General features: G+C 53.9%; 1 protein-coding gene across 4 annotated transcripts; it reads left to right on the plus strand.

Annotated features, from left to right (window-relative positions):
• The first annotated feature begins 1,932 nt into the window (after positions 1 to 1,932).
• Positions 1,933 to 45,945, plus strand: TENT4A (terminal nucleotidyltransferase 4A). 4 transcript variants are annotated; one of them, XM_036846736.1, is made up of 13 exons: positions 1,933 to 2,708; positions 27,924 to 28,047; positions 28,859 to 28,905; positions 29,791 to 29,911; positions 32,123 to 32,230; positions 33,270 to 33,398; positions 35,783 to 35,996; positions 37,881 to 38,007; positions 38,673 to 38,773; positions 39,353 to 39,525; positions 39,946 to 40,104; positions 42,062 to 42,226; positions 43,697 to 45,945. In XM_036846736.1, exons 1-13 carry the CDS (start codon positions 1,996 to 1,998, stop codon positions 43,886 to 43,888), a joined length of 2,373 nt encoding a protein of 790 aa, XP_036702631.1. In that variant the 5' UTR covers positions 1,933 to 1,995; the 3' UTR covers positions 43,889 to 45,945. The 4 variants fall into 4 exon arrangements, with proteins under 4 accessions (XP_036702631.1, XP_036702627.1, XP_036702628.1 ...); XM_036846732.1 differs by having other exon boundaries at positions 39,353 to 39,573; positions 43,694 to 45,935; XM_036846733.1 differs by having other exon boundaries at positions 39,353 to 39,573; positions 43,697 to 45,935.
• The last annotated feature ends 23,604 nt before the right edge of the window (positions 45,946 to 69,549 follow it).

Raw genomic sequence — 69,549 nt, forward strand, 5'->3', positions numbered from 1 at the left:
AGTCTGAACCGAAATAGCCACTTTTATCAAGTAACATCATCTGGCAAAACACCTTAGTATGCAATACACGGACTTCTCATGTCGGTACAAGGTTTGAGGCGTCAAGCACTTAGTAACGTCTACTCATCTCTGACACAGACGAGGAACAGACCATTTGAAATACGCCTTGTTCCCACACATTTAACAGGAATGGCGCCCAGGCGCTGTGGGAGTGAGGCACACAGCCTCAAGGTCCTGGCTCGGTGCCGTGAAGTCGCCTGGCCCGGGAACGCATTCCCCGGACTCAGGCCAGGACGCGGGGAGCGGGGTGGGGGGTGGGGGGTGCCGCGGGGTCTGGCAGGCAGTCTGGGCTCCCATGGCACCGGCAGGCTTGCTTTGGATCTCACAGACTGCGTGGTTAGCTTTGCATTCCAAACAATACTATTGTCAGACCCGGCTCAGAGCATCCTCTGGACACGGGGAACTCAAAAGAGCAGACAGCTGGGCAGTTCTCCAATGCATCCTGCCAACCCTGTGCCGGCTCGAACAGCCAAGGCCACGCGCCCGACACCCACGTACACGGGCTGTTTCTCTGATGGGCAGCACTGCCAAGCTTGCCTCGGGAAATCGCTCCAGTGAGCTAAGCTGAACGTTTTAACACCCGTTTCTGCATAGAAAATCATTTTTAAAAGAAACTAAAATAGCCTGTGAGGAAACCGGCAGATTAGGGTTCTGCCAGGGCGCCCCTGGGCCCCGCTCCTGGCAGCCGCTCAGCGGCCGGTGCCGGCCGGGCCGCAGGGTGTGAGACCTGCTCCTCCGGGAGGACGCCCGGCGAGCACTTGTGAGGGCGCCGACACAGGGACCGCAGCGTGACCGGCGGCACGCAGGACCCTGATGGACGGGAGGGGGCTTGGGGCATCTTTGTGCTTTCCCTGGAGCAGCGACGGGACCGCAGTGGGACCTGTCAGTTCCCTACGCAGGTCTGGAGGGTCGGCCGGCTGAGGGCGAGGACCCCGCACGGGGTCGCGGAAACGTCCACCGGCAGCGCCGGTCTTGCGTCCCTGCGCACGCGCGGCGCGGCTAGGCGGCTGCCGGTACTCCCGGGCCAGCGCGCATGTCTCCACGCCTCAGCCTGCGCGCGACGGAGAGAGGTGGGGCTGTCGGCCGCGCCGAGGGCGGCGCGCCGCCTCGCGGCTTCTCCGTGCCCCACCGCAGCCCAGTTTGGTCTAGAAAGGCCCACGAAACCGCCGCCGTCGCCGCCCCGCTCCAGCCCCTCCCTGTCGTGTATCCTTCCGACGCGGTGCCCCCCCTGCCCCCTCAGGGCCTCGCCGAGGAGAACCCCAGTACGCAGGCGCGGTAACCAAGGCGGCGGTGTCTAGTGAGGATTTGAAATCGGCCGCGCGTGCGCACTGGCGTCCCGGCCCCGGCAAGGGAGGCCGCGCTTCCTTCCCACCACCCCCCGCCCGGCTCCCTCCCCGCCCCTCATTGGAGCGGAGGCGGTGGCGCCCCCTCCTTCCCCCGCGCCCTGTCGCCGCCGAGAGTGTCTTTTCGCCGCCGCCGCCGCCGCTGGAGGAGTGCGGAGCGAGCGGCGCGAGCGTGACCGAGGGCCCGGCGCACGGCGGCGGCCCTCCCGCGGGTCCCGGGCTGCGCGGCGCCTGGGCCCGCCCCCTCGGCCCTGCCTCCCGCCCCCTCCGATGGCCTCTCCCGCCGGCCCGAGTGGAACGCCGCCGCCGCCGCGGCCCCCGCGCCCGCCCCGCGCCGCGTGAAGGGAGCCCGACAGGCCTGAGCAGCCCGCCGCGGCTTGCCCGGGCCCCGCCAGGCGGCCGCGAGCCGGGACCCCGACGGGAGCCGCCGCCGCGAGCCGGCCTGAGCCGCGGCGCAGGCCCGCCCGCCCGTCCGTCCGCCCGGCCGCGCGCGGCCCGTCCGTCCGTCCGTGCGCGGCGCGGCCGGGGCTCGGGGCGCGGCGGGGGCGGGGCCGGGGCGGACGGGCGCGCGGGCCCGCGGGGCGGCGCGTGGATGGATCCGCGCGTGGCCTGGATCCAGCCCGAGCAGAAGGGGCCGGCCAATGCCCTGTGGATGCAGATCTGGGAGACCTCGCAGGGCGTGGGCCGCGGCGGCTCGGGCTTCGCGTCCTACTTCTGCCTCAACTCGCCCGCACTGGACACGGCAGCCGCGGCGGGGACGGCCGGGCTGGGTGGCGGCGGCCTGGCGGGGCCCGCGTTGCCCGCCGCGTCGCCCCCGCCGCCCGCGCCCGGCCCCGCCGCGCTGCCCCCCGCGCTGCTGACGGCGCTGGGACCCGCGGCTGAGGGCGCCCGGCGCCTGCACAAGTCGCCGTCTCTGTCGTCGTCGTCGTCGTCCTCGTCCAACGCCGAGTCGGGCACGGAGAGCCCCGGCTGCTCTTCGTCGTCCTCCAGCAGCGCCTCGCTCGGCCGGGCGGGAGGAGGCCGCGGCGGCGCCTTCTTCCACTTCGCCGACGGTCCTTCGAGCGGCCCCGGCGCGGCCAACGGGCACCCCGGGCCGCGCGGCCCCGCGCCCGCCGGCTCCCCGCTGCAGCACCAGTTCCACCCGGGCCGCCGGAAACGCGAGAACAAGGCCAGCACGTACGGCCTCAACTACCTGCTGTCCGGCAGCCGCGTGGCCGCGCTGAGCGGAGGGGGCGGCCCCGGGCCCCAGGCGCCGCGGCCCGGCACGCCGTGGAAGAGCCGCGCGTACAGCCCGGGTATCCAAGGGTGAGTGCGCATGGCGCGGCGCGGGGACCGGGGAGGGGGGCGGGGGTGTGGCGCCCTCCCGTGGGGATCCCGGCCCGGCCGGGCGCGCCACCCCGCCGCGGGGCTCCCCGGGCAGCGCCGCGGGAGCTCGGAGGTCCCCATCCAGGCTCCCGTCTTATTTGGAGGATGGATGTTGGAGGCCATCGTCCGACTCCCTGGGAGGTTGTTGTTATTTCCATTTTAAACTCCTCTTAACAAACGAGTGAAATGTCTGGATTCTTGCACTGTCAGTGCAGGAAAGGGACCGTTGAGACCGATTTGTGCGGATGTTTTCATTTTCTCCCTGGCGAAACTGGAAAGGAGGTCGCCTAACTTTCTCTCCATCTCCTCCCACCCCACCCCGACAGGTTAGGGACCTTTTGTCAAAGTCGGGTGCAAATAGGTGTGGAGTTTTATGTCACCTTGCAGAGGATTATAGTATTGCCAGGAATTTGAATTAAGTGGCAGGTAAATATTGGTTAAATGTAACTTTGTTTCTCAGCGAAAATACATTTGAAAGAGGATTAGATTTTTGGTAGCGATACAATTTAACCAACAGCGAATTTAGAAATGACATTTTCGGGAGGGGGTTTCAATGTTACGGTTTAATTTTGTGCCGAAAGTGACAAATAGCATTATCTGCAGTTTTTTTTTTTTTAAACAAGTTAGTTGCATTCAAAGAAAGTAAGGTTTGTAGCAAATACTTATTCTCTGGAAAGCGTCACCTCTGTTTTACGTATTTCCACATCAGCCTAAAGGGGATTAGAAGTTCCTTTTAGGGCTAGTGCAATTACAGACGCAAAGACTGGTAAAAAAGGTGGGTGTGTGTTGTGTTGGAGCAGTCCCAGGTGACGCTGCTCAGGTGTGAGCGCTACTTACCCAGCCCTCTTACCTTCCTGTGCTTTTCTGAGCACCTGGAAACAAGATATCTGTATGTAGGTTTTATGTTGGTATTTCAGGACTTAAATCATAAACTCTCCTTGTACGATCTCATGCTGACTTAAAGGGCACCTAATGATTTTCCTGGGTGTTAGGGTTGGAAAACATTAGAAGCGTAGAAATCCCTCAGTTGCTAGGTATTGAAATTATCTCTTCAAGTAACTTTTTCTTTTCATAGGTCTATTTATTCTGGTTTGAAGTGTGTTGTAAAACACTTAAGTTGATACTACTTTAGAGAGTGTATGATACCCAGTAACAGCTGCGTTCTGCAACTCGTCTCACCTGGTGTGGGTTGGAAGCATTACTTTCTTAAGTTCCTTGAAGCCTTGAGCATGCACTCAGCCCCAAGGAGGAGCCCAGACTCCTCTTCCGTCTCTTTCTCCAGTTCTTACTTGTAGAACTTTCTAAGAAGAGGTGGTGGGGACAGTTTCGTCCTTTCTTCCTTTCATTTATTTATTTTTTGGGCTGCGTTGGGTCTTCGTTGCTGCACACAGGCTTTCTCTAGTTGCGGCGAGTGGGGGCTACTCTTCATTGCGGTGCACGGGCTTCTCATTGCCGTGGCTTCTCTTGTTGCGGAGCATGGGCTCTAGACGCATGGGCTTCAGTAGTTGCAGCATGCGGGCGCGGTAGTTGTGACTCGCAGGCTCTAGAGCGCAGGCTCAGTAGTTGGTGGCGCACGGGCTTAGTTGCTCCGCGGCATGTGGGATCTTCCCCAACCAGGGCTCGAACCCATGTCCTCTGCATTGGCAGGCGGATTCTTAACCACTGCGCCACCAGGGAAGTCCCGGACACAGTTTCTTGATGTATGGCGTTAAACGTGAAAGTTCTTCGGGGGACCTGTAGGTTTCCAGCCTGTCTTGTAACTGGAATTGACTCTGTGTTTTAGCACTTGGAAAACAGAAGGCACGTGGTCTTTGCTTGTAGAGCATTTTTGGGCCCAGACTGTCTGGAGTCCCACTTCTTCCTCTCATGAGGTGGTAGCAGTGCCAGTGTGATGCCCTTGTTGAAACTGCTCAGGCTCTGGAAGCTGTTTCCTCATCCATAGTTTCTAGTAAGCCTCAGTACATAGGTTGCTATCGCTTTCCTTAATAACTGAGCCTACCACCTGCCAGGTGCTGCCCTGGGATCTGGGGGAGGGGTCGGCATGGGGGAGACAGCCTCAAGATCCTGACTTGGAAACCTGAGTCCGGGGTGCCCGCACCTAGGGCCCATGAGCCCTGCCTGTTCAGTCTCTCTCTGCCTGTCCTCCTCACCGTCACGTGGCCGGCTGTCGTCTCTAGTGAGGTTGCTCACGAACCCCGAGGTGGTCATCACGCGTTCTTGCCCCCCTTGGACTATTCCCGGCGTGGCCAGTGAGCTGCTCTCCTCTGGCAGCAGCTTGGGTCAGGTCCCACCCCTGGGCACCTCCCTCGCCCCCGTTAGGTTAGAGGCAAAGCCTGATACCCGGCCTGCTTCCCGGGTGCTGTCCCTCTGGGCCCTGCCTGGGGTCTCCACTCCCTCTCTGTCAGGGTCCCCCGCTTCCACCCCTACCAGCCTGTTAGAAGTCGGCTCCAAGTCGTGTAGGGCTGAAGAGTGGGCTCCGAAGTGGCCAGGAGTTCTGTGTTTCGGCCCACCTAAATAGGCGGGCTTTGTTGGCCGCCCTTCCTTGCCCGCCTCTGTGGGTGGCCCTGGGCCTGTCCACTCTCTGCCGTCCCTGCCTCGAGGAGCAGCCTGCTGGGACTGCCTGTCACGTGCCTGGAAGGGTGAGTACCCTGCGCTTGCTTCGCTGCTCTGAATCCTAGCGGACTGCCCACCTAGAAGGGCGGAGCGGAGGAAGAGTGCACCGGAGGGAGGCGTCCTTCGTGAGCAGACATTTCCACGGGGCCCGCCGGGCTTCTCCAACTAACTTTTTGGTATCGAGAAATAGCTGTGTCTGGAACTTGCTCCAGGCTACCAGCTTACCCAGAGTGATGAGGAAGGCCCCCAGAAGGTCTCTCACTTGTGGCTTAGAAAGGGAAAGAACTGAAATAAGAGATCCTAGGCCAGCCAGCAGAAAAGAAGCTTGTTGATGAGAAGTTGCTCAGCCCATCTAGTGTCAGGACAGCATTTCTGGAAAGACAGTGTCTGCAGTCCTCAAGAAAGGGTAAGCGGTTGCTGGTGGGTGGGAGTGTGAGTAGCGTCAACTGAGCCCCATTGGGCCTTTGCCTGGTGGCCCATGTGGCAGCTGGCACCATCCCTTCTTTCTTGGAGAGGTTTCTGCCCTTGGGAACTTTGCCTGGCGGCCACCTTGTAAGGTGGCCAGCCTGTTTTCATCCTTGAGTAAGACGAAGAGAAGGCAGGTGACAGTGGGCAGGAGTTAGTGCGAGAACCTTCGGAGCCGAGAAGGCCAGATTCTTGTCGTGGAGCTGCCGCTGGTTCTGGTTCTTAGTCTGTTTCCTTGGCTGAGCTCTCAGTCTCGAGGCTGACCCTGAGCATGTGTCCTGGCCTCTGGCTGCCACCACTTTCTCCGGCCCTTGTCTCCTGACCCAGCAGTACTTTGTGACTTTGCCTGGGTCAGTCTCAACAGCTTCAGAAACCTTCCCAGTTGAAAGGTAAAGAGAAGTCCTGCTAAGTGAGAGTGGGCGCGTGGACCTCAGATACTCTGCCACATCCTTCCTGGTGCCCTGTAGACCCCCAGGAGCGAGATCCTGGAATGGGAGAGGACCCCGCGCCCTGGCGGACGCCTGCAGTCCGGGCCCTGCCCTGGCTTGTGTTCAGCGTTTGTCCTCTCAGGCCTGCCCGCAGTGTGCAGGGTCACACGCAGCACCCTCCCTGCGGGTCCCTTGACAGTATTTCATTTTTTTTAACATCTTCTGTTCCCTCAAAGAAAATTCACTTAGCCTGAAGTTTGTGATAAGCCGACAGATGTCGTTTCAGAGGAGTGGCCAGCGTGCCCCGCCGAGCCCCGGCCTGGGTTCTTTCTGACTCCACGCATGTTCTCTTTTCTCCTCTCTCCCGAGTCAGTGCCTGGAGAAGATTCAGGATCCCTTCTCTCCCTCTGTGCCCCCAGCCTGACGTGGCACTACCTACAGTCCAACGAATGGCCTCCCACGGCTCGTCCTTAGGGGACCAGTGGGAGGGCACAGGTGAAGGTCCAGCAGGACCCGCCATGGACCATGGCTGTCACCACTCTTGTTGCCTTTGTCTCATTCTCATCTCTTCCTGTAAACATCCGGGGATGCACAGGAATGGTTATTGTGAGATGGTGGCACACGTGGGCCTTGTTTTCTGAGTGTTCATCCTTGGAGGCCCCGAGGGTGACGCGCTGGGCACGAGTTTGCTGCTGCACTGACCGTTCATGAAATTAGCTCCCACTCAGACACTCCTCCCTGCGTGAAAGTTGCGTCCTTGTCCCTGCCCCTCGCGCCACGGCCGGTCTCTCTGCAAAGTGAAATTGAAAATCCAGCACAAGATGCTGGCTGTGACAGTCGGGGAAAGTGATGCCTGGGTGCTGGTAAACGAGGACGGGCAAAGCTAGCACGGGGCTGCCGAGGAGGAGGAGGAGGAGGAGGAGGAGGAGGAGGAGGAGGGGCGGGACGGAGCTCTGGAAGTGGAGGGTCAGGATATTAGGAGTCCTCTGAAAAGTGGGCCCTCGAATGATCTTGTGGAAAATGGCCTCCTGACTGCTCCTGCTGTGGAGGTCAAGGTGGGATAGAGCGGACGTCCTGCTGCTGTGAGCTCTGGATGGAAAAGCAGTGCCAAGGCGATGCCATTGCTGCCGCTTAGACGTGACACGTGGTTGTGACTTAATTGCTCCTGAAAGTATTTTTAAGTGTTTTAAAGTAAACAGGATTTTCAGAATTTAAGATCTGTTTTTCAAAGTAAAGTCTCAGACCTTCTTTTGGTCTCTGTTTAATATGAAATTTTGGCCCCCATTTTAAATGGATTCGTGTAAATAGAAGGAGGGATAACAGTCATCCTTGGAAAATAAGGCTTTGTGTGCCGTGGTTAGGTCATTATGGCTTAAGATTTGGGTTTTTGGTTGTGAAGTAGAAGAGGGTTGTAGTCAACAAACAAACAAAAGCCTGTGATGTTCAGATTCAGATACTTGACTTTGATGGTACAGCCAGAAGGCAGGCTCACCGGGGAGGGGTGACTGAATCTCACTCACTGGAGTCACAGGAGGTTGTCATAAGCCGCAGCGTCACCTGGAAATTGCCACTGGCCAGCACAGCTGTGCAGAGGCCTGCCTAGAAGACTCTGGTCAGCTTGTCAGGGATTTCTTCTCTCAGAAGGCTGCTGAGTGGGTGTGGCGCCCGAGGAAGGGCAGGTGGGTGGTCTCGGTAATCGAGATAGGTGCCCCAGACATCTGCCCCCAGTACGAACGAGCCTCCCAGTGAGGCGCTCACAGGTGCCTCTCCCCGACGGCTTGGGATTTGCACTGAAAATGAAATGTCTTATGCTAGGATTTCCATGCTGCACTGGTTTGCTGCTGCTGTGTAACAAATGTCCACGGGCTCAGTGGCTTTACAACAGCACTCATTGATGTCTCACAGGTTCTGGGGGTCAGAGGTTGGCGCTGGGGGCTGGGTCCTCTGCGCAGGCACGCCGCTGGCTGAAGTCTCGGGGCTGCCCGCTGTGTTCTCTGCCGGGGCTCAGGGTCCTCCTGCGAGCTCACTCCTGTTGTTGGCATGATGCCATTCCTTGCAGTTACAGGACTGAGGTCCCTGACTTCTTGCTGGCTGCCCGCTGGGGCCTCTCTCAGCTCCTTTAAGCCACCTGCATCCTTTGGCTCTAGGCCCTTCCATCTTCAAACCCCACCACAGGGCTTTGAGTCTCCAGGTGGCTCTGCCAGCTGAAGGAAGCCTTCTGCGTTAAGGGCTCATGGAGTTGGGTCAGGTCCACCCACGTGACTGTCTGTGTTTAGGGCACGTAGTCATACAGCATAATCGCAGGAGCAGTGACAATTTCATCACGGCCGCAGGTGCCGGGGGTCAGGGTACGGAATCTTCTGGGGGCTGCCTGCTGCACGTGCAGGTGTTCTCTCGTACGTAGACTTCTGTGCTGTGGGAACACAGGTTGTGTTTTTCTTTTCCAACACTTCTCTCCTTTGACTGGACTCCAGCCCATCACGATGACTCTTGCAGATTGTCTGTCCTCTGGCTTGGTTGTCACCCCTGAACTCAGGGACAGCCAGAGTGATCATAGCTGTGAGTGCCTTTCTGTGTCTTTCTCACGTGGACTGTTCTTAAAATATGTCATCTGAGAAGAGGTTACGTGAAAGCCATGTGGATGAACATACGGAAGTTACAGTGATTGAAAAGTCCCGTTTGTGAGGTGTCCTGCACTGGTCAGCTTAGGAAACGTGCCGTTCCTGTGCTGGGGGAGGGAGGTCGGTGACTCACCCAAGTCGCCTCCAGAGTCTGAGTACAGTGGATCCCCGCAGTGCATCCTTGCTTTGCAGAAGACCCTGCACCGCTTGTCCTGCAGCGCAGGTTAATGGGAGTGGTGTCTTGCCCAGAAGCCCCGCCTCAGAGCTCTGTCTCTTCCTGTGGAGTCACTACTACGCTTTAAAAACTGACCCCTGCTCTCCTGGGTCTCTTCGGGGGAAGATGGGCTGCGTCCTAGCCTGCATTCCCAGTGCCAAGCATGCACCGAGCCGCTGCTGAGTAAGTGTCTGGTGAGTGAGTGAATGAAAGAAAGGAAGGAAGAGAGAAGGACTCGGGCAGCTTAGAGGAGCAAGTGAGGTGTGGCCAGTCTGCAGAGTTTAAATAAACCAAATGCTAAAAATAACTTTTGCTGTTTGTCTTAGAATTTCTGCAGACTTGATTGCCAACTCTGAAGTTATTTAAATGCAGAATGAAGTAAAATCTCTTGCAGTGTATCTGCCTGCCTTCCTGAAGAGAGTGGTTAAATCAGTTTTACGCCTTGTGACAGAATGTAAAAACAAAACGTTCAACAAAAATTCTATTCTCCGTTAGAAAGGCATCTCCATTTAGTTCCACCTGGTCTTTTTCTTGTTATAAAATTAATACCTGACATGAAAAGTTAGAAAACTTGGTACCTGGCGAGCGTCCTGTCACCTGTTCGCACGTGGCCTGGGCTTCGGAAGCCTGTGTTCCCTTTGCTGGTGGGAGGGGACGGAGGCTGGGCCCCGCCCTGGCCTGCGAGGCTCGGCGCAGAAGTTTGTCCTTCTCTGCGCTGACAGGGTGGACTTGACTGAGGGCTCTGAGGTTCCCCATGGTGGGGAGCGGCTTTGATTATCAGTACCATGCCTTTTTATTGTGGGCTTGTGCTCTTTTTTAATTCCCAAATCAGCTGCTCCGCACAATCATTTAAGCTCTCTGTGGTTTGAGATCAGAGTTAATTTCCTAAGTGATGACGTGTGGATGTAGGTAGTTTATATCTTTTCATGTTTCAAAGAGATTTCAGGTGATCTTAACGTTTCTGGAATCCTGGGAATCTGAAGGAATGGCTAGAATGCTAGTAGTTAAAGGGAAATGAAAAATCGAACTATTTGTGTGTTTTTCCTTCTTCCGTCCCGTTAGCATCGGGAAGCGTATGCGAGGCCTTGAGCTTGCTGGCTAGCCTGCAGCTCGGGTACCCTGGCTCCCGGGTCGGGGCGTGGCTGGCTCCGTCGAGGGTTCTGACTTCTGAGCCTCCGCGTCCCGCCCGCGGAGCAGGGCCTGCCCCGCTGCCCTCGCGGGGCCTGCCCCGCTGCCCTCGCGGGGCCTGCCCCGCTGCCCTCGCGGGGCCTGCCCCGCTGCCCTCGCGGGGCTTATTAGAGAAAGGGGACATGGGCTCGCTGTGTGCGTGGTCAGGTGGGGGAATTAGGAGGGCTGCTCCTTTCCTTTTCTCCTCTCTTCTCGAAAGAAATGGAAACCAAACTTCTTGTTGCCAGCCAGATACAGACAACTTTCCCTCTCAGGCCAAAACTTTTCTCTTGGAGAGACTGCTGAAGACTTGGAGTTGGTGTCTTCAGGGCAGGCAGCGGGCACAGCTGGAGACAGACCCACCTGATGCGTGGAAATGCTTTCTCCTTCTGAGCCAAGACAAACTTTTCTACTTTTAAAAATTTAAACAATGCCTGAGTCATGTGTCCTCTAGGTATTTAAGTAAGAATCTTGTCTTCCCAGAGCTTTCAGGTTTTTCCTGATGTATTTATCAGGCATGTGTGTGCTGCCCTGTGTAACTTGCTTAGAGTTGTTTGGGATTTTGGTCTTGTTCTGTGCAGAGTGGAAGGAGTGGATGTTATGCTATTTCTCTGAGCTCTTTGCAGCTTTTAGCACATGTTCTGTGTATAGTGCAGGAAGCAAAAGTGAGGGCCTGGGCAGGTCAGAACTAGAGCAGCACCATCTGTGGAACGTTCTGTGAGGATGGGGGGCTCTAGTTCCGTGCTGCCCAGTGTAGTAGTCACCGGCCACGTGTGGCCACTGAGCGCTTGACTGAGGGGATTGAGGAACTGGATTTTAAGTGTTTTTAATTTTAGTTGAAATTTAAATGGTCTTATGTTTGGACAGCACCGAACTGCAGTAACTTTACATTCCTTACTTGGAACACAGATTCCTTACTCGATTCGGTAACTGCTGCCTAAATAAATCCAAACTCAAACAGCAGCAAAAGCTGTGCTACTCAGCAAGTTGCCACTGGAAAGCTCCAGAAATTGTGTTTCTGCGTTTCTAGTATAAATCCTTTTCAGAGGGCTGCTGTTTCAGTAGCACATGAAGCATAAAATGGGTTCCCACGGCTCGGGGTGTCTGGTCCAGCAGGCAGGTGGTGGTTCTCTGCACCTCTGCACACGGGCTAATGACGTAATCCGGCCTCTTGCCGCCGGGCGGTGTCCTTGGGCAGCAGCAGCAGGGCGCAGGGACTCCAGCACGGGGTCGGCTGTCTGCACCAGGTTCCTCCCGGAGTCCTCAGAGCAGGCCCATGAAACGGGTGGCGTTTCTCTTGTCTTGGAGACAGGAAAGCAAAGCCTAGACAGGCTGATGTGATCTGGCCGAAGGTGCTGCATGTGGAAATGTCAGTCTAGCTCTGACATCGCGGAGCTGCAAACAGTTCTTAAACGAAGAACTTAAACGAAGTTCCTTAAACGAAGGAGCCGTCCCCAAGACGCGGGGCTGGAAACTAGCAGCTTGCTCTGCAGACCTGGCTTTCGTGTGTCTGCCGAGGGCCATTTGCTTTTCTGCCTTCCTAGAGAGAGCAGACTGGGGGAGGGGGCCCAGGTCCTCCCGTAAGGACTTTGCTGGTCAGATGACCAATGACAGAGATGCGGGAGGTGGGTGGGGGAGCCCTGGGGGAGGCCCTGGGGACCAGAAGCCCATCCTGCTGCTGTAGTACAAGGAGTTCCTGCTTCCCCCAGACGTCCGAAGCTGCTTGGGGGCAGTCGTGGTGGAGGCAGCAGGGCTCCTGCCGTCTGGGTTATTCTTAGAAGTTACACTTTATGAAAAACGAAGCATCTGATGAATCGTTGGCTTGTGTTTTTTCTGGAAGACAGTGGAAAGGCCAAGAAGCAGGACTGGCGAGCGTTTGCCGACTGCCTCCTTGGTGTCAGGCGCTGCCTTCGCTGCAGATCCTGCTTTCTCCCAATTCCCCCCGGACAGTAACTCGTTTTAAGTCTTGGTAGGTGAAGAAGCGTCTCGCCCAGGGTGCAACCAGAAGATAAAAGAACGGGCGCCTCAGCGCAGGCCTGCTTGACAGAAAAGCCCCTGTGTTCATTGCTGCCTCCCAGGAAGGGGTTGGTGCCCCCAGAGAAAGAGCCAGAAGCAGGAACTTGGTGAAATGGCGGGGGGGAGGGGGGCCTTAGTGCCACGCAGTAAGGAGGATTTTGGTTACTGGCGTCTTTTCTAAACGTAAGCAAACAGATCAAAAAATTGAAGTATAACTCTGAAATGACTGAAATAGAAAAGAGGGTACGTTGCATGGCTTGTGAAATGCAAAGAAATTCTGAAGTATTGTTACAAGTTATCTCCTGTAAAAACGTGAGCGAGGAGTCTGTCTAAAGAGTCGGTGTCTCTCGAAGACTGCCTCACAAGAGACAGACGAACTAAACCTAAGTACAAGATGATGGATAGAAATAAGAGTATAGAACTGAGACCAAATGCCAAAGAATGGGGACCTGTGAGAATAGTCACAGGCTAAGGCCTGGAATGAAAGGAAGCTTGCAAGATTGGTAAGAGTAAAAAGGGCCTCAGGATCAGAGTAAGCCCGTAGGAAGTAAGTCAGAAGCTGGGCTGGGAAGACGGCTCAGTGTTCCGGAGCCTTCCGTAGCAGCTGGGTGCTTCCGCTTTTCCTTTGCTCCCATCAGGCGAGTGGTCCTCAGTACTTGTCATGGTATTAATCGTCACTGGCCCTACAGAGCCCTCGCCCCTCCCAGGAGAGGGAGAGGGTCTTGCCTCCTTACTGTGTAGGAGAGGGTGGTATAGGAGAGGGCGTGAGGCTCACACTGCCCATAGGTGCAGAGCTGGCGTGGGAGCCCAGGCAGTCTGATGCCACAGCCCGTCTTCTTAACTGCTGGACCCTCGGAGCAAAGAGGGGATTGTCCAAAGAGGAATAACAATAGGAAGAAAACACTTGCTTACGTTGAGTTCCAGTCTCTAGATCAAGAGAAATGACTACTGGCTTCTCAGGAGGGGTAGCAGACGACATCATGAAGCTCCGCCCCATCCCTGTACATCTCTCGGGCACCCCGCAGATGGACCCAAGAGGAATCTGAGTAGCTTCCTGCAGAGCCAGCAGCAGGCCCTGGTCTGTCACCCTGCGGCTCTCCAGTGGCTCCTTTACGAACCGGTGACAGCACGGCTGTGCGTGACACCGTGCCTCTATGGTTCTGTTTGCTCGTTGCTTTAAAATGAGAGACTGATTTGGACTATGCTTTATGCTGATTTTTAAATAATGGTATTGTTTTTATAAAACAGATTTGTGTGTATTTTTTGGTAAAAAGCAGAAAGCTTTAAAAATCACTCAACCCCACCACCCAGAAATAACCACGGACCCATTAGGTGACTGCCATTGTAGACATCTCTCTAAGCCCCGTATGGACGGACACATGCATTGATCAACAGAAATACTTCTATTACAATTTATGTTCTCCTTAAATACAATTTGCTAAATTATTAATTTTGCTTGAAAGCGAAAGTAATGTTCAACTTAAAAAAGAAATAATAGTTTCTAAGAGATGTTGCTGAGACTAAGAATATAAAGAAGATTAAAAACCTTATGTGGCTAAGTGCAAAGAAAAGTTAAAGTTTTAATGAAATCACTTCAGTTTGTCTGCTGCCATGTAGGGTAGCGATGTTAGCCCTTGCTATGGACTGAGTTGTCTCCACTCAGATCATAGGTTGAAGCCGCAATGTGGTGGCATTAGGAGGTGCGGCCTTTGGGAGGTGATGGGTTTAGATGAGGTCATGGGTGGGGCCTCATCATGGGATTAGTGCCCTTATGAGAAAGATCAGAGAGTTCACTCGTTCTCTCTCCACCATGTGAGGGCACATTGAGAAGTTGGCAGTCTGCGAGCCAGGAAGAGGGCCCTCCCCATAACCCGGCCTTGCTGGTGCCTGGATCTTGAACTTCCAGCTTCCAGAACTGTGAGACATAAATGTCTGTTGTTTAAGGCGCCCAGTCTGTGGTATCCCTTTACAGCAGCCCAAGCAGACTAAGACAGCCCTTTATGTAGCCTCCCAGCTCCTGATTTGCATTATGTTGTTTGTCTGCCACCATGAGTTAGGCATTTGTATTTTGTTCTGCAATTATGATCACTACCATTTGTTGAGCTCTTACTGAGTGCTAGACCCCATTCTAAATACTTTGTCTGTATTCATTAATCCTCCTGACAATGCCACGTGAGGGGGCGCCATCAGCATCCTCATGTTTCACACGAGGAGACTGGAGCCCAGAGCAGCTGAGGGTCCCGCAGGGTTTTGTAGCGGATTCTGCCATCCTGCCTTGGCCCTGAACACCACAGTTTGCAGTCGATTAGTCTGGGCTCTCTCTCTGCATAGACTTCATGCTGTGCACCAGGCTCTCACCGGGACTCCGGCAGCTTTCCACGTTCTGATGGACATCTTCGGCAGGGCTCCGGGGGCCGTACTGCCCGGCCCCACTGTGGGGTGGGCTCTGTGCACGGCCCTTCACTCCACTCTGACCGGCCCGGCCTGGTAGCCCTCAGCGCGCTCCACGGGTCCACGCGGCCCTGCTGCATTCCATCTGTGCTGCGTGTGGAGAGTCGAGTGTGTACGGGAGAGCTCGTGGGCTCTGTGTTCCCCGAAGCCTGCCGGGTGCCTAGAGCACGGGGTCCCCGCTTCATGACCTTGGCGTGCTCCCCAACGTCTCTGGCTGCGAATGTTGTCAGAGATCTGGGGCAACACTGATCCCGCTTCAGGGAGGTGGTTTCTCCTGGATGCCCGCCTGGCCGCGCCTTCCTCTCGTCCTCACCTGGTCGTTTCTGCCGCGTTGGCCCTGCATCAGCCCTTCCTGGACCGCAGCTGCCCTTCCACCCGCAGGCCGGGCTCTGCCTTGCCTTTAGGGGCTGGTCCCCTGTCGGGCCTTCGGCGCGGCCCTGGTTTCATCTTCCACCTTTTCCACGTGGACGGCTTGACTCGCTTTCTTTTCCTCTCTGTCCCTCTTCCTTAAACGAGCCCTTCTCAGGTGTTGGCACAGTGGCTTCCCTGTCCTCTCCTGCAGCTCCTTGCCTTCTTTTCACCCTGTGTTTACGGCCACGTTCTCACCGAGGTTTTCTGTAGCACGAGGCGTGGGAGTGGGTTTTCCTGATCCCGGCTGGCCTCTCCTCCCACACTGGGGTCCTTGTCCTCATGATGTTCTGGGCCCCTTTCTCTTCCTCTTTGTTTGCTGTGCCACGTTCATGGGTTGCCATCTCTCCTGATGCGACCTGAGGGTATTCTGAGCCCTCCGACCTCCCCTAGAACTTTCCCTCTCAGGCCAGGCTGCAGGTTTGAGAGGCTGCTGTGTCTTTGGCCGACCCTCTGGGACCCGTCGGCCCCCAGGTGGAGAGTCGAGTCTTGGGGCGAGTCCGTGGGCCACCTTGTTGGGGGCCTGACGTCTGTTCCCTGAATTAGTTCGGCCTCTTAGGGCCCAGCTCATGGGGCCCAGTCCTTTCACGGCCTCGGGGTCCTCAGAAGCCTGGTGTCGTCTGCTCTGAAGTTAGCCCAGGGAACAGAAGACCCTCACTGCTGGTGTGTCAGACTCAGGCTCCCCCTGTCCTCTAGGCCCTGCCGACGTCCTCTCAGGGCCTCCAGGTGCGTCCCCCGATCTTCGCACATCTGTGCCGACGTCCTCTCAGGGCCTCCAGGTGCGTCCCCCGATCTTTGCACATCTGTGCCGACGTCCTCTCAGGGCCTCCAGGTGCGTCCCCCGATCTTTGCACATCTGTGCCGACGTCCTCTCAGGGCCTCCAGGTGCGTCCCCTGATCTTTGCACATCTGTGCCGACGTCCTCTCAGGGCCTCCAGGTGCGTCCCCGATCTTTGCACATCTGTGCCGACGTCCTCTCAGGGCCTCCAGGTGCGTCCCCTGATCTTTGCACATCTGTGCCGATGTCCTCTCAGGGCCTCCAGGTGCGTCCCCTGATCTTTGCACATCTGTGCCGACGTCCTCTCAGGGCCTCCAGGTGCGTCCCCTGATCTTTGCACATCTGTGCTGCTGCTTGCCCTTCTGTCTTGGCTCCAGTATCAGCTCTTTGGGAGGCCGTCCCTGACCACACGCTATAAAGCAGCCGTAAAGGCAGCCATGGCCGCCATGTGGAATCTCTGCAGTGTGTGCTTATACTTGGGGTTGATTTGGGTTACTTACTTTGCTCCCTTCTCCGTGCCCCTCACCCAACTCAGCGAGCATGAGGGACCTGCTGATTTTGTCGTGCTCTCTCTATAGCCTGTGTCAGAGCAGCACCTGCTCCATCGTGGGTTGGCAGTAAATAACTGTACGAGGATGACTTGCATCTGCTTTCTGTACTTCAGTATTGACCTAAACCTTTGGATCCGTTAAGTTCTGTGCTTTGCCCTCCCTTCCTCCCTGCCTTTCTATTTTTGCTAGTTTTCCAGCGCTGTTGTGTTGTCCTTTTTCTTAACATTTTTTTCTGGTCATCATGGTGGGGTCTTGGGAGGTTGATGTGTGCTCTTCCTGCCATCTTGAGCCAGAACCCTGGAGCCTGTCTCCTGAGACTTGAAGAGGTAGACATGCCTAGTTCATGCTGAGCAGAATTGGTACAAATGATTTACTTCCTCCTTTACACTGGATGGAGACATTCCTGCTGATTGAATGAAAAGTAAACATTTGATAATTAAAAGTTATGTTTTTATTTTTCTGATACTGTAAATCAAACTTTGATACATATGCAAATATTGGATACAGGGAAGTTAAGTAGCTTTAATTACAGCAGACGCTCAGATATGCTGACACTCGGGCGTGTGGGGAGACCTGGCTTTCGTGTGGCCATGCGCACTGGTGCCTGGCGGTGACGAGCGCCCACTCTGGTCACATCTGCAAGCCGCACGGAACTGGACACAGGCTTAACGAGTGCTTTGCCACTCTTGGTGACGTGGACGGTGATTGGCATGTCCTCCGTCAGGTGCGTTACACACATGGGCTCTCCTGCCCTGAGGGTCATTGGGATGGCTTGTCCCGCCAGGACAGTGTCTCGGGGAGAGGCTGCGCACGTCTCGCGTCCCCTGGCATCACCGCTGAGGGGTCAGGGCCAGGGAGGGTGCAGCCAGCGCCGGGGAAGTGGAGCTGAGGCCCCGGCCGGCTGCAGGAGGCAGATGGGAGGGGCGGTCGGTGGGGTGTGGAGGCTCCGGGGAGCGCTTGGAGCAGTGTGAGCAGAGACACACTGTAGAGCTCCGTGCCAGGGAGCTTCACGGCAGGCGTGAGGCCCAGGCTGCTTGTCCAGCCTCTGAGCATCTGTAAAACGGGAGGTGGTGGTGGTTCTCAGGATCGTGCTCGTGAAGTGTGTCCTACGCTGACTGGACAGAGCAGGCAGGTGGTGCGTGTCAGTTACTTATCATCATCATAAGAATACTGGGAGGATAGTATCACTAATGAATTTTAAGTTTCTAAGTCTGAATATAGCCTCAGAATCCTACTCAACACGGCTCTCTGACAGCAGTGCCGTCGATGGGCGCTGGGGCGGTGGGGAAGCCTGTTAGCTGCCCCTGGTGTGGTGTGGCCAGAGAGGGTTGGGGTACTTGAGAGAACACCCCCTTCCTCACAGGTCTCTGGGTTCAGTCATCTACATCTGCAGAGGTTTTTCTGGGGTTGTAGGGTAGCTTTTTCAGGAGCCCTGTCTTTTGGCGGGGGTGTATGCTAAACCAGTGACTTGGGGCGGCACTAGAACCAGAACTTTAGGGGTGAAGGGACCTTTAGCCTTGCTGGACCTTGGAGCTGAGCAGAGTCACACGAGTAGTTCCCTTGGCCCCCAGGATGCCGGGCATGGGCCGAGCCAGAAGGGAAAGCCCACGTGGGTTCGGCCTTAATGTAAAGGCCAAAGGCAGCCAGTCTCAAAGAAGACTTAAGCACAGCGATGTCTGCCCTTTGATCGTTGGAATAAAGTCAGTGTCAGTAAAGCTGACATGATGACACTTTTTCTTGGCTATGATTATAAAAGCAATAAAGTACTTACTGAAGAAACTTGGAAAATACAGAAAGGAAACTACCCATAATTTTCCTGTTGTTAACACTTTCCTGTTCTAAACAGAGCATATGTCTCTCTGTTATTTTTAATGTTACTTTAAATGTGTCACAAATGTGTCATTTTTGTAAGTTTGTTTAAATCTAACTCTAGATAAGTGATCCTTCCTGTCTTAAAAAGCTCTTTTAAACAATTTTTAAAGATGGAATTGATGTATATTATTTCCTAAATAACTGGGGAGAGATGTTTACAACTTTTCACTTTTTGTAAACAGCCCATAGTGCATATTTCTGCATGTTTCTGTATGTTCTGCATGTTCTGTATGTTTCTGAGTGTGGCTTCACAGCCGTGTGGCTTCACAGCCCTGTGGCTGAACGTCAAGATCGAGAGCTGCACAGCTCTGGGTTTGAGTCCTGGTCGTGGAATCTTGGGCCATTTACCATCTGTCTAATGAACAGTTTTCTTAAAATCTGTAAAATGGAGAAAATATTGACTAGTACTTGCCTCAGGGACTATTTGGGAGACTAATGAAAACGCTGGTAATGTGGGTGGTGTTGTGTAATATCTCAGGGCAGTCATCTTTTCAGGCTCTTACGCATACTGCTTCCCAGAAGGTTATCCAGCTCACCTTCACGAGGGTAAGCATCTCTGGAAACTACGACAGAGGATATAGCTGTTTTCATCTCAAAAATGATCCAGCTACTGGAGCTAGTGAGCAAGGCCGGGCCACCCTGCTTTCAGACTTGGCGGTTCCCTCCGAGCACCGTGGCCTGCAGGGGTCTGTGCTGTGGCTGCCCGGCGAGGCCGCGTGGCCGGTGGGCTGAAGCAGTGCACGGGGCCCAGCCAAGCGCCTTCTTGGCACCCCCCTGCCCCAGCGGCCCTCCCGGCTGTGAGCTCCTCCAGATTGGGGGTCCCGGAGTGCACTGTGGGTTCCGTAGGACACCAGTGTTGGGAGGCTGAGGCCCACTGGTCGTTCTTGCCCGTGATGGGTTGAGGACGTGCCACGTGAGTGGGCTGCTTCCCTCTAGGTTGCTCCGGCTGTCCTGGCTCTTGGTGGGTCTGAGCCCTGTCTCTCCTGGGCCGGCCGTGGCCTGGGCCCGGAGCAGCAGGGCTGGGGCCCCAGCCCCCCTCCTGCCTGTCGCTCAGCTCTCAGGCCCTTCCCTGTGCAGCAGCTTCCCTGAGGGCCTCCCTCTCCCGTTAACCTTTTAGAGGCTCTTCAGAGGCTCTCCCGCTAGAGACGGAGCTGTGCACAGGTGGGGGTGGGGCGCTGCGGGAGCGGGGAGGGGCTGAGGTGCAGGCCCCGCGGGCGGGCTGATGGGGGCGCTGGCTCAGCAACAGGAGGGAACGCTCTGGGAACACGCAGGCTTCCTGCTTTGCAGTTTCAGTCGGCTTCCTCACGCTTCTGAGCTTAGATTATAAACAACCTTTGAAGGGCTGATTCAAGACTTTCTAAATAGTGGTACAGACATTAATTGGCCTGTAGCAATTAAAGGTAAATAAAATGATTTATAATTAGCTCATTAACTGTGTCAGGAAATGGGAGTTTTAAAAAGGATCCGTCCATCCCCAAAATAGAAGTGATTCAGTCACTCGCTGCAGGTCTCACTGGTCGCTGCCCAGCAGCCCTTCTTTGCAGCGGGTGGAGAGGCAGCTGCTAACTCGGGACGTCTGGGCCGCCGGGGCGCTCGGACTCTACCGTCTTAGTGTAAATGCATCCACGCGGGCTTGAAAATCTACCGTAAAACTCCAGTAGTGAACTCCAAATACTTTCCCCAAGCCATTGTTTTTGGCAAAAATGCAGACAGTGAACATTGTGGAGCTGAGGGGAGGGAGCTCCAATTTCTGAGAAACCACTGGCTTTTTAAGGCTTTTGAGGGTTTTAAGAAGACTTGGAAGGAGTGGGAGAGGGAGAGAATAAATTAACAGTTGAAGTGAGTTTCTAGTGTTTTCTGTGGCATTTTACATTGTAATCAAAAAGCCTGGTTTTCCACAAGCACTTGGAGTTGAGCAGGTTCCTGGAGGGTGTGGAAGGGAGGAGTGACTCATGGTCAGCAGTAGGGCGGGGCCCTGGGGACAGTGGGCTGGGAAAGTTGGATGAGTTAATACTTGAGAGCACAGCTCTGACTGACAGGATTGGGTGCTGACAGGTCTCGCGACCACATTGGAGGAGGCTGCCTTCATTCATCTGGCTTTTCTGTTCCTTAAAGCAGTGAATGAAATCTGACCTCTGACCGTGGCTTTCCTTAGAAAAAGCTGCGGGGATTTCAGATCTAGGGGAACAGGCAACCCTCTGTGCTTCCCCCTTGCAGACCCGCATCAGTAACTGCTTGGCCTGTGAGCTTTGCCCCTTTTCTGTCCACGCTGTTTTATTTTAAATGTACTTCATCGTCCTCGCTTCTGGCCCCTTGTGTCATTGTGTCTCTCACCTGCTGTGGTGCGTCTGCCTGTCCTCCTTGTTTGCGTACAGAGATGTCACCGTGGAACAACTTGCAGGTTGCGCTGGGCTGGGAATGGGAGAAGGAGCAGCTTTGCGTGGGGCTGGGCACCGAGGCTCCCACGTGAGAAGGCAGGGAAAAACCGGGGGTGGGCGCCACTTCCCCGGGGCCCCCCCTTCAGAAGCAGCCAGCCTTCCCTGGCTTCGGTTCAGATTTAGACAGAGTCGGGAACCCTGCAACCCTGCCAGCCCAACTTCTAAAATCGAAAATCATCCTCCTGAACTGGGTCATCTCTTTTCATGAATAGCTTTGTTAGCTATGAAATTAGATAGTTTGGTTCTCTAACTTAATAATCCATCTTTTGCTCTTTAAAAAAGCTCATTGAGTTGGATTTCATAAATGTTTACAGCAACCAACCATATACCAGCTGCTGAGATAGATACGGAAACATTGCTGATCTTGATAATTTGGGACCAGAAGCAAAAATTAATTTGGGACATGTACTAAAAATTGAAAAGTCAGTCATTACCTTTTGAGTGGGTTTGGCCTCCTACAAGAGAGCAATTGTAAACGAGAAATGTCTTTTTTCATTTTTCAGTGAACTTTATTTTCTAATATCTAGATTAAAAGCATGCTTGTTAATAATGTTCAGAAGTTTGTTTTCCAATAGTTTCATGATGAAAACTAAAATGCACCGAAAACTCTGGTCTCACCATTTTCATCTTTCTTAAAATAGCCAGGAAGGGAATCAGTTCAGGGCTTGCTCCGCTGCGCCGTATCAATTTGAGATTCTTCCAGGTTGACTCTCGGAGTTGCGTGCGGTCTGTGTGGGCCAGTAGCCAAGGCTAGCGTGTCTCCGAATCCACTGCTCGGAGACAAGGCATCAGGCGTGCTGCGGTTTCCTGCCTCCGCTGCCGCAGGGTTCCTCTTGCACACAGACAGCAGACCTTTCCCACCGTGCCCCACCTGATGAGACCACTTAAGAGGCTCGAGCCGCCGCCACACAAAGCCGTCCAGAGCACCGCTCCTTGCGGGCCTTATCCCTTTAGGGCCCACGGTGGCGCGGGCACTCGGGTCCTCAGCTTAGGATGAGGGCTGCGTTGTGCGGAGGTTTCCAGCGTTCGTTCTCGGCCTCGTGGCTGCAAAGTGGGTCCTCTCTGTCGCTCTTGCTGTCCTCTCCCCACAAGACGCCTTGCGGTCAGCTTCTGACTCCCGTATTTCTTTGGATTTGAGGTGCTATTATTTGCAAAAACCCAACCCGTTCAAAGTTGTCTTTTTCTGCGGGGCAGAAATATTGGGTTGGCCAAAACGTTCGTTCGGTTTTAAGTAAAACTAAGAGACGCCTTTTTCATTTTCACCAAGAACTTTATTGAACAACATATTCATTAACTGAACGAACTTTTTGGCCAGCCCAATATAAACTTCATCTAGACAACTTCCTACAGATCAGCCAATCTAAAGAGATGCACCGTTATGGAATGTACCATGAAGAAAGAGAAACATTTAACTTTGCATTGATTTAATGCTCAGCCATTGATGGAGAGATGCATCCCAATCTTAGACATGTTGAAATGTTAAGGAAAAAAGAGTACATTTTCGTGATGATGAAAGAATCGTCTTGCTCAATTCCACAGTTACATCAGTTACTTTGGAAAATGCTCTAATCAGTCACCATTGTTACTAACATCTTGTCAGGCTCTTAAATCCTAGTTTCGTAAATGAAGCAGTGAGTATGTGTTTAAATTATATCAAGAACTCTAATGCTTAGTTTTGACAGACAAGGCTCTTATTTGTCCACATTTAGCCCTAAGATTCTAAAACGTTTACTTAGAGAACCTTTGAGAGCCCCCGGACCAGGGCGTGTTTTTATCCCTTGTCTCCCGTCGGAAGGCGCGTGGGCAGGGTGCACTCTCCCTGTGTCCCCTGGGGGAGCCGCCCCTCATTCCTGGACGGTGGCGTCTCGCGGGATGGAAGGAGTGAGGATCCCAGAGAGGGCATGTGGTCCTGGGCCCGCCTGCTCTGCCTGTGCTGAGCGTCGCGTCGCTCAGCCGTCGGGGTGGAGCCCAGGGAGCTGCAGCCTCCAGCCCCACGTGGCTCTTGGGACTGAATGAAGTAAAGCTACAACCTGAGGCCCTCAGTCGCAGCAGCCATGCCTCAGGTGCCCGGTAGCCACTTGCAGAACGGTGTGTGCTCACAGGAGTCCTGTCCGCAGCCTGTGCTGGGGGACGGCTGGGCCCCTCCCACCTTGCCCTCGGCGGGCAGCATCGCTAGCCTGTGCCACCCCACTCCGCATGGATTTTAGGGCCTGGCAGAGGTGCTGGCACCAGTAAACCGAGGGACTTGGAAACCTCGCTGCTGGTTAGGGGCGGGATGGGAAGAGTGGCGTCAGGGCTTAGACGCCTGACCGACTTGATGTTCTTTTTTCTTTAAATTAAGCGATCAACATTCCTAATTAAAATTAGGAAATGAATACAAGCAAAAAGAATAAAAAAATTACAAGTAATCTTGTCATCTAGAAGTACAGTTGACTTTTTTTGTGTTGTATTTAATGTTTTGTTGTTTCCAACTGTTAAGTATAATCAGTGGTGTAATGAGTATCCTCTCGGGCAGTTGTTTTCCCTCTAAAATGTATCATTTTTTTTCCTTTTCCCTTTTAAATTTATACATATGATGAGTACATTCTTGTAAAAACCCAAAATCCCAGCAGCGCCCGAGTGTAGAGTAGGAGGTGGCCGCTCTCTCACCAGCTCATCCGTCACCCGCCGCCCTGGCACACGGGCCTCTTAGACCTACTCCTGAGTTAGGTGCACGCGGGGCGTGTCTGTCACCTCTCTGTCACGGAGCCTCCCCTTGCTCTTCTCAGTGGGCGGACGGCGCCCCGTCCTGACCCACGGCCCTGCTGCGAGCGTGTATGTGTGGGTCTGGAGCCCAGGTGTCCAGGCGTGGGGTTCCGGGCTCAGCGAGGGATGCCTTTCTTTAGCCTTGAGGTGCGTCGTCAGCTGATCCCAGAGCGTGAGGTCCAGTCCGAGAGAGGCCTGGTCTTTCTGAACAAGTCCTTCCTGCTTCTGACATGTGCACTTGACATTTGCTTTCTAATTTGTTTACACTCTGCATGATTCTTGTTAGAATTTCTTGGTAATTATTTGACCCTCTCAGTCTTTGCGTTGTGATTGTCATTTTTGTGTTGGAGTCTGGAAAGGCCTCCTTCAAGTTCGAGATAGCTGATGGTTCCCCTTGCTTTTTTCCCCTGACTTCTTCTATTTGATGTTTTCATTTAGTAATTTAACTCTGCATCTGTGTTATGTTTTCAAATGTAGAACAAGGCAGGAATCTAACTTCATTGTTTTTCCGCTACTGTGTCAGGATTAGGTTTGGCTACAAAGAGCGAAAGTAACAGAGTGATGGTGGCCTGATCCCAGGGGACCAGCCCACCTTCTCCCTCTGCTGCCTTTCTCAGCCTTGCGGGGATCATGGAGGCCGGCTGCAGGCCAACTCGCTGGGACTAGGGAAGGGGAAGGGGAAGGGGAAAGGGCTGTGGGAGCTCTCCCCTTAGGAAACTCTCCGAGAAGGTCTCCCCAGGGCCTTCTGCTGGGGCCTGCGGTCACCTGCATCTGCAGGAGCAGATGGTCCCTGGCCTCTTAAGTGGCCTGGGCCCTCCAGGTGATCGTCGTTCCTGCTGGTTTTGAGATACCACCTCTCTGACCCATGATAGAGGAATTTTTCCGTGATGGTCACAGCATAGAAATTTCCTTGGAAGATTTGGAGACTGAAAGCTAGTGGGCTGACGTGAGTTCTAGGAGATGCGGTGACTAAATTGTGAGCCATGGAGGAGACTTGGGTGTGGTTTTATGTAGATGTCTTGTCAGCTGTGAGATTCCTGACGTTCTGATATGTGAGAAGAGTAACTGTCCTCGTTTTCAAGTAGAAAAGATCAAAACTTTTGTGACATAATTCAGCAAAGCACTTTGGAGAACCGAATGCGTGTGTATGTTCAGTGTCGGAAGCAGTGGCTGCACACGTGGTCGCTGGCACTTAGTGTGAAAGTGTGTTGTCCTGACCATCATAGGTCATTCCTTAAAGTGATGAAACTACTTGTAATGTGGTACTGAATAAATAATCCCAGCTCTTTTATTTAGCACTGTTTACATTTTTTTAAAAGGACAGTTGACCATTTAAGTCATTTCTGCTAACAAATCAAGTTATCCGGTACAGGGGTAAACTATTTCTTGGATGTTGATTTTTGATGACATTGTACAGGGAAGGTAGATCTTAAGTGACAAAGTCATAAGCAAAAAATGCATTTTATCAAAACTTGATTCATCCCTCACATATTGGTTGAATGCTCACCACGAGCGAGCGCTGTTGGGGCGCTGAGATCAGGCCTTTGCTCCCGGAGGTCACCTTCCCCAGACAGAGCCAGGCTGCGGGCGGTCACCAGCCGGGCGGAGGGCGGGGCGCTGCTTCTCCCGCCTGCAGGCTCTGTTGGGCTGCCCTGGCCCACAGCTGCACTGCCTGCCCCACCCCTCCCAGCCCTCGTGCTTCCCCTCTCCCCTCAGCGTTCCTGCCACCAAGAGCCTGAGCCGGAGGCAGCTGCAGGGCCCTCTGAATCTGCCCGGGCCTCACGATGGTTGTTAGACCGTCTCGTGCCTTTCTGCTGCACCGATGGTGCACCACCCTCCAGAGCCACGCGGTCCTCAGGCGGCCCCAGCGGTCACGCAGTGCCTCGCCGGTCCCTGCTTGCCTCGAGGAAGAGCCTGCAGGGGCTGGGCCAGAGCCGCGCTGTCCAGCCAGGCCGCAGCAGGATCCCTTCCGTTCCCAGAAGGCAAAGCAAAAATCCTCTTCCTAATATTCGTTACAGCCGTTGCCAATTTTTAGATGCAGTTTAATACAAATTTCAGGTAGGTGTTTCGTTAGTGTCTCTTGCCGCCGGAACCCAGCGCTGAAACCAGGAGGCGTGTGCTCCGCTGGCGCTCCGCTCTGGGACGTGGGCACGCCTCGGCCTCGTTACTCATCTCTCCTGGATCGGGCGAGGGGGCGTGCTTGCCGGTCACGGGGAAGGGGCGCCCTGCTCTGTGACAGGCACGTCAGCAGGCACCTGACGACGGACACTGTCACCCTGGGTGGTGTCTGTGCCTCCCGGGCCTGGGGACGGGCCTCCTGGGAAGCTGACGGGCGACTTTGCGTGTTGCTCCTTCACATGTGACAGTTCTCGCCACCCTGCAGGCACAGCCTGGCAGTGACATTTTGGCAAATCGGAATGGCCTGTTTCCTAGATGCTTTAACGTGTTACATTTGTGGGGTGTGGGTAGGATTTTGCCACGCCAGGTTTGCTGTTCTTCTTCTGTGTCTCTGGGCCAGTTGCTTAGGTGCTCTAGAGCCATATCCTTATTTGACGTCTCTGTACTTCTCTACTCCTGGTGTTATCAGAACAGCGCTGAGCTGCAGGAGAGCGTGTGCTCTCAGTGCTTTGATGGACTGACTGCTCAGCGAGGTGACGGCTGGTCCAGTGGCACGTGCTGTTGTCCTGAGGAGCCCTGTGCTGTCTCCTGACAGCGTTACTGTCACTTGTTAACAGGGGGAGGTCCCCGGTGTGGTCACTAACCTGACACATCTGGTCCTGCTGACGACATTGCCGAGCGCTGGGAACCATGGGCCACCCCGCTGATGTGACGTGCCTGCTGAGCTGCTGGAAGAGATGCGGTTAAAGGCTTAGGATGTAGTTGGCTCTGGGTGGTTGTTGAGATGTTAGAAGCTGTACCTGATAAATCGTGGAGTTGGGTAGATATTTTGGAAAAATTACTGCATTTTAATGTTGCATGACTCTCTGCCTTTTTGGGTTTACTAAAAATGGGACTCGTGGCTGAATCAGCAGCATGCTTGGGGTGAAGTTTTGCATGATTTAAAAAAAAAAAATTAAACGTGATAACGTCAGGACTCCAATCAGTGATGGCCTCACTGACCTTGCAGATGCACCGTGAACAAGCGTGTCGAGCGTGTATTTCCTGTGTGTGTCCCGTGTGTGCTGTCAGTGGCTTCTAAACTGAGCGTCAGGATGGTCACTTCAGTGAGTAGTGGGGGCGGCAGTCCTGAGGGTGAGAGAGTGAGGCTGGCCTTAAGCAAGAGCCGAGGGAAGGTGAGATGTTAGACGTCCTGCCCTGACCTTTGTCGCTTGGCACTGGAAGGTCTTGTTAAGTCTTGTCTGCTGTCGGGTGGACTGTCTTGCTAGCTGTTGAGCTAACGTGATAGTATTGTTGAACAAATTTCATTTTGTCTTCTCTTTTCCTAGCTAATAATCAAACCTAGAATGGAAGCAGCTAGATTTGACTTGACGTAATTCCTAGGATCGGGTTACTTGCTTGCCGGTCTTTAAATCCCTAAAAGTACCTGAGGGTGACCTGTCCTTCCTTCCTGGGTCTGCGGCCCAGATCCTTGGCTGAGACTTGGCTCCCGTTGCCACCGCCGGGGACTGGCGGGGACGTGAGGTTTGGGGCAGGGCTGTGAGGCGGCTTTCGGCGCCCGCTCTTTCTCCTGAAACCACTGCTTTCTAGACCTTTGTTAGGAAAGACCGAGAGGGAGAGAGGGCCGACTGACTCGTGTCCCGCACACCTTGGTGCTGGCCTCCTGGCGGGAGTCTTGAGGGGGGGCGCTCCAGTGCTGAGTTGAGTGGGGCTTTCTGCCCGAGAGACGTGGTCGTGGGCCCTGCGCGTGCTGGGTCTAGGGTGTTGTCCGCTGGTGGGCCGGGCAGACCTGGCTGTTGAGACTTGGGGCCGCCAGGCTGCCGAGGACACGTGTCTTCCTGGCCTGTCTCAGACCCTTTCGTGAGGGTGCCCGTGGGCGCAGAGCACAGCCCGGACAGGGTGAGAAGCCCGCTGGGTTTCCCTGCGCTGCCTCAGTTGGGGTCACCCTCCGTCTTTCACGGATGGAGTTCTCTCAGTTCGTTCATGTAAAGTCCCTGAAATGTTTCTTTTGAATAAGCCTTTAAATGCCAGTTGAAAGTTTTGATATTTATATCAACAAAATTCGCTCGTGTTACTCTGTGGTGCTGAACCGTACGGTGGAATTTCATCCACCACAGAGTGCTCATTTCATTATATACTTTCAGAGGAAACAAGAAACTGGATTTTAAGTGGCCAGAAATATATTTTAGTGTCATGCTGATCTAATAGCAGAATGAGAAGTGTGGTTAAGTTTAATTGTAACTCTAGTGTGTTTCTCTTTTGTCCGCTAGACTTCATGAGGAAATAATTGACTTTTATAACTTCATGTCCCCTTGTCCTGAAGAAGCAGCCATGAGAAGAGAGGTGGTGAAAAGGATCGAAACTGTGGTTAAAGATCTTTGGCCGACGGCTGATGTGGGTATACCCTTTGCACTTCTGTGTCGCTACAAGTTCATGTCAGCACCCTGTGGCCGCCTGTGTCTGTGGGTCTGTGCAGACGTGGCGGAGGCCACGCTTCCAGGTTCCAGGGGGTCCCGAGATGGGTGGCCGCCCTTACCGAGGAGCTGGTTAGAGACGCACGCGCCCTGCCCCTGCCCAGTCAGAAACGCTGGGCCTTCCCGGGTGGGATCTCTGCCGAGCTTGGGTGGCTCTGACACCTTCAAGTGTGAGGGCCATTGGCCCGAGGGAATTCCTTTTTGGAACAGTGTGGTTATTTTTCCTGGTTTAAGTTCACCTTAAGATTAGAAGCTTTACCTCTTCCCTGCATCACCCATCGCAGCGTGTGTTCCGTTTTGTGAAACTACACACCACTGTTCCAGAGAGTGAACACGTGTGCGTTGAGATGCGGTCCGTGGGCACTTGGAGCGCGGGGCAGCGGGAGACGGCCCTCGGGCCGGCCCCGGGCTTCCCCTCCTGTGCATAGTGACACACGGGGCACTTTCGGCTCTGCACTTTGGTGCCCTGGGACAGAGCCCTGCCCTGCGCCTTCCGCGGGCTTGAAACCGGCTCTCAACAGGCCCCGGCTTTGAGGGCTGTGGGCGAGGCCAGGAACTGTTACGCCCTTTAGTGCTGAGTTGTTAAAAGACTCCTTTCTGGGGCTGGCGTTTACCTTACAGACCGAGAGGAGTTTGTCTGACCGCTGGGCCCTGGCGGCAGCGCGGCGGGAGAAGGGGCGGGGCGGGGCTGTCCGCATGGCCGCGTCTCAGGCGCTCGCTCTCTGTTGCAGGTGCAGATATTTGGCAGCTTCAGCACGGGCCTCTATCTTCCCACCAGGTGAGGCCCAGCTGCGCCACTGCGCGCGCGGAGGACCAGGGTTGGGTCTGCATAGCGGGCGTGGGGGGTGTCTGCACGTGTGTTAAGGCTAAAGTAGGTTCCCTGCATTCAAAGCTAAGGCTAGAGACGCGAGCGAAAGGAAGAGACAGTGGAGCCCGGAGGGGAAATTGCAGGAAATAAAAATTTAATGACCGTTTTGATAATTGACTGCTTTGCATTCTTCCTCTTGCACTTAATGTGGTGGGATACTGAGCACTGGCTCCTAGGAGCCGGAGGAAGTGAGAGCCGTGGGAGCAAGTGCAATAGAAGACGGTCTGAGACTTTTGGATTTGTTTTTGAAAGATTCATCTTATGTTTTAGTGAAGGTTCAAGCAAACTTCTACTTGAACCGTATTTTGTAGGGATTTTTATGGGATAGAAAAACGTCAAAGAAGTTTGCATTCTAAAGCCGTTCTCCAGTGTACCCTCCTCAAGGACTCTTCAGTATGTTAGTTTTATGTGGATCATTTTATTAAAAGCGTATATTCTCCCAAGCCACTGTTAACGCTTGGAGACTAAAGAGGCCACAGTCTCAGGGTTTGGGTTGGCGTTGGCAGGGCCAGCGGGGGACTGGACAGATTCGAGGTGTCCAGGAGCCCGGGCCAGCGCAGCCGTGAGGGCCTCGGTTGCCTCGGGGTGCGGGACACTCGGTCAGCGTTTGCTTTCCACCTCTGTTATGAGTGGCTCGTAAGCTGCCCTCTCTCACCGAGCGGGGGGGCCTTCACGGCACTCCGTCTGCCTCTCGGAGGACCTGCGGGCCTGTGCCGGGGGCGCTGGTTGGCTCGGCCGCGTGCGCCGCCGTGTGGGGAGGCGAGCAGGGCTCACACTCGCTTTTCTCCCACCCAGCGACATCGACTTAGTGGTCTTTGGAAAATGGGAGCGCCCTCCGCTGCAGCTGTTGGAGCAGGCCCTGCGGAAACACAGCGTGGCCGAGCCGGGATCCATCAAGGTCCTCGACAAGGCGACGGTAAGTGCGGGCGTGGGCCGCGTCCCGGGCCGTGCAGGGCTCTGCACGCCCGCAGGCGGCCTGCGTCCCACGGGGTCAGCGGAGGTGGACAGCGGTTTCTGGCTGCGCGTTTGAAGGCTTCCCTGCTTGTAGTGTAAACGCGCTTGTATTTTTTTTGTGGCTAGGAGTTCAAGCTGAGAATGTTTAGATACCATCTGAGGTACGAGCTGTGAGAGCGCCAAACTGTTCCTGCTCTAAAGTGTACGATGGGGTCGTCTCTCGTGAGGCCGCGTAGGGAAAGGATGTTAATACCCGAAACGAGACACATCCAGAGGCTGCCTTTTGTGGAGAATGTAGCAGAGTGATTAGACTGTGGCATTTATTACGTAGAAAAAGATTACCATTTGCCAAGTTATACTTCAGAGAGAGAAACTTGCCTGTCCTTTCATCGTTCCAAAACTGTACCTGTGTGAAAACTGTGCTTCTCTCGGGAGAAGATGGAAGATGAGGCGGCTTTGGATGCGCGGGCCCAGGTTCACCCTAGTCCAGGGCTGCCGGCGGCTCAGGAGCCCGGGGTTACCTGCCTGTGGGTGCTGGTTATCGGAGCCTCAGCTCTGCCCTTTTGTGGCTCTGCCGTTTGTCCGTCGCGTTGGCCCCTCGAGAGTGCACGGTGGGTGGCCGGTGGTCTCTGACCGGGTGTCCTTGTTGAGGTGTAGAGCAGCTCAGGAGGCTCAGCCTGATTGTCCTGGGTTCCAGAACTTTCTGGAGGACAGACCATACGCTGAGTAGATGCTGCAGGAGCCGCGTGGTCAGGTGGCCCCATTGCTGTCACACGCCTCCTCAGCTGCTGGAGGCCCGTCGTAGGCCGAGGGGCGGGGTCCACGTGCTCTCCTCCACGAGTGTCAGCTGTTGCCAGGCAGCCCTCTCTGCTGGGCAGCCTCGCCGGCATCTCATCACGGGCTCTGAGCCCAGCGCGAGAGCTGTGTTTAAGGTGAAAAGTGGTCTGTTTTGAACAACCACCAGAACATAAGTATTGCAGTGTTACTACCAATCTCCAGAATCTGGGGCTTCAACACATGAGCAAGGGAGAGAGAGAGAGTGTGTGTGTGTGTGTAGGGCAGGAGGGTGCCGGGAGTGATTTGGGGAGAAAAGTCAGTGCATACAGAAGAGGCTTCCTAGCTGTGTCCAGAGGTGCTGGGGAAGATGCTTGCCCCTGAGGAGTTTACCACGTCCGGGAGGCGTGGGCCCTTGACCATGGGCTCCTAAGGCTGAAGCAGTTTTGATCGGTTCTTTGGGAAAGTGTTTTGTTTCCTCTGCCTTCTTAGACCTCGCCCTGCCTGGTGGTGGAGGTGATCTCCAGGAGAGACTGTCACCACCTGCTGGCCTGTCCCTCTCACACATGTCCTGGGCAGTCGGCCCCCAGGTGTGTATGTTTTAGAGCCCAGAGCAGGTGTGGACTTCCAGACATTTTAAACCTTTCGTGAGACCCCGATTGTTTTGGCGGAGGGAATGTCCTTTTTTATGCCTTAGAGGTTGCCTTTTTTTCTGGAAGAACACAGTTTTGTGTGGGGCAGGTGTGGTCTGAATGGTTGCTTGGGCAGCTTTTATGAGGCCGGTTTTGAGTGCCTTTTGGTGATGATTCTTGTTACTGAGAGTATTTCCAGAATAGCCTTTTATTTGATTTTCAGGGGAAAAAAATTTAAGTTAAATTGTCTTAAAGAGTGAAAACCCACAGTAGAGTTGTTTGGAAAAACAATATCAGTACAAAATATAATTTAAAAAACGGCATTGAAGTTACTTTGAATGCTTTTAGAAATTCTAGCAAATGTGATTTGGGGACCAAAAGCTCCTGCCATCCCCAGGCCCTCATGGTGGGACAGGGCCTCGGCTGGCTTCCCCTCGTGGTAGGCAGGCTTGTGGAGCACAGGCCCTGCAGAGAGCAGGTGGTTGGTGCTCGGTCACCAGCGAGGCGCCGGGTCAGGCTGGCAGGGCCGGGCGGAGATGAGCTGTTGTCGGATGGGGGGTGGCCTCGGGGGCTCCTGGCGTTGATGCTGGGGAAGTCCCTTTTCTTCTCATCTTTACAATCCGGGGTTCATGATCTCTAAGCCCCTTTTGTGTATAAGGAGAAGAACCCTCTGTACAACTTGCGAAACATCTGATGCCTGACCGTGGAAAACGTTGCCTATTAAAGCACAATTTTCTGTTTTCTAAAGCACAATTAAATCTTTGCAGGTACCGATAATAAAACTCACAGACCAGGAGACGGAAGTTAAAGTCGACATCAGCTTTAACATGGAGACTGGGGTCCGGGCAGCAGAGTTCATCAAGAATTACATGAAGGTGCTGTCTCAGCAAGTTAGCACAGTGAAAATAAGGGGGTGGTAATCTTTAATGAGAAAGACTGTAACAGTTGAATTTATCCTACAGTACTATTTCTAGAGACACTTTGAAACTACAGAGCTGTTTTGCAGATTTGCCTTCCTTGGCTAACCATTTCATACACTCGAGCATTATTTTAGAGCACTTTGTTGAAATATTCTTTCTAGTTATTACAAAATGACCATCCCTGTAGCTCAGCGTGCCTGATTGGAAGTTGAGTACATCATAGTGGAGTGTATGTAGATGCGCTTACTTTGGGTGGTCTCAGTGCCTAAGGATGGGACGCCTTCACTGGACTCTGACCAGGTGTGTGGTCCAGTTAAGTGGAGAGTCCTTCCCTCCTGTTGTCGCGGAGGTGGCGAGGCGACCCCAGCACCATCATCTGGACCCTGCCTCTGCCCACGGTTTTGGGACCGTGCGCCTCCAGAGCTCCCCTTCCCTCTGCACCATCAGGCTTGTCTGAAGGGCCATTCCTACCCCAGCAGAGCAGGAAAAGCAGCAGAAGCTTCCACCTCCCTCCACCCCCTTCTCAGCCCTTCTGCCCTCCACCCTTCGCCCTGCGTTTGGCGATGTTGCCTTCTGCTGGCCTCCTGCTGCCCCCCTTGCTCCTCTCACGGGTGCTTCTGAGTGCTGGCGTTTGCACACTGCTGCACAGCCAGTGAGCCCTGAGAGCCCTGCGCTGGGCACCGGCGAGCGGGGAGACACTGGGAGGAAATGCTCATTCACTCCCCAGCCCCACTGGGCTTGGGGTCTCCATGCAGGCTCCCCACCTCATCCCTGCTGAACTGTAACCTGGGGAGGGGCCCCCCAGCGGGGCCCTGACGAGCCCCTCATGTGATTAATTCTCAGGCCCCTACGGTGTGAGGATGATTGGCCTTGAGCCTTCCGAGGGGCAAGAGGATAAAGTGAGCTTCCTGTCTGCCATGTGGAATTTGTTGTGTGAGAAGTCTTCCAAGCCCTAGAATCTAACCAGATGATGTTTTTCTTTTGGAATTTACAGAAATATTCATTGCTGCCTTACTTAATTTTAGTACTGAAACAGTTCCTCCTGCAGAGGGACCTGAATGAAGTTTTTACAGGTGGAATTAGCTCATACAGCCTAATTTTAATGGCCATCAGCTTTCTACAGGTGAGTGTGCTTTCTCTCGAGAACCCTTGACCCTGAGGCTTCCGTGGGAGTATCCTTCCTTGACGTTCTTACCGGTTGCTTCACGGGTTCCAGCTCCTTGCTGTCCCTTCAGTATTCTGTTTTGGTGTGGTAGAAACTGACTTCTAATCTTCATAATAAACTCTGTTTTGATCAGTACTTTTTCCTTTGCTCCTTCATAGCTTATTTTTGTATCCGATTTAACTGTTGGAGGGAGGGCTTAACTCGTTCTGTCAATCGGGTGTATATTGATCTATCCTTGAAGAAACACTCTTTATATTTAGAAAAATTTCATGCCTTGACGGACAGTGAAAAACTGTTTTTCTCGGTTCTTGACTGTGATTTATACTGCAAAATTTGTCTCAGAAAAAAAGTTGGCTACCACAGAAAGTAAAAAAATACTGAAGAGGGCTTTTTTTCCTGAGTGATGAAAAATCAGTATTTTGTCTTTAATTATCTGTTGCCCTTATTTTGTTGAGTACCATGGAAGAATCAATCAAGAGAGAACCTCCCTAAGTATTAAATGCTGTGATGCAGTGATAAACTATACTTATACTACTTTTTAGACATATATTCTCTAAGTTAACAGAGACATGAATTGCCCCGTTTACATTTACTGGAATGAAGGACTGCGCCTGTGTTCTAGCTGCACGGCACCGTCCTCCATGTTTACCAGCAGGTTTGCATTTGTGGTTTTATGTCCAGAATTTGGTCATTTTTCTCAGTGTCATTAGTACAGATGACAGTTGGATTGCTGGTCACAGCGCATGTTGATTTTTTCCACCATGTTGATTTCACCATGTTGATTTCACCATGTTGATTTCCTTGGCGTGTTTTTGCAGAGGTGCTGTAAGAACGGTGAAAATGGAGTTCCGCGCCTGTTTTCTTACCGTTCTAATGACACTGCCTTGGCCTCCCCTTTCACCTCGGAGATGCTGCCCTTGTAGCCGTTCTTCCTGAGTTTTCGGACATTATTTTGAACAGAGCACAACCTTGTGTGCTTAATTTATCTCCTCCCTTTTTCCTGATTGGAACTATTCCAGTAGCCTTGTAACGGACCACTGCCCACTTTCGTGGTGCTGGGCTCCCCGTCTGATGTGACCACAGAGGCCACACCCGGCCGGGGCGGGGTTGCTCCTGTCCCCTGCCCATCCCTCGGTGCCTTGCCCGCCCTGCCTCAAAGCCGTGACTGCTGTAGCGTCTGTGTTCATTTCACGGCTCATTGAGGTCAGGAGGCCCAGCCTTGCCCCGGGTGGGCTCTCAGCTGGATGATTTTTGACTAAGGCCAGGAAAATAAGGAAGGGAGAGGTAAGGCAAAAGTAAGAATGCAGCAATGTGCCTTTGTAAGGTCTTCCGAACCCTGAAAACACCTGCAGGCTTTAGAAACCGTATTTCCTTGCAGAGGCCCTGTGTTATAAACATTTTCAGCCCTTGTGCTGCCAGGACCTGGACTTTTACGTCCTTTTGGACTTGACCGTCCTTTTCTTGATTGCCGCTGTCCAGTGTGACTTGCTGTGTGAGGGCAGTGCTGTCTGCTCGGTCCAGCAGCATGGCCGTGTGTGCTTTCAGGGCGCTGGCAGTGTGGCTATAGCAGCCCAGCAAACTGAATGTTTAATTTGTTTGTTTTAATTCGTTTAAGTATAAATACTCACATACGGCTCGTGGCCGTCACAGTGGGCAGCGCAGGTCCCTGTTGCTCACATTCGTGAGCCTCTTAAATTAGTGACACTTGGGTGGGGTCAGTAGACAGGGGCTTGGAGCTTCAGAATAAATCCATTACCTGCTTCAGGAAAGCGTGGTGTGGAGCTGAGGCTGATGGCACCCGTATGCCGGGCGGGGATGTGCGTTTGCTGTAAACATCGGGATGCGGTGCTGACTGCCATACACGGTTAACATTAACCCTTCCACGTGGCGCTGTGGTGCTGTTCAGTCTCACACTGCCCCCTGCTGGCTGTATTTCAGAATCATGGAATTGGGATTAGAATCTGTGAAAGTACCTCCACCATCTAGGTGACTAAATTGTGCAGAACATGGCCCACTTATTTATCAGTGTTTGGGAATTTGTGGTTCATCAGACGTCTGTGTAGGAGGTAGCTATATGGGTTACAGATTTCAAAGAATTAAAGTATAATTTAAAGATTCAGATGAGAAGGTTTTATTTCTTTTGCGCACTCTTGATTGGCACAAGATATCCAGGCTCAGTGGGTGCCTCCGGGCTGCCTCCGCGAGCGTCCTCGCGGTGCTGGTGAGCAAGCGAGGGCCACCGGCTGTGCGCACCCCCGGCTAGCTAGCCGACGCCCCCGCGCGCTGCCGTGCGCGGAGAGTGGCCGGAATCCCTGCAAACCGTGGATGCCTTGCTTTTACAGTTGCATCCGAGAATTGATGCCCGGAGAGCTGATGAAAACCTTGGAATGCTTCTCGTAGAATTTTTTGAACTCTACGGAAGAAATTTTAATTACTTGAAAACTGGTATTAGAATAAAAGAAGGAGGTGCCTATATCGCCAAAGAGGAGATCATGAAAGCCATGACCAGCGGGTACAGGCCATCGATGCTGTGCATTGAGGACCCCCTGCTGCCTGGTAAGGACCCTCGCTTTGCACTCGCCCCAGCATGGAGGCGTCGCGCGCCAGCCGGGTGTGGAGGGGCATGCACGGGCCCCCCCCCCCCGCGACCACCCCAGCCGAGGGCACGTGATCCGATGCAGGTTCCTGCTGTACTAACAGAGTTAATGGTGGCACGTTCAGAATTTGTTCTTAATGCTTCTAATTAACGTACTGTAACGTTGCAACTTTGTTTACTTTCTGTAATCAGAAAAATGTAGAAAGTGAGAATTAAGAAAAAAAATTTACTTTTTCTGAATAGAAAAGTGTTACGTATCCATCAGAAACCATCTGCTTCCCAGAAGTTTGTCACATAGAAAAGTGAAGTATGCCATAATCTCCTCCCTTTTGATGTGTTTTTCTCCAGTTTTCCATATGTGGATATTAACATTGATTGTTGCCTCCTTATTAATTGAATGGCGTCACGTAATACCAACAGACTGCAGCTTGCAGTTTTATTTAAACAATACACCTGAGACCCCTTTCCTTTGTGCACGGGGAGTGTTGGTTGTAAGGGCTTCCTCCCCGAAGACCCCGAGGCAGGTTAGGGCGCTTTACACCCGCACCTTTGGCGGCCGTCTTCTAAATCTTTGCCGATCTGATGAAACCGTGCAGGGCACACTGTCACGCGCCTTACGGCTCTTTAATGATGAGTGAGGTTAGACACAGGGTTACTGTCAACCGCACAGATGTTTGTCGAGCATTTATTAGGTGACACACTGTTCTTACTGTTGGTGATAAAGTCAGTGACAGGGAAGGAGGTGGAGATTGTTAGCTCCAGGTACACTGCCCTTGGTGTTACTTTTTGTGTGAGCTCGTGTGCTTTGTCCATCTGTCTGCTGGACTGTCCCCACTGACTTTGTAAGGTCCTCTGTGGGTCAGGGAAGCCTTTCTTTGTTGACATGCTGTACTTTTGTCTCTTGTGTCTGTATTTGGTATTTTTTATTGTTTTGCTCCTGTATATGTTTTCCAACATCTTCAAATTTATGATTTTTGTTTTGAGGCTTCTGGGGTATGAAGTTTATTTCTCAACAGTCTTTCGGAAGGTTCTCCTCTGTGGTCTGTAAACGCTGTGGCCCACACAGTGCTTATCCCTCAGCCCAGTAGGACAGGTTTCTCTCACCGGTTTGTCTGTTTGGATCAGTTAAATGGCAGCCAATTCCTTGGTCTTCAGTGTTTGCTGAAATGTAACTGAAAAATGAAAACCCACATAGTTACTGGGTTACATTATTATTAAACCTGGAAAGGAGAAGATTCCAGTACTTAAGGATATGTCTCCTAAAAAACACCCTCACCTGAATTGTGAAGAACAAGTTACGTGTAAAAATTAAAATTGGAAACTCTGCCATTCTTAACAAAAGTCAGCTCCTTGCCTGTAGCTCACTTGGCCGACTTCAGTGGCGGCTTCGTTTTTATTTGCCGTCCACCCGAGAGTTCGGCCTGGCACCTTCTGTCCTCGAGGGTTTGCTCCTGCAGGTCCCCTCGGTGCTGACAGGTGCGGGACTCAGGCTGACCTGTCCTCTTGGTCAGGCCCTGGCAGTCTGGTTAAGATTGTGCTTTGGCTCCATTGAGCTTTCTGCCATCCAGGGGGCGACCCTACTGTTTGAGGAACTGTCACTCTGTCTCCATGAATGACAGCTCTTTTAACGGAGATGGATCCTGATCTGATGGTGAGATGGGCCCTCAGGCCGGAACACCCCCAGCTGCCCACGGCGATGGGCGCTGTGCACTTCCTGGCACCCGATCCGGCTGTGCTGGGGGGGCCTGGAGGGCGTTTCAGGGCTGCGGGCCCGTGTGGGAAAGGCTCACGGAAGAGGACCACGCGGCTGGGTAGCGGCTCCCACGGCAGCCTTTCTGTTTCAGGGAACGACGTGGGCCGGAGCTCCTACGGGGCCATGCAAGTGAAGCAGGTGTTCGACTACGCCTACATCGTTCTCAGCCACGCCGTGTCGCCGCTCGCCAGGTCCTATCCCAACAGAGATTCCGAAAGGTAGCCCCGTCCTGGGTGCCGCAGCCTCTGCAGCACCGGCGCCCTGGCCTCTGTCGTTTGTTGATGGGTGTGCCACCCTATCTTGGGAGAACTGGGAAATACTGGTAAAGGAAGGCCTTTCAGGAGTTCAGGATGGTCGTCGTGGTCAAGAGTGGAAAAATTTTTATTTAGGGAGTTAACATTTTCTCAGGGTGTTTTGGGGAGATCACTTCTGGTTTTTAAAGCTGTGGCACATGGTGCTTTTTCTCAGGCCGTCTTCAAGATGTGGGTGCTCAGCTCCGAGGGACACGTCCACCCCCTGCCCCGGCCCCTTCCTGCACACTTGTCCCCCATTCCCCGTTTTGAGTGCGCACTCTCGTGGTGTATGCGCTGGGAAATGGGACCCCCGTGGTCACTGGGGCTGGGGAGGGCGGGCTTCCCTACTCGGCCCTGGGCTTCAGCAGTCTTTTGTAGATAGACGTAGGTCCAAGGACTTCTGCCTAAGAGCACCCACTTTTTCTGTACTGTGATCGCAAAATATGTTTGGGCTCAAACACCAGAAGTCATAACAGATTTTGTAAAATTATTTCGGCTCTTTACCCACCTTTCACTTAGCGAGGCTCTGTGTTAAAATGTGAAGTAGCTGCTGGGAAGGATTGTTGACTCCCCGTGTCTTCTTGCTGCAGCACCTTAGGGAGGATCATCAAGGTGACCCAGGAGGTGATCGACTACCGGGCGTGGATCAAGGAGAAGTGGGGCAGCCGGGCCCACGCGGCGCCAGACCCCGGTGAGAGGCCAGCCCAGGGCCGTTGCTGACCCGTCGGTGCAGCAGTGTCCCTTTGTCCCTTGGTGGTAAACTGTTCACTCTAAGGACACCTCGCCTTCTGTAAGAGTTTCATTTAAAACTGTTAGGGTTAGGCCAGTGCTGTCCAGTAGAAATAACGTGTGTGCCACACGTGCAGTTCTAAAGCTCCTAGTGACTGCATTGCCAGCGCGGAAAGAAGCAGGTGAAATTAATTTTGATAATATATTTTATTCAACTTTTAGTATTCAAAATGTTAACATTTGAACAGGTAGTCAATATACAGAGTTACTGAGATGTCTTTTTGGTACTGCGTCCTTGAAATCCAGTGTGTTTTTATACCTAGAGCACATCGTGATCAGGGTTTGTGCAATTTCCAGTTGAAACTGTACATCCACCTTGTTTCAGGCATATTTAAATGTTTTCCAGTAACTGAAGCGTAACTTAAAAAATTAATGGAAACTAAGAAAATTAGAAATGCAGTTTGCCACGCCCCTGAGCAGCATTTGAGGCGCGGCGGGGCCCTCGGGCTGGGTGCGTGACGGCTCTGCCTCCCCCCCGCAGACGACAGGATCCAGACCGCCGAGCGGGGGGGCGCGTGCGAGCGGGAGCAGCCTCCGCGCCGGGACCCCGAGTCGCCCTGCGGCCCGCGCCTGGCCCTGGCCCTGCCCAGCCCCCAGCTGCTGTCCTCCGGCTCGTCCGCCTCCTCCGTGTCCTCGCTCTCCGGAAGCGACATCGTGAGTGTGTCTGCTGGGGGCGAGTATGTGTGGAAAATGCCCGCAGCCGTGAGTTTAAACTCTGCCCCCCTCGTTTTATCGCTTGCTCTGTGTGCCTGAGGCCACCCCGCGCGCGCGCCCAGCGGTCCCCGCTGTGCCGAGAGCCTCAGGTGGCGGGCACGTGGCCCCTCGGGAGGGTGGGCCCGCGCAGCGCGGCTGCCGTGGGTCGTGTCTTACCCACTTACTGGGAGATGAGACCTTGCAGTCTGGGCGTCTCTTCTGCATTTCCTTTACGTTCTTCTTCAGTTTTGACATGACTCGGGGGAGACCTGGGCAGACCGGGGCTGCCTGCATCCTAGGACCCTGGGGGCTCACCCTTGGCCGCTCCTGTCGATGTGAGGGGCATGGGCCTCGGGTGTAGCCGTCCTCTTGTCCCCCCAGGATTCGGACACGCCCCCCTGCCCGACGCCCAGCGTGCGCCAGTTCAGCCTCCAGGCGCCTGCCCCTCTGCCGGCCAGCCTGCCCGCCGCCCTGCCCGTGCCGAGTGGCAGACCTCAGCCCGCCACGCCCAGGACGCTGGTCATGGCAACTAATACCCAGGTAAGCGGCTGGTGACGGCCCCGGGACCAGCTCCCAGCTGCTGCCTGTGCTGTAGGACTGGCTGATGCGGTAGAACTAGAGAAACAACTTTAACAATCTTTGGAGGGTCCATTTCTGTCTTGTAGGAAATTCTCTTCTCTGGGTGGATAGGATGTAATTCTTGTTCTATAGATGTCCGTGCAGCTGAGGCCCACCATGTCCTGTGTTTGCAGTGAGGGGACTCTTGGTTCCCGGGCACTGAGGTGGCTTTTGACAAGGTCCACATTGTTTTTCTGCAAATTACGTTGGCACCCAGCGTGAGACGACCGTCCTGGGGCCGTGCTGAGAGAGGGACTCTGCTGCTGTCCCTGGCCGGAGACGGACACTGTCCTTGCTTTCCCCTCAGATTCTCAGTGTTTACACTCTCACATAGTTTTGATATAAACTTTGACTTCTCCACATTATTCATTAGGCAGTATTTATAGGGTTGTTTTCTATTTGAATATGTCCTCTTTTAAAAAATTTAGACAAAATCAGAGCGTAAAAGTTAATTTTAAATATTTTGAATTTGTACCTACTTCCCAAATGTACATCAATTACACGTATATAAAACCCGTCACGTTAACTTACTCCTAAAGTAGAGCCAGTTTCTACAGTGTGGGTTACAATCTGAGTGTAAAGCAACGCGGATGCGTGCGAATGTGTTGCCGAGCTCCTCTGCGTTGCCTGGCTCTCCGTCCAGGCAGGGCGTTCTCAGGACACGCCCCAGGCCGCGGGGACTGAGGGCAGCGGGTCCAGGGTGCGTGGCGGCGGTCATCAGCATAGCACCCCCGGAAACCTTCAGTTGCTGCGTAAGCGTGAAATGAAGAGGCAGGTGCCTGCGCTTGGAAGGAAACTCTGCCACAAATGATGAACTTGGCTCTAACCTCTCCTTGGGCTCAGCTCCCTCGAGAGCTGCGTGCCGATCGATGCTGCCCGTGCTCTTCCTCCAGGATGCTGGGAGTGTCGGGGGGATGGTCAGGACCACATGCTGTGCCCGGTCCCATCTGTCACCCGCACGGACAGTGAGTGAGGCAGAAGCTAAGATCATTCAAGTTTTAAGACGAGGCTCAAAGCCCACTTTCTCATTTTATTCCCAAACTTCAAACGTTACTTGCAGTGGAGTAACTAAGGGAAATCCCACTCGAAAACCTCACGTGTACAGTCTCCCCTGCCCGCTTGGTGTGCAACAGGGACTTAGAGCTGGGGCCGCGGAGCCGTCAGAGGTCCCGGGAGTGGGCTCTTCCCGGGGCCTCGTGCCCCTGGGGGCGCAGAGCCCCCATGGAGGAGAGGCCGTGGGTGTGCTCAGGCCCCGGGTGGGGGGAGGAGGTGTGAGGAAGGGGCACTGTGTGGGCCCTGCAGCCCCTGAGCGCACCCCTGAGGCCCCAGCTCCTGCTGCAGCCGCTGCCCTGGTGGCCACGGTCACTCTCCAGAGGTCTTTGGGGCAAATGCATACAATTCTAAGACGAGAGCAGTGAGGTTGGTGAAAGTGAGTGGAGGGGCTCCCGCCAGCACCGCTGCACCGTGACGGGCCGGTGATGCAAAGACGGAAGCGTTGGGAACTGGCGAGAGCGGGGAGGGTGGCCACCCCGTCTGCGGGCCTTCGCTCGGGCCGGCCTCACGCCTTTCATCTGCCTTGCTGAGGGCTCTTTCCGGAGACCAGGGGGCACAGGTATTTTGATGACTGTAGTTTTTTTGAATTGTTTGGTCTTCAGTGAATATTAAAACCTCACGACTTGGGTGACTGGACATACTTCACGTCGTCGTTGCTGTTTCAGAGTATAGAATGTGTCCGATTCAAAACAAAATGTTGTAGTCGGACACAAACTAAGGAGCCTGTTTGCAAATGGCACCCTCGTCGGCACCCGTGGTAAGAACGGGATGGTTTAGCCTGTGTTGCGTTGGTGCCTCATGGATGTCTCCGGTCGTTCTCTCCCAGACCAGGTTTACTATACCTCCACCAACGCTCGGGGTGGCCCCCGTGCCCTGTAGACCAGCTGGCATCGAAGGAGCTCCGGCGCTGAAAGCTGTCCACCACGTGTCTTCCCCGGCCGTCCCGTCTGCGCCCCCCAACGCGCTCGCCAGCCCTCACCTGTATCACAAGGTACGGGTCCTGTCCGCCCGGGTCCTGGGTTCCCACCAAGCAGGTTTGTGATAGCCCAGTGCTTAACACTTTCTCCACCAGAGAGGGAATTCCACAGAGATTCTTTTTTTTTTTTCTTCTCTGATCATTCAGCTTCATGTTTGCTTTCCCTGGTAACAAACAAAACTTTACAAGCGTTAAGAAATTATTTTAAAATTTCGTATAGTTTATTTCATCATGTATCTCTTTTTTCTATTGAATTTGTTAGCATAAAAATTATGTTTGAAGGGAAGAATATTTTGATTTCCCATTTTTCTGTTAATGTACACGCTAAAAGAACTTTGGTTTGCAAGAAGCAGATGATGAAACCAGGAACGATCACGCCCGTTTGCAGTGTTGTCTTCCCACCGTTTCACTCCCTCCCTGTTCTTTGCCGTGGGTGCCCTGGGCAGAGGGCCCGGCAGGGCCTGCGTGCGATTGGCTTTCTAGTGACCGGGGGGTCCCTGTGAATGCGTTTGTCCATTGCCCTGTGGCTGCTCTAAGTCCAGATCCCACACGTTAGAAACTTGGTATCAGGAAGACAGGTCGTTGTTAAGGCGCCAGGAGTTGGAAAGAACCATGGCCGCGTCCAGGTCTGGGGGTCGGGGCGTGAGGTCCACCTCCGCTCTGGTCAGCGCGCTCTGTTGCTTGTCTGATCACGTTTGCCAGTAAGTTTTGATGCCTGAGGGTTGGCTCTTTGGACCTGTGTCACTGAGTCCTGCTTATCTTTTTTATTTAGAGTTAAGTAATAGAACGTTACTTCCTGGATTTATCCATCCTGTCACTACCTGGCTTGCTACGCTGATCTGTTAGAAATACTCAGGATGAAATTATAACTTTGCAGAGGGCAAAAGCACTCTTCCTTAATAGCATTTTGGCTTTCCTTCTTAACCCCCTTCTGCTGGTTTTGCTCTGAAACCTTCCTGAGACCAGCCGTGTCTTCCCTGGTCTGCTGTGCGTGGGGCTTGGTGGCCTGGGAGCGGCCTGCACACACCCCGCTGACGTGGAATCCGCTCATGTGTTTCCAGAATGTCATGGGTCGAAGTCTGGGGAAGAAAGTGAGAGGGACCCTCTTAGCTCTGTGGACACGTAGAAGCAGCTAGAAGTGAGATTCTGGACGTATTTGGATACGAACGCGTGTGGTTCAAACAGGCCCACAGTTCTCGTGTTGCCGAAGCTCTGGGGTAGGGGTAGTTCTCCGTGTCTGGAGGTAGCGACAGGCGTCCCTGCGAGGTGTGAGCCGTGGCCCGCTGTCGGTCCCGGCGCGTCTGGGGTCGCGTGCACACGCGCAGCGGGCCACCGTGCGCAGCGCTGCAGCCCTCCCCGCGGGCCCGCCAGCGGGGTCGTGGCGCCTGCTTGCTCAGGCTCCCAGCGCACGGAGGCGGCGGGTCTCCACGTGGGCCCTGTCCAGGCCGGCCTCCAACCCTGTGTCCCTCTCGGTCCCCTCAGCAGCACAGCGGCATGAAACTGTCCATGAAGGGCTCCCACAGCCACGGCCAAGGCGGCAGCTACAGCGCGGTGGGCAGCGGAGGAGTGCGGCCCCCCGTGGGCAACCGGGGGCACCACCAGTACAACCGCGCCGGCTGGAGGAGGAGGAAACACACACACACGAGGGACAGCCTGCCCGTCAGTCTCAGCAGATAATAGTCCCGGTGGCGCCACCCGGCCCACACCTCCCAGACTGGAGCCGGGCGGCCTCGGCGCCCCCGGGGCCTGAGACCAGCGCCCGGCACGTCTGCCGGGCCCCCGGCGCCCTCGGCTGCTCGCCCTGCATGTTCCACGTGCGGTGGCCACGTCCGTCGTGAAGAGCGGCTCCCGTGCTCGTCTGTGGAGCCTCACTGGACGTGGACGCTGCCTTCTGCCTCCCCAGGAGTCTCCCTCCACTGCTGGAGCAGGTCTGGCCCGGGAACTGCGGGGACGGACGGGGCCTTGGCCTTTCTCGGGTACCGTGTCTGTCCTTTGCGTTGGTACTTCATTCCATGTTGTCAGAGCAACGGAGATCGAACCCCGTTATTTGTTGGGTGGTCATCCTTGTTTTACTGCCCTCACATTTTGTTTCAAATTTCAGAACTGTTTTTCTATGTAAATATTGGAAATTTATGATTTGTGCAATAACTCAGATATTTTTTATTTAATTTCATATTTTCACATAAGTTATATTTAAGGGAGGAGGGAATTTTTTTAAACAAGCTTAGATCCTTTCCCGAGTTGCATTTTCTAAGTTGGGTTCATCCTGTCGGCTGGTTGTCTGATGAGCATTGTTACGAACACCGCAAATGAGGGGCTTGGGGTTTACTTTTATGTTCCTTCTTTTGGTCAGACGTGAGGCCTCTCAGTTCGTGGTGAAGGAGCTGAGTCCCCGCCGCCCCCAGCGGGTTTCCGAAGGGGTTTGGCTCCGAAGCCTTCTGACCAGCTGCCCGCCGGCTCTGCCGTCCGGCCTGTCTGTTGTCGTGCTCTGACCGTGGAGTTTTAATGTTTTGGGTTTGGTTCTTTTAAACTAGACAACAGACCCAGCATTTAGAGTGCCAGAGTGTATAACTTTCTATGGGGAGAAAAGGTTGTCACATTATAAAATCTTAAGCAAATGTGGACTTTGGAACGCCTCAGTGTTAGTAACACAGCCTGTAAATGATGGGTCTGGTGAACATCGTCACGGACAATGGTACCCAGTTTTAGGAATGTGGAGAAAGGAATTATGTTGATTCCATTGTGGAATCTGTCGCAGTATGCATTCGTTCTGTTAAGAGCAAATATAGGAGAAGTACTGGAGCTGCTCCGTGCGCTGTGGAGGGGCTTTTGACGCGCCGCAGGAGAGCACAGCCCAGTGTCGGGCCCCGGCGCGGCTGGCGCCTGACTTGAGCAGCACACAGGTGTACTATGCAAGCGTATTCCGCCATGACGGCCACTGTCTTTGTTACCCAGTTTTGAACACTAATATACCCATCCTGCCTCAGCCTGAGTTTTTGGAGCACCACAGGTGTCCTGGGAGTTAGGTGCCTCTCCTAGGTCATCCGACCCCCATTTTTAAAATGGGAGTTCTGGCCCTGCTGACGCTACAGGTGGGATGGTCTTTGAAGTCCACTAGCAGAGAAGGTTGGGACGAGAAGCTTACTGCCCTGACCCCGGTGACATGCAGAAGCGGGGCGTCCTCAAGTGGGCTCTGAGTGTGGAGAGCCTCACCGCGTCTGCGGGCCCCCTGGAAGCAGGACTGGCCCCCGTGTGTTGAGAGCGGCCGGCCGCGGCTGCAGGCTCCCTGGGAGGCGCCCAGAGCCGAGTAGCACACTTTGTCTGCAGTTCTTGATGATCGGAGGTTATCAAAAATATTTAAAGATATTTAAATCGTGAACCTATTGATAAAGAAATATTTATAAAAACTGATCCGTAGGCCTGTACTAATCTCTACGCGTTAGCAATATTGACTGTAACCCTCCTCCAAGGAAACGCTGCGGGGGACCGTGGGAGCGCCCTCGGGTGTGCCTCGGGACCCTCAGTCCCTGACCCGGGCGCCAGGCTCCAGCCCCGTCACGGTGAACCAATGAATTGGCCCGGCCGCCTGTGGCCACGCGCCGCAGGCCTGACAACAGGATATCATGTTTCGATTTTTTGTGTGTGTGGACAACAATGTGGAAGCTAAAATTGACATATTTTTATGTAAAGTTTTTCTATTCTTTGATTTTTAATAAACTTTGGAAACCAGGAGGTGCTTGTGTGTGAGTGTGTCTTTCCTTGCGGGGTGGGCGGTGGCTCCTGCAGTTTATGTTCTTGACTTCTCTAAGTTCGGAGGGCGAGCCATCGTGTTACCACTGGTTCGGTGAACTCAGAACCTGGGGAGGTTGCAGGCCGAGCGCAGGAGAACCAGACCTGCCACAGGCGAGGCTGGCAGGATGCGCCAAAGCCATGTCAATGGTGCTCTTCGTGCGCGGCTTCCGACAAGCTGGTGTGACACTGTACTTAGGCTTCCCGACGACGCATCTGTTTCTTCCACGTCTCTCTTAGGTCAATGTCATAGTACTTCAAAATAACGCATTTTAAACCACCGAACATCACGGTGCGGCTTAATGTAGCTGACGATTAGGATTTATAAGGAAACGTATAACACTTCTTACACCAGCGAGTGACTGAGCTGCTTGTCCCGGGCTGCGCGGCCCCCGCGGTTCCCGCGGCCCCCACGAGTGGGACGCTCCAGGACCTCGTCAGTAGGGCCTGGCGCTGTAAGGCCGGTGTCGTGGGTCCAGTGCTCCTTCGGGTCCCTCCACAAAAGGCTTCCGAAGGCGCTCTGGGCAGGTGCTGTCTGCAGCTGCCAGGCCTGCTCCTCGGGCACCCACGTCCCAGTGAGGTCGCAGGAAACCTCCGAGAGCCGCTGATGCCACGTGGCCTCGGCAGGGCAGGATGCCGTGGCTGGAGGTGAAGAGTGATGGGTGTGTTTTTCTGAACAGGACCGCCTGGGGCGGCCTTGAGCCCGGGACCTGAGTGGCGCCAGGGAGCTGGGTGCATCGGGGGCACAGCAGGAGGCCTGATGGCCGAGGCGGGGTGCAGGAGCAGGCTAGAGGGCGGTGGGCTGGGCGAACCCCTGGAGGCCGCGAGGGGAGGTGGGAGGCTCTCCATGCCGCTGTGGCCACCTCCGGAGGATGGGCTGGAGGAGGGTGCTGGGATGGTCCAGGCGAGAGAGGACGGCTGCTCGGGGCACTGGACGGGCTGCAGTGCGGGTTTAGGATCTGGGGTCGGTCTGGAGGTGGAGCTGGTAAGGCCGCCTGGTGGACGGGGTGATGGGGGGGGTCGGGGGGGGTCGCCCTTGGCTGCCTCCGGGTTTCTGCCCACAGCTTTCCGCATGGAGCTCGAGGCCTCCCCGAGGAGCAGGGGCTGAACAGGCCAGTTGCACCAGGAGCCTGGAACCCGGGGGCGTGGAGACTGCGGTTACCTGAAGTGTAAGCAGGGCCTCGGGGAGCTCAGAGGGGAGGCGGTGCCTGTGCTGTCCCGGCGGGGCCCTGCGTCCTCCCGGGACTTGGCGAGCCAGTGTCGGCTGTCGTGAGGGTCCCACCGCAGCTCGGCCTCAGTGTGACCCTCTGCCCGTCCACCATGTTGTCTCAGGGCCCATCAGCGATGACTCCCAGGCTTCCAGATAAACCCCTCGTGGCCAAGTCTCCAGGACTTCCCTTTTCATTTGTTTGTTTGTTTGTTGAGACTCGTGGCTTGTGGGATCTTAGTTCCCTGAGCAGGGATTGAACCTGGGCCCTCGGCAGTGAAAGCGGGGAGCCCTAACCCCTGGACCACCAGGGAATTCCCTCCAGGATTTCCTCTTTGAGTTGCTGCAGGGTCTCTCGTGCCCTGTCTTATCCCCGTTCGAGGTACCTGGTACGTGGGCCCCAGACAGCCTGTGTGCACGGTGGCGGTAACATTGGTAATTCAGACACGCATACACATTTTTGTTTCAGTCACCTTGTGATGATTTTTTAAAACTTACTCTTTGTTTTTCTAGTGAAGTATAGTTGACTTACAATATTAGTTTCAGGTGTACAGCACAGTATTTCAATATTTTTGTAGCTTATCCTCCATTTAAAGTTATTATGAAATATTGGCTGCATTCACCCCCTGTGATGATTGGATGAAACTTTGAGGTGGGTGTGATGTTTATCCTTACACTTCAGAACTTGCAAAGCTCTTGCCAATCTTTAGGCGACCTAGATGACCAGAGCAAGCCGATTACAGTGGATAGTGGCTACCATGAAGCACAGAGCCCCAAACGCCCCACCCTTGGGGCTAATTCCCGTCGGTTAAGAGCGACTCAAGAATAGGTTTCATTACTGTGTTTCCTTGGCTGCGTGAGGGCGGGGCAGCTCCCCAGCAATTGATGAGGAGGGCACCTTGGCCACACCGGCTGGTGTCACTCACTGTGTCTCCCAGCATCACAGGGTCCTGGAGAAGGACCAATTCGTGATTCACAGGCCCCAGAGTGAATTCTGGGCAAGATGGATAAACCCGGTGTTCGTTAGTGGGGTTTTCAGAAGGTAGAGCGAGTTCTGCCTTCAGTGGAGCCGCGTGCCAGCCTGGAGCGCCTCAAGGTCGCCCGTGATCCCCAGAGAGACCGCTGACTTTAGGCTGAATCCCTTCGCCTCACACTGGTGTTGAGGGCCAGCCGGAAGCCCCCTGGGTTGATGTGTTCAAATGGTTATGAGAAAACCACCTGGACTTGGTTTTCATGGCCAGTGTTTATGTCGTGAGATAGTGGCCCTCATAAAGACGGATTCCGGCAAGTGCACTCTCCTCCCACCCTCTGGTCCTTCCGGCTCCTTCCTGACGGAGCCCGTCTTCCTCTGCCCCTGGCGCCTCCTTTCTCATCCAGCTAAAAGCGCACTCAGGCCCTCGTGGTCAAATCCCTCACCGTTGTCTCTCAATTGCATTCTCCCGGCAAGACCTGCACCCGAGATCCATGCCCCTGCCGGCCCCTCGGCCCTGCGCACAGGGGAAGGAACACCGGGGGCGGGGGGGGGGGGGTCAGCTAAGGCCGGGGCAGAGGGTCCGCAGAGACCAGGCTGACGTTCTAAGTACTTAGTGGGCCCGGATCACCCTGTGACGCTGCCAGCGCTGTGGCTTTGCACGCCTCCACGCCGGGCACAGGTGACGTCCCATCCGCAGGTGAGTAAGGGGAGGCGCAGAGGTTAAGGAACTCGGCCAGGGTCATCTAACAGGTGTGGGGTGAGATGGGACACAGCTCCCCGTACCCTCAGGGCTCAGGTGCTCCTTCCCCCTTTCTCAGCGAGGAGGGTCTCAACCGCTACTTGGTTCAAATTCACACCCCACCTCCCTGCTCCCCTCCCTCCCCTCTCAGACATGGCCTTGCCTCCTGGGTCAGAAAGCAAACCCGGGCCCCAGGGTGCCTGCAGTACCGGCCCTGCTCCTTCCCTGACGTTGTAAATAAACACAGGAAGTGCAGCCCGGCCCTTGCTGGGGCCCACTTGTCCTGTCCTCTGCCTCAGACCCCTGCTTCTGCCTCCCGCCAGCCTCCAAATCCTTCAGGTCTCCCCTGTCTCCTCCCTCTCCGGAGGCTCCTCGCCTCTTCCGGAACCAGCTGCCTGCATGGCTCTCTCCACCCTCTGCCTCCCCTCTGGGCTCGCGTCCCTGCCACTCCGTGAGACCTCGGGGCAGCCTCAGCTCTGCTTCTCTTGGGCTGGGCTCCCAGGACGCCCTCACCTCCTTGGCCTCCTCGACATCGTTTTCTCCGCATTTTGCCGTCTCCCAGCTCTGCTTGTGCCCCGGCTGGATTCCCCAGGAGCAACTCCCAAGGCCCGGCCACACTGGTCTCCTCCCCTCCACCTGTGTCCTCACCTGCTTCCTGGGGGGCTGCCCTCAGCCTTCCTCGATCATCCTACCTCATCCACTGGGCATCTGTCGGCCTCTAAATCTGCTACCTACAACTCCTCAGGACCTAGACCCATCCCTTTCTCCTCATCCTGACTGCCTGGGACCGCCCTACCCGCCTGGTCCTCCCCCCTCTCCCTGTGGCCCTGCCCTGGGCCCGCCCTCATCCCCGCCCCTCTCCCGGACGCCCCGCCCCAGGCCTGCCCTCATCCCTGCCCCTCTCCCAGACGCCCCACCCTGGGCCCGCCCTCATCCCCGCCCCTCTCCAGGACGCCCCGCCCTGGGCCCGCCCTCCCCCCTCCCCTCCCCCTCCCCCCCCTCCCCTCCCCCTCCCCCCTCTCCTAGATGCCACTCCAGGGGTCAGCCTTCAGTCCATTCTCCAACCTCCCTCCAGGGAGCACCATTGACGATCTTTCAAAAACACAGCCTCAACCCTGTCTCTGCTTCTCAAATCCTGGCATGTCTTTCCGGGGTCCTCAGGACGGCCTTCCCCAACATCAGGCTTTATAGTACTGAATAGTTCCTTCCCAGTTTTATCTCTCTGCGTGTACTGCCTGAATTGTTACTTACCTCCTTTTTTTTAACGCAGGTCCACTTATGTAGGAAGGAAAAGATATCCCTTCTTAAGTGGTTTGGGGCTGAGACTTGCAGGTCGTACAGGTGCTGCGGGGCTGGCCAGAGCACTGTATCCTGTGACCGGAATTGGGAGCTTCCTGGGGTTCTGCACCCCCAAACGCGCCTGGTCCAGAGAGGAACAGGGAGGAAGCCGGTCACCTCTCATTTCCTGTTTGCCTCCTCATTCGCAGGGACACGGGCCAGCCCGGGCGCTGGGGCGCTGGCTTCACCACAGCCCCGCGTACGTTTCCCTTAGAGCTCGGCCTGAGCCTTCCAGAGCCCTGGACAGTCGTGGCTGGCTGGTGGGACCACCCTGGCTCCCCTGTAGGGGGCCGGGCAGCCCTTCTGAAGAGAAGGCCGCCCTTTCCGATGCCCTCTGAACACTTGTCTCTCAAATGGTCTGTACTGAAGGACTCGTGAGTTGTTTCTTTTTTAATATCCGGTCAGCCATTTACCAATAGTCATGTAAAATACAATAAAAAATGAATTAGTAGAAAAAGAAAAGTGGAAAAGCAAAACCCTGCTTATAAATATACAGATTCAAAGCTCATGTGGTTCGTTACTGGATCCGTCAGACCTGAGCTGTGCTGTCAGGTGTTCGGGTGTCTAAATGTTCCCACCCATGTTCATACCTCCCTATGTGGCCGCGGCTGGGCTTTGGGGACCCAACTGGTCCCTCACCTCGCTCTGAACGGCAGCTCCCACCCATTCTCAGGTCTCTCCACGGCCCTCCCGGGGAGCATTTATCCTTTGGGAAGGCCCATGACACTTAACACACGATTTGCGGTGTTTTCTTCTTGTGGGTGGCCATCGCGTGCCCACGTTACACCACTGCTCTTGACAAAAGTGATTGGAAAACCTGTGTGGGCGTCTACACGGAGGCTGGCTGCCTGAGCCCCACCTGTAGGGATCTGAATTAACTGTGTAGACGGAGCCTGTGCCCACCAGCTTTAAGCCTCAGGGGATTCTCCTGTAGGGTCAGGCTGAGACCCATCGCCCAGAGCATCATGTTTCCTATTTCTACGACCACCTCACCAAAAGGAATACATGTTACTTTGCCGCCACGTACATATGACTCTACAAGTTAAATGAACCACTGCCCATGCTTACATGTGGGATCGATTCTGTTCTACTCTGTCCTGCTCTAGCTCATTACAAACAAACAAACAAAAGGGGAAGGGGAGGGATAAATTGGGAGATTGGAATTGACATAGACACACTACTATATATAAAATCGATAGCTAATAAGGACCTACTGTATAGCACAGGGAACTCTACTCAATACTCTGTAATGACCTATATGGGAAAATAAAAAAGAGTGGATATATGTATATGTATAACTGGTTCACTTTCCTGTATAGCAGAAACTAACACAACACTGTAAATCAACTATACTCCAATAAAAAATTAAAAAATAAAAACAAAACAGAGTGCTGGTGGCCTCACCCACTGCATCTCTCTCGTCAGCCCTGATGGTCTGGACCCATCATTTGAAGCACAAGACCCCGGAGCCCAGAGAGGACACGAGCTGCCCCGGTCGAGGAGGATGGGAAGCCAGCGGAGTGCAGCTCCTTCCTGGGGTCCTTGAGCCAGACCAGCATCCTCTGTGCTGCTTTCAAGAGAAACTGGCTGGGTGGGGTCCGAGGGGCTTGGCCCTTTGAGAAGCATCTCACTGGCTGCAGGTGACACTGTGGTCACAGTCTAAATGCTGCTGAACTCTGGGGTGCAAAACAAAGAGCGGTTGGGAGTTTTTTTGGCTTCCCTCCCTCATGTCCTGAATTTCCAGCTCGCTGTGAAGGTGTAGAAGCCCAGGTAGGTCTGGTGCAGGGCAGGGGGTCCTTCCTGAGTGTGGGAGGCCCTGACACCCCTGGCCTCCACCTGTGTGTCCCAGGTCCCTCTTGGGCATAGGGAAATGTTGGCTGTGGTTGGGGGTGACTGGGTCCTCCTTTACTGTGTCCACTTATTCCAGGGCCGGCTCCTCCGTCCACACCCAGCGGCTCCCTCCTCTGCTTGGAGCCTCCTGGAGGGTCAGAAGGGCTGTCCGTCTGCACCGTGCTGGGTTCCGTAATCGTCATTGGTCAGTCAGTCAACTTGCTTTCTGATATTTACTATACCGTGGTAAGAAGGTAGTATTTCTTCTGTGCTATTACTTGACTTTTTCAAATTTATCTTCTTTACTCAGTAGATCGTGAGCTTTCTGAGGTGTGTGTGTGTGCGTTTGTGTGTGTGAGTTCGCATGCCTGTGTGTGTCCCTCACAGCCTCAGTGCCAGGCGGGACATCGCGAAACTGCTTGCTGAGATCTCACTGGTTTATGGGGAGGTGCACTTGCTTCTTCCCTGCTTCTGCTGTTACACAGGGAAGAAAGAAGCAAATAGACAGCAAAGCTTCAGTGAGTTAAAAAATAAAAAAATTAAAAAAATGCTTTTACGTGGAAAAATGCAGCAGGAAATAAATAGTAAGACTCCAGGTTCATTTTAGGAAAACTGGAGTCTAGATACACACTAGAATTTAAAAGAATGTCAAGTCCTCCCTTTAGCCGTAACACATCTCACTGCGGTGTTGCCCGTCCTGGAGAGTTTTGTTTGGTTCTCTGATACCCTGCCTGCCAGCTAGTCGGCACGGGAGGAGGAAAAGCTGGAGCCACAGTGAAGCCGGACAATTGTCAACGTTTTGTTTGGCTGCTTTGTTCCATCGCACCCCACCCCATCTCCAAGTTCCAGGGTGGGGTGTCTCCTGGCGGCGAATCTGCCTCCCTCACAGGTGCTCCAGGCCTTCCTGCCGCCGCCTGCCCGGCGAGGGGACCTCTGCGCGACGACCCGGGGTCCGGGCGGGCCTCGCTGTCGCCCCCGGCCCGGGACTGTCCCCTGGGAGCTGCTTTGCCAGCCCTTCGCAAGGCCTGGCTGCGGGAGCCTCGCCGCGCGGAGGAGGGAGGGCGCTGCCGGCTCACAGCCGACGCCCCAGCCCAGCGCCCCTGCCTCCCTCCCTCCCTCCGCCCGGCGCCCCTGCCTCCCTCCCTCCCTCCCTCCGCCCGGCGGGAGGGTCCCTTTACCGACGGAGGGCGGCCCCCTGCGGCGGGCTGTGCGCTCAGTTAATACTTGGAAAGAAACCACGTGCCCAGGTCTTACAAAAGCACAGGGAAACGGGGCAGCAGCTCTTCCCTTCTACCGCGACCAAGAGGTCTGGGACCTCCCAGCGGTGACAGTGCGGGTGGGACCGCGGCCGCTCCTGCCTCTCCGGGGGTGCCCGTCGGGTCCGACAGGGGGCGCCCCGAATTCCCGAAATCAGGCGTCCACCCTCCGTGCAGACCCGACGGCGTGTCTGGCCCGGGCAGGGGGTTGGTGGCCCTGCTGTCCTCAGGTCCCCGACGGCGACGATGTGCTGCGAGGGAGGCCGGGAGGGGGCAGCTGCCGCAGAACAGCGGCTGGACCTCGGGGAGGGGTCCGTGGTGGAGACGGCGCTCAGCCCCGCAGGAGCGGAGCGGGGAGCATCTCCTGGGGGGAGAAGAGTTTCCCACGCAGAGAGGGGGCACTGGCCCCGGGGGTGGCGTGGCCCTGGGGAGCCCGTGGGCTGTGCGGGTGGGCAGAGGTCTCTGGAGCTGCGGCCGCCACGCGGGGAGGGGAGGGTCACTTGGCCCCACTGGAGGGGCTGCTTGTGGCCCCGACCTGCAGCTGAGGACGCCGGGGGCTGGTGACTCGGGGGGTCGTTAGGTTGATGGCCGCGTTCTGAGAACAGCCCTGTCCGCAAACACTCTGCAAATAGATGCACAGAGCCTGAGCTGGTGGGAGAAATATTTCTTATTCTCTCTCTGCTTTTCCTTCAGGGACCTCGGCCTCCCTCTGCCTATTTACGTCCTGGGGGCGCATTGGAGGCCCTGTTCCCACAGGCCTGGTGCCTCCATGGGTCCGGGGCCTCCCATCCCCTCCCCTCCCCAGCAGACACAGCCCCCCAGGTCCACCAGAGGGATTCCGGGAAGTCCTGCTTTCTTCTCAGAAACCCAGCTCGTCCCAGAATCCAGTTTTTTGTGTATCTGACAGTTTGAAGCAAACAACTGTGAAAGCTAATTTTTAATATACAATGTGTTTTTATTTTATTTTATTTTATTTTTTAAAATTTATTTATTTATGGCTGTGTTGGGTCTTCGTTTCTGTGCCAGGGCTTTCTCCGGTTGCGGCGAGCGGGGGCCACTCTTCATCGCGGTGTGCGGGCCTCTCACTGTCACGGCCTCTTTTGTTACAGAGCACAGGCTCCAGACGCGCAGGCTCAGTAGTTGTGGCTCACAGGCCCAGTTGCTCCGCGGCATGTGGGATCTTCTCAAACCAGGGCTCGAACCCGTGTCCCCTGCATTGGCAGGCCGATTCTTAACCACTGCGCCACCAGGGAAGCCCTATTTTTTATTTTTTAAGTATTTATTTATTTATTTAGGCCGCACCACGTGGCATGTGGGATCTTGGTTCCCCGACCAGGGCTGGAACCCGGGCCCCCGGCAGCAGAAGCTTAGAGTCTTAACCACTGGACCACCAGGGAAGTCCCTATGAAAGCTATCTTACTTCACAAATGTCCAACTTCTTTTTGCTCTTGGTGACGTTATCGAAGTCACAGACCAGGCGGGGCTCCCGGCCTCCCCCTGCCGGCCTCATTCCTCCCTCCCCCACTTCAGGACGAAGGTGGGCGCAGCACCCAAGCCCCCGGGGCTGCATGGCAGTTGGGAGGGTGACCCAGGAGAGAGGGAGGGGGTGAGGGGGAGTTGACCCTGTAAGTGGCGGGAGTGAGTGTGGCCTGACCCTTTGTCTGAACCAAGCTTCTTTTAAGGCTTCCCACCTGTGGCCGAAGTGCCACCCTGTGTGGACCAGCACGCTGGGGACACTGGTTCCCTTGGCCTGGGGGATCCTTGGATGACAAAGGGCAGGGTGGGGTCTGTGTGGCCAACGCACCCCACAGGCAGTGAGCTCAGGTGACGCTGGAATCCACAGGGTGAGCTCCAGACGTCCAAGATGCTGGTGCCAAGCCCGAGGGCCTCTGGTTGGGAGGGGCCAGGAGGGGCTCCCACTCCACTTCTGTCACTGGCTGGAAGGAGATGTGTCTTCACGGTGGCTCAAAACCAGCTTCAGGGAGACTGTCCTAACCAGGCAGAGCCTAGGTGGACCAAAGCATCATTGTCACTCAAATCCCTACCTGGGACAAGTCCGCTGGACTCAGCGATCACCGTCATCATCACACGAGAAATCCACGTTACATTTATCAGCGAAGGGACAGAAGGATTGTCAGGTGCTTCACCCTCATTCCAAGGGTGGTCACCGTTTGAAGGGTGGTGGGGAATGCCCTCCTGAACTCTGTTCCCCAATCACGTTAACAGAGTGTCTCACCCATGGGCTCAAAAAGAATCTGAAGACATCGTCACTGAAAAGTCCTGAACAGGGATCACACAACCATTTCAAACACATAGCTTGATATAAAAAAGTCAGGCTCAGAGAAATCCACTCAAACTTTCTGTTACAAACATAGTAAAAGCTTTGATTTGGAAATTTTACACAAATTCAACATTTATTATCTCCATATACTGTATTTCATTGTAAAATTATAATGATATACAAAAGGGAATAAATAACTTTTTTGCCACACTTCATGTCGATGCCCCCAATTTTTTCCAGTTTACCCAAATGTACTATAAAAATACAGTAAAATAATAGTTTCTGTGGACTCAGAATTTGCTCTAATTATCACTAGTATTGGGAATCCCTGTCTTAGAGGGCAGTGAGTTTTGTGGTCACAGCTTCATAAGAGTTCTTATGTTACCCTTATATTTATACTGCTTTTATTATAAAAATCTACAACTGATGTGGGATAAAAACTAATGAAGATATGAAGCACTTTTGCTTTTCACTACCTGTGAGATTGCTGTTCAAGGCTCTAATCACAGGACCCGGGTGGGTAAGAGCTTCTTTTCCACCCAAAGAAGAAACCTTCTGAGGTGCCATAATGTTAAAAGCCCAGTCGGCGCCTCACATCCACAGAAACACAGGGGGTTAAATTGGGCAGGTCCGGACATGTGGCTCAGCTCGGGGGCTGGATCTTGGCGGCTGTGGCTTTGGCAATAAAAGCTCTGGAGCTGGGCTCTGCGGAGAGAATCTCCCAGTGGGATCGGCTGTGACAGGGCTTTTAGACGCACAGGCTCAGTATACAGGGAAAGGCTCACTCAGCAGGGTGATAAACCCTGCACATCCTTCCAAAAGTTGTGGTCCTTGACCATCCTAGGGGGTCACCTCTAAGCCCCTACATCCTGCCTGATGAGGGGGTCTTCAGTTATCTGGGGCTTTGGGCCCTGGTAGATTGTCAGGCTGGCAGTGTGTTTCCTGGGGTCCTTGGGTCACGCTGTAATCAGTTTGACCTCTAGAGGGTCCAGAGACTGAGGATCCAAGGTCAACCCCCAGGGAAACCTGGGACACAAGGCTCAGGTAAGCTTCCCTGGTTGGCGATACTTCACATTGTGGTCCCATGTCACTGCTGGGAGGGTTCAGCGCTGTCCACACAGCTCCGTGGACATGACAGCTGGAGGCTTATGCGTTGTCTCCCCTGGACTCTCTCAGGAGCCTTTGCCTTCGCCGATTTTAGTCTGTATCCTTTTGCTGTCGTAAACTGAAGTAATTCAGCTTTTCCAGGTTCCATGTGTCCTTCCAGCAAATCATTGAACCTCAAGGTGGTTTTGAGGACCGCAGCAACACGTGGGGACCCTTCTTCTGCTTGTTGGCATTTTCAGATAGGAAGAGGAGGGTGAGGGAGGAGATTCAGCACAAACACACTGACATCCATGTTGCTGGGACACAGGGATTTCCTGGGGGTCCAGAGATCTCCTCCAGAGATGCAACCACTAATTGTCTTGGTGAGGGAGGCCCAGGGATGGGGGCTCTGGAGGTGAAGTGCAAGGGTCTCACTGTCATCAGAGGCTATCCTTGGGCCTCCTCTTCAGTGACAGGCACAGGTGCAAGCCCACCACGCTCAGTGCTTGTAAGGAGCTTCCTGGGTGGGGACCTCTGCGTGCTGATGCAGTTCGAGCTCTGTATCTGGTGCCGACACTGGCCCAGGTGAGGTGGCAGTTAGAGTGCGGACTGTGGGTCGAGATGCTGGAGAAGCACAGCCCCCGCTCCTCAGCTTGTGGAGGATAAAATCTGGGGGGAAGGTGGTCCTGTGCCCCAGATCACGCTGGGCTGGCTGCGCAGGTCACCCACACAGTGCTGGGCTGAGGAATGGCCCCAAGATGCTGTGTCCGTTTCCTGAGGCAGCTGTGACAAAGCACCACAGACGGGGCAGCTAGACAACAGAGCTTTATTGTCTCTCAGTTCTGGAGGCTGGAAGTCCGGGATCCCGGTGTGGGCAGGGTGCGTTCCTCTCTGGTCCAGGCCTCTCTCCAGCTTCTGGTGGTCTGCTGGCAACCCTTGGCTCAGAAGCGTCAGCTGGATGTCTGCCTTCATGTTCAAGTGGTGTCTCTTTTCATGCACGTCCCTGTGTCCGAACTTCTTTTTTGGATAAGAACACCTGTCAGGTTAGGGGCCTGCCCTGCTCCAGTCTGACCTCATTTTACTAGTTTCATCTGCAGCGACTTTATTTCCAAATAAGTTCACATTCTGAGGTTCTGGAGGTCAGGGTTCAACATATGATTTGGGGGAGGGAATATTATTCAGCCCATAACAGCTGCCCATGTCCTAATTCCCAGAACCTGAGCATGTTACCATGCACGGTGAAGGGCACTTTGCAGATGTGATTAAATTAAGGATCTTAAAATGGGGAGATTATTCTGGGTTGTTTGGGTAGGTCCTACATGTAATTGCAAGTGTTCTCCTAAGAGGAAGGCCGAGGGAGATTTGACTACAGAAGAGGAGAAGGCAATGCAGTGATAGGAGCAAGGGTTGGAGCTACCACTAGCTTCAGGAAGAAGCAAGGAATCTCTCTCCCCAGAACCTCCAGAAGGAGCCAGCCCTACCGACCCTCAGCGTTAGCCCCCGACACTGATTTTGGGCTTCAAAACTGTAAGAGAAGAAATTTGTGTTGTTTTCAGGCACCAAGTTTGTGGTCATCTGTTACAGCAGCTGTAGGAACTGATGTGGCACCACTTCCTCTTCCTGAGGCAGAAGGAAGGGCCCTGGAGCTGCGTACCTGCTCCTTTAAATTGGTTTTTCCATTCGGTTGGTTCAGAGGAGGACATGAGAGACTGATAGAGTCAGTGAAAGAAGGTTCTAGAATGAGCTTGGTTCACTTAGGTGAAATGTGCTCCATGTCCTGAGGGATAATAAAGCTCTAGCCTTGGGGATGCGTCTACCGCCTCACAGAAATCCCTACAACTTGTCAACATCCACAAGTTAGCACGCGTCTTGCCTGGTCTTCACCAGCAGTCACGAGGGGGTCACAGCCATGTGTGTGTCCTGTGTCCTCCGGAGGGCCGGCCTCGGGCTGCTCTGATCTGACTCTGCAAGGACACAGGCGCTGCCTCTGCTTCACTTCCCAGCCTCGCGGGGTTGTCTCCTCACTCGCTCAGACATGGTGTCACCACGTGGATGGAGCGATCACGGTGTGTCCTAGGCACGGAGGCAGGTCCCAGGGGAGCAGAGAGGAGCTGCCGTCTGGCCGCCCCTCAGCGTCTAGGAGACGGTACCGAGGACAAGGGAATCACCCCTGTGTCTAGACTGGCTCTTCCCAGGGTCTTAGAAGTGCTTTTAGGTACAAGGCAGCGAGTCTGCTGCTGGTTTATGTTGTGCCATCAGCACTTCTCTGCACGCGCACACCTGTGAACGGACCCGCACCCGCTGCCCTCTAACCGGCCGCCTCCACTGCCGGGGCAGAGACCGGCTTGCTTTCCCCGAGCCTCTGGGTGGATGCTAGGGGCGGGGCCGGGGGCTTTGGCAGAGCTGGCTCGCATGCGCTTCACCTCTGACCACTTGTCACCCAGCACTGCTGCGGTGGCCGAGCTGGGGGTGAGCTAAGCTGGGTAGTGTGTGGGGCTTCACCCCGACGGGGACGCTCTGAGAGCCAGATGCTCAGCCGCTGTGAGCCCCTAACACTTACTCTCTGCCTGGGGTTTTGGGGGGCTTGTGTGGGATCTCCACAGGGCCACCCCAGCTCAGGGCTTTGCCTGGAGGACTCACAGGACTCAGCATGTGATCGTACTTGTGGCTCAGATTTATTCCAGCAAAAGGATACAAAGCGACACCAGCAAAGGGAAGAGGTGCACAGGGTGCAGTCCAGAAGGGACCAGGCGTGAGCTGCCAGGAGCCCCTCCCAGGGAAGTGCTGTCGTCCAGGGAAGCTCAGCCGTCCCGGTGCCCAGGCCTTTTCCTGGGGGCTGGTCACGTGGGCACCCACTGCCCAGCAGGGCCGGAAATTCCAGACCCCAGAAGGAAGCGGCTCTTGCCGGCACGGTCTGGACACAGTGAGCCCCTCTGGTCAGTGAGGGGTGGTGGGACCCTGCAGCCGAGCCTCGTGCCCGCCCTAAGGAGAGTTGTTTGTGTGGGCACTTAGCTGCAGGAGCCGAGTGGGCAGGGGACACGCCATTGGGCTCTTTCTGGCCCTTCCGAGCTCAGCAGACATCACCGGCACTTAATCCTGAATCTTAATCTCTGACCTCCCCACCCCCCGCCCCCCGCACGGTGGGTGCTCAGCAGATGTTCGTCAGGAAGGGAGGGAATGACGGAAGGTGCGGGGAGCTTCCAGAACACTCCTGGGGGCTGCTCCTCCACCCCGTGCACCTTGCCAGGAATCCCTCAGCCCCACGAAGCCCGGCTCTGGCCCGGCCTCAGCTGGATGGGGAGTTTCAGACCACACTCAACTCACCGGCGCCCTCTGCCTGGTGTGGGAGCCCTGAAGCAGGGCTTTAAAAGCCTTTTACTTTGCTTTCTCCACGGCTGAGTCCTGAACGCTGCCCGGCACACAGATGCTGAGAAGAGCCAGTCCCTCAAGCAGCCTCTGTGGTTAGAGGCAGGTGTGTCCCCATTGGCTCAGCTCGGACCCCAGCTTCCCTGGGGCCTGGGGGAGAAGGGAGCATCCCTTCAGGAACCAGAGATCCCGTGGGGTGGGGCTGTCCCGGGGAGAATTGTGCTCTGTGGGTATAACATCTGACCGTCCTCTGCGGTCAGCGTGCCTGGGCTGATTTCTGCCTTGAGCTTTCTCCTCTTTGTTCCGGGAGGAGGGAGCGAGCAGCCCTGAGGATGGGAGTCGGGGGTGGGGAGGTGGCGGGTGAGTGGGCTGGTGGGGGAGGTCGGCAGCTGCAGGAGGGCCGGGCGGTCGTCATCTCTGCCAGCAGGAGACCTGCAATCCCATCTTCCCTGTTCCTCAGCCAGAGGCTGAAGCCACGGCCGGCCAGCGCTGGGCTCTGTCCTCGCTGGAGTGGGTGCTGCCGTCTGTTGCGTGAGCTCGCAGGCCCGGGCCTCTCTCTGCCTCGCCATCTGCCCTCCAGCTTCTCCGTGGTCCCATTCCATGGGCTTTGGTGCCATGTGGCTCCTCTGGCCGCTTTGGACTGTCCCGCCCTGCAAGGGTGACCCCCCGCTGGGCCAGACCCCTCCCCCCCCCACTGCTGCTCCTTGGGACCAACTCTGGCCCTCCCAGCACGTGTGTCTGCCCGGGAGCCCGGGAGTTTGATGGGCTCCTCGGGGCGCTTCGGCTACACAGAATCTTCTCTGCACGAGGGGCCTGGCTGAGGGCCACCTGCGGCGGGGCTGTGTCTGCCCAGAGGAAGGGGCATCTCCTCCTAGTTGTCACAGCGGCGTGTGTGGCCTAGCGGGGCAGGGGGACCCGGGCACAGCCGGGTGGCATTTGGATGGTGGTCTGTGGCCCGGATCCCGGGCTGCTCCTGCCGGCTCTGGCACAGCCCCAGCACTAAGGGTGCAAGAGGTAGGGGCCTTGGCGCTGCCGGGGGCTCTCAGAACTTTCCCTCAGCACTTGCCAGCCCCGGGGAGGCATGCCTTCAGTCCCGATGTTGCTGAGGGTGGTGACTGGGGGGACCCACCAAGAGACGGGCAGGTCAAGCCTGGGCTGGTGACCACGGCCGTGAGGACGGGTTGTGAGGCTGACCAGTGTACCTGCGGGTCCAGGGGGCTGGGTGGGCGCTCATGCTGGCTTCACCACGAGGCCCAAGTTCTTTGCCTGTGCTGGGAGCTCTTCTCCTTGTCCATCTGCAGAGCTCTACTGAGTCTCCAAGAGCCACCCGATGTCACCTCCGCTGTGAAGGGACTTGCCCCGGCCTGACTCTCACAGCCAGAATTAATGACTTTGAGAAGAAATGCTCACTCATCCCCACCTTCCTGGCACAGCATCGTGCAGTCATGACTCAACCTGGGAAAGGCGTGGATGATGGAATTGAGGGAACCGTGTACGTGTGTGTGTGTACACTCGTGTGTGCCTGTGTGCGTGTATATGTGTGTTTACCTGCACACATGCAGGAAAACACACCCTTAGACTTAATGCAGATGCTGCCAGGCAATCACCCAGGGGCCTGTCGATTTTATCCTCTTATAATAACATTTTTTTTCCCGAAACAATTTCCAGTTAAATTTCTGTTTGACAAGGTACCAAGTGAAACCCATGTAACCCAGAAAATGACAGGAACACGTTTAATCTTTCCAATTTAACCTTTTCATCCTGACTTAACCTTTCCCTTCTTGACATAAATGAAGAAATTAGGGCTCTTGACTTATCGATTTAAGGAGATGGCAGAGGCACTGCTTGGGAGAAAGAGCAGGGCACTTAGCTCCCCTGGGCCATGGAAAGAGGGTGCTCGGCATTTGGGGTCTGAGACCCCTGAGAAGAGGCAATTCAGCCAAAAGCACAGCCCTGCTCGTGGCCCCATAGGACACGCGGGCAGTGTCCACAGAGGCCGCTTATGCACCAGGCGCAGCTCCGAGCACCAGGGAAGGGCCGGTTTATCTAACGCTCAGCAGATCCTAGGACGTGGGCACCGGAGTTGTCAGCAGTGTGTGTGTGTGGTGGGGGTGGGAGGCGGGAAGTGTGCATGAACTGCTCTCCTCCCGGTTGGCAGCAAGCCAGGCTGGGCTCCGGCTCCGTGGCTGCTCCCGTGGCTCCCGTGGCCCCCTGGAACACCCCTCCCCCCCAGAACACCCCTCCCCCCCAGAACACCCCTCCCCCCCGGAACACCCCTCCCCCCGGAACACCCCTCCCCCCTGGAACACCCCTCCCCCCCGGACCCCCCCTCCCCCCCGGAACCCCCCCCCCCCCGGAACACCCCTCCCCCTCCCCCAGCACAGCAGCACCCACGGGGCGGGTGAGGGGTGCTGCCAGCCAAAGGTGGTGCTCCATCAGGGTTGAAGGCTGGGTGAGCCAGTGGTCCAGACGAATGAGGGCATGTGCACAGCAATTCACTAGAGGCCATGCTGGTGTCCTAGGGCTGCCCTGACAGCACCACAGGCTGGGAGGGCTGAGACAGCAGACAGTAACCTTTTCATATTCTGGAGCCAGAAGCCTGAGATCAAGGTCCACGCAGGCCCACGCTGTCCCTGAAGGTTCCAGGGGAGGAACCCTCCTGCTCTTCCAGCTTCTCACGGTGGCTGGCAATTCTCACGTTCCTTGCCTTGTGGAAGCATTGCTTCGTCTTCACATGACCGTCTTTCCTCCGTGTCTGTGTCCAAATTTCCCTCCTCTTATAAGTACACCAGCTTTGGATGCGTTTAATTTACCTAATTACATCTGCCAAGACCCTATTTCCAATTATTGTCCTATTCTGATGTTGCTGGTGGACCTGGATTTTTGGGGGACGCTGTTCAACCCAGTACACCAACCAACTACTCAGTCACCCCTGTCCTGGTCAGCCTGGCGGCCACAGCAGAGTGCCACAGCTTACTCTGTGCCTTAAACAGCAGACGCTTATTTCTCAGAGTCCTGGAGGCCAGATGTCCAAGATGAGGGTGCCAGCAGATTTGGCTCCCGGGAGGCCTTTGTTCCTGGCTTGTGCACGGCCATCCTCTCACTGTGACCTCATGTGGCCTTTCCCTGGTGTGTGCCCATGGAGGGAGATCTCTGTCTTCCTCTTCCTGTGAGGGCACTAATCCTGTAACAGGAAGAGCATTTTGCATTCTCTTACAAGTCCGTCACTAAAGGGATGTCGCCTATAAGCTTAAATGACACATCGTGGCCCACCTCTGGGAGCCCTGCCTCCCACGTAATGAGCATGAAGCTGAAATACCTTTGTTTAGCTCACAGGAAACATCCTGACCAGGCCCACCGGTGAATGGCTGCAGGAAGGAAGAAATGAACACACGCCCTCCGGAAGCTGATGGTAACCAGGAAGTGTTTGACCTTAATGCCTCCATTTGTAATATAAAAGGAGGCTGAATCCTAACTCAGGAGAGATGGCTCTCTGGGGCAGGAGCCCACCGTCTTCTCGGTTTGCTGGCCTTCTGAATAAAGTTGCTGTTCCTTGCTCCAGCACCTCATCTGCACCCCAACTGCTCATGTGAACAGCATGAGCTTAGACTCGGTAACAATCCCATCGTGAGGGCTCTGCCCTAATCTAACCCTAGCCATGCCTCAAAGCCCTGCCCCCAAATGGCATCACACCGGGGGTTAGGGTGCCACATGTGGATTGTGGGGTCCCAAACCTGCAGCCCAGAGTGCTTGCTCACTGGCCCTCGGAGGAGGTAAGCAGGGGTCTCCTAGTGGGCATGGCCCAGACGCCAGCTTCTGTAGACGTTGCCTCCCTGATGGTACAGAAGGGACTGTCCAGTGATGGGGCTGAGGGAGAGGAGGACACGGAGGACTGGGGTGTCTTGAGGGAGTGAGGCAGGTCACCTGTTGAGCTCTCCGGACATCTGTGATGCCAAGGCTGTGATGTGTGGTCAACCTCATCGGGCATTGGACCATGGGTCTGAGTCTTTGGCGTGTGAATCAGCTTGGGGACCGCTTCCCTGCTCCCGTGGGTTTCCTGCGTTCCCATCCTCTGAGGGAGAGATCATGGTGGGTGCAGGATCTAGCCTCTCGACTGGCCTTTGTGGAAATCGGGGTGTGAGTGCAGACGTCTGGGGCCAGTGTGAGTGGGACCCTTTCCATCCGCCCTCGGGGCACGTGCAGTCAGGACGGGAGCTGCCTCCTCATCCTCACCGCCCCGTCATCTCCTAGAGGTGGGGTCCTGGCCTGGGGTCTTACCTTTTGCATCTGTGAAATGGGGGTAAAATAATATCCACCTCCCAGTGTTGTGGTGAGGACGAAGAGTCAATTCCCGTTCAGAGAGAGTATTCAATGCAGCTATTTGTTGTCGTTATTACTTTCCCCACTATTTTCACACACTCTCCATCTGCTAACGTCCTGTTCCTATAAATGGAATCATGCAATATGTCACCTTCTGTGTCTGGCTTATTTCACTGAGCATAATGTATCAGTGCTTCATTCCTTTTTATGGCCAAATAACGTTGGCTTGTGTGGGTACCACGTTTCATTTACCCTGTCAACGGTGGATGGATTTGGTGTTTGTTTCTACTTTTTAGTCACTTTGAATAATGCTGCTATGAACATTCATATACAAGTTTTTATGTTGACATATTGTTCATTTCTCTTGGGTATATACCTAGGAGTAGTGTTTCTGGGTTATTTGGTAATTCGATGTACGACTTATTGAGGAATGGCCAAGGAGTTTTCCAAAGTGGCCTCCCCATTTCACATGCCCACCAGCCATGTGTGAGCATTCTGATTTCTCCACATCCTCACCAACGCTCACGATTATCTGAATTTTTAAAAATTGAAGTATAGTTGATTTACAATGTTGTGTTAGTCTCTGGTGTACAGCAAAGTGATTTAGTTATACATATATATGTACATATATATGTATATTCTCTTTTTCATATTCTTTTCCATTATGGTTTATTACAGGATAATGAATATAGTTCCCTGTGCTATACAGTAGCACCTTGTTGTTTATCTATTGTATATATAATAGTTTGCATCTGCTAACCCCAAACTCCCAATCCATCCCTCCTCCACCCCCTGCCCCTGCAACCACGAGTCTGTTCTCTATGTCTGTGAGTCTATTCTGTAGATGAGTTCATTTGTGTCATATTTTAGATTCCACATATGTGCGATATCATGTTTTACTTGTCTTTCTCTTTCTGACTTACTTCGCTTAGTATGATAATCTCTAGGTCCATCCATGTAGCTGTAAATGGCATTATTTCATTCTTTTTTATGGCTGAGTAATATTCCATTGTATATAGGTACCACATCTTCTTTATCCATTCATCTATAGATGAACATTTAGGTTGGTTCCATATCTTGGCAATTGTAAATAATGCTGCTATGAACACTGGGGTGCATGTATCTTTTCGAATTAGAGTTTTCTCCAGATTTATGCCCAGGAGTGGGATTGCTGGATCATATGGAAACTCTATTTTTAGTTTTCTGAGGAACCTCCATACTGTTCTCCATAGAGGCTGCACCAATTTATATTCCCACCAACAGTGTAGGAGGGTTCCCTTTATTCCACACCCTCTCCAGCATTTGTTATTTGTAAACTTTTTAATGATGGCCATTCTGACTGGTGTGAGGTGGTACCTCATTGTGGTTTTGATCTGCATTTCTCTAATAGTTAACGATGTTGAACACCTTTTCATGTGCCTGTGTCTTCTTTGGAGAAATGTCTATTTAGGTCTTCTGCCTATTTTTTGATTGGGTTGTTTGCTTTTTTGTTGTTGTTGTTACCGAGTTGTATGAATATCTGAGTTCTTGATTCTAGCCATCCTAGTGGATGTGAAGTGGTATCTCACTGTGGTTTTGATTTGCATTCGCCTAATAGGCAAATCCATGATGAACTCATGTCAGATACCACAGAACACCCATATGCTCTGGTGTCTTAAGCATTCCATACATGAGTGTTTCTCTGCGTGGTGGGATTAAAGGGGATTTCATCTTTTAAAATCAACTTCATTTCTCAAGTTTTCTAAATTTAGCATGCCTTTATTTTGCAACAATATTTATTATTTTTCTAATGCTTATAAAAGACAATGAGAGATATTCTTTTTTGTAAGGGTAGTCCATGGAGGAAAACATTTATTTAAATTTATTTATTAAATTTATTAATTAGCTCAAATTCTCATAAGAACTGATGTCTTATGAGGTCAAATATTGGTTTGAGAAGGTGGATGATGGGAAGCACCAGAGAGAGAGCAGCAAGTACCAGCAGCTAGTGGGGGGGGGGGCTCCCTTCAGAAGGATCCAGGAGCTCACCTGTGTCTGTGACCGCCCACTTTCTTAGGAGACTACTCAATCCACACAATTATGTGTGATTCCCAACTTGGGGATCAATCTTATGTCCGTGGCAACCTACGAATCCCCATGAGGACTCTTTCCCTTGGGAGTTGTCAAGACATTCTCTTCACCCAAGACAATCAGCTTCCCATCCTTCTGTAGGGGGTGGGCCTGACCCCCTGCAAGGTGTTCCTCTCTCCTCAGCTTGGCGCCCCTGCCTGGACACTGACAGACAGAGGTCAGGGGTCGGGGCTAACTAAGAACTCGAGAAGCCCGCCGCGTTCCTCTGTGTGGCTACTCACCTCTGGGAACAGAGCAGTAGCCACGGCCGATCCTTGGTGTCCAGGGAGGGACTGCAGATGTGTGGGAACCTGGGGGCCTAGAACCACCTGCTGCTCCTCGTGTCTGCGGGGGTCCCTGGACTCTTTTTGGAAGAAGAACTTTTACTCTGTGTGTTGGCAACTGGGGTTCTGTTGGCTGTGGTCTCCAGACTGGGGGTAGAACTCAGCTTGTGCCTCTTTCAGTGTGTTCCAGATCCTTCAGGGTCCCAAGTGGAGCTAAGGGGTGATTCTGCCATGAAGGCGTATCTCCATCTGTCCCCACGGGAGTGACCCTGGCTGTGTAGACACTAGCCTCCTGGGTGTGGAGGGGGAAGTTCTCATGTCTGAGCGGGGGCCTGTTGCTGAGGATGCACCCCATTAGGCGGGTTCTAGTTCAGTCTGGCTGGTGTAGAGACCACGGTCTCTGTTTTGGGCTGAATTGTGCTCCCTCAAAAGATAAGCTGAAGCCCTAACTCCTGGAATCCGTGGACGTGCTTTTATTTGGAAATAGGTCTTTGCAGATGTCGTCAAGTTAAGATGAGGTCATACTGGATTACGGTGGGTCTTAATCCAATAGCTGGTCTCCTTATAAGAAGAGAGAAATGTAGACAGAGGCACACACAGAGGAGAATGCCGTGTTAAGACAGAGGCAGCAATTGGAGAGACCTGGATTGATGCGTCAACCAGCTAAGGGTTGCTGGCGACCATCAGAGGCCATGGAGGGGCGTGGAGAGGAGTCTCCTCTAGAGCTTCCAGAAGGACCCAGCCCTGCTGCACCTTGATTTTGGACCTATAGCCTCTAGAATGGTGAAAAAATAAATTCTTGTTGTTTTAAGCCATGCAGTTTGTGGTATTTTGTTACAGGAGCCTTAGGACTTTATAGCCCTCTTCCAGACTTTGCTAGCCAGGTCTGAGGCTGCCCCCCAAAGGCCTGAGAGGCAGGGCTGTTTCTGATTTGGGGCTCTTTCCCACCTCCTCCCCATCCCTGTTCTTGGCCATATTGATGGTTGAAACATAGTATCTCTCTCTTTTTTTTTTTAATCTTCATTTCATTGATTACTATTTAAACATCTTCTCATATTTACTGGTCAGTTGAATTTCTATATCTGAGTTGCCTATTTAGATTTGTTGTCTGTTTGTAAATTCTTTTTCTCATTGTTCAGAAGCTCTGTAAGGTTAAGGTTGTACAATGTGTTGATGCGATACACTCACACACTGCAACTTATGTACTGAGTTGATTTGTGTGTGAGGTATAAGACAGGAGTCCAGTTTCATTCTTTTGCATGTAGCTGGCCAGTCTTCCCAGCACCATTTATGGAAGAGACTATCCTGTCCCCATTGTAATTTCTTGGCTTCTTTGTCATAAATCAATTGACCATGTATGTGTAAATTAAATTTTAAAGGAGACAAATTAGAATGCTTTTTCCTTTTACATATATATATATATATTTTAGAAAGGCTTTTCTACTCCAATACCTTAAACATCATTCTCCTATACATTTTTTTTCTTATTTTCATAGTTTTGTGTTTTATATTTAGGACTTTAATCGATGTGAAACATTTTTTTTAATTTGCTTATTTTATTGAAATATACTTGATATACAATGTTGTGTTAGTTTCAGCTGTGAATGTTGTAATGTAGGAATTTACCATTTTTCCCCCAATAGCTTGCTGATTTTGCACAAACCATTCATTACCTGTCCACAATTCCTTTCTTCCCTTCCTTCCCCCAATTTGAGGTAACAGCTTTCACACAGACAGTGCACTAGAATATAAGACCCAGGCAGGAAGGGATTGTGTCTATTTTGTTCACTGCTGTATTCCCAATGCCAAAAACACAGTGGCTGTCAATTTTTATTGTTATTTATTCTTGAATGAACAAATAGATGAGTTTCTGGGCTTTATCTGTTCTGCTGAGATACGCAGCTCCTCCTGAGTCCACGCATCACTATATAAATTTGTAATTTTTTAGGCAGAGCATATATGGTAGAGCAAAACTCTCATCTCCCTTCCTCTTTTTATTTTATTTTTTTAAAAATATTTTATTTATTTATTTATGGCTCCTTCCTCTTTTTAAAGGTCCTGACTATTTTTTTACAATTACCCTTCCATTGTACTTTTTTTTTAATAGATCTTTATTGGAGTATAATTGCCTCACAATACCGTGTTAGTTTCTGTTGCACAACCAAGCGAATCAGCCATATGCATACACATGTCCCCATACCCCCCTCCTTCTTGAGCCTCCCCCCCATACTTCCTCTCCCACTCCTCTAGGTCATTGCAAAGCACCGAGCTGATCTCCCTGTGCTATGCTGCTGCTTCCCACCAGCCAACCATTTTACATTCGGTAGTGTATATACGTCGATGGTACTCTCACTTTGCCCCAGCTTCCCCCTCCCACCCCACGTCCTCAAGTCCATTCTCTATGTCTACCTCTTTATTCCTGTCCTGCAACTAGGTTCATCAGTACCATTTTTGTTTTTTTTAGATTCCATATATATGTGTTAGCATACGGTATTTGTTTTTCTCTTTCTGGCTTACTTCACTCTGTGTGACAGACTCTAGGTCCATCCACCTCACTACAAATAACTCAGTTTCGTTTCTGTTCATGGCTGAGTAATATTCCATTGTATATATGTGCCACATCTTCTTTATCCATTCATCTGTCGATGGACATTTAGGTTGGTTCCATGTCCTGGCTATTGTAAATAGTGCTGCAATGAACATTGCGGTGCATGTGTCTTTTTGAATTATGGTTTTCCCAGGGTGTATGCCCAGTAGTGG

The sequence above is a fragment of the Balaenoptera musculus genome, chromosome 3 (assembly GCF_009873245.2).
Source record: "Balaenoptera musculus isolate JJ_BM4_2016_0621 chromosome 3, mBalMus1.pri.v3, whole genome shotgun sequence".
NCBI lineage: Eukaryota > Metazoa > Chordata > Mammalia > Artiodactyla > Balaenopteridae > Balaenoptera > Balaenoptera musculus.

Coding starts and splice junctions, on each gene's coding strand:
- TENT4A (XM_036846732.1), top strand. CDS start 1,996: ATGGATCCGCGCGTGGCCTGGATCCAGCCCGAGCAGAAGGGGCCGGCC. Junction 2,709..27,923: donor TACAGCCCGGGTATCCAAGG/GTGAGTGCGCAT, acceptor TTTGTCCGCTAG/ACTTCATGAGGAAATAATTG. Junction 42,227..43,693: donor GCCCTCACCTGTATCACAAG/GTACGGGTCCTG, acceptor CGGTCCCCTCAG/CAGCACAGCGGCATGAAACT.